This window comes from Vigna umbellata, chromosome 7, assembly GCF_029865625.1.
Source record: "Vigna umbellata cultivar VRB3 chromosome 7, Vumbellata_1.0, whole genome shotgun sequence".
Taxonomy (NCBI): domain Eukaryota; kingdom Viridiplantae; phylum Streptophyta; class Magnoliopsida; order Fabales; family Fabaceae; genus Vigna; species Vigna umbellata.
In genome coordinates, this window is record NC_142171.1 from 35,262,409 (window position 1) to 35,334,497 (window position 72,089).

The 72,089-nt window shown below is 42.8% G+C and overlaps 1 pseudogene; it reads right to left on the reverse strand.

The window, feature by feature from the left end:
• Positions 1-32,103: 32,103 nt before the first annotated feature.
• Positions 32,104-36,629, reverse strand: LOC148195847 (uncharacterized; annotated as a pseudogene).
• Between the last annotated feature and the right edge of the window lie 35,460 nt (positions 36,630-72,089).

Consider the following 72,089-nt stretch of genomic DNA (forward strand, 5'->3'; position numbering starts at 1 on the left):
TCCTCCACTTCGTCAACTACGTCAACTTCGTCCACTTCGTCCACTTCCTCCACTTCGTCCACTTAGTCCACTTCCTTCACTTCGTCCACTTCGTCCACTTCCTCTACTTCGTCCATTTCGTAAACTTCGTCCACTTCGTCAACTTCGTCCTCTTCGTCCACTTGGTCCACTTGGTCCACTTCGTCCACTTCCTCCACTTTGTCCACTTCGTCCACTTCGTCAACTTCGTCCACTTCGTCAACTTCCGCCACTTCGTCAACTTCGTCCACTTCGTCAACTTCGTCAACTTCCTCCACTTTCTCCACTTCCTTCACTTCGTTCGTCCAGTTCGTCAACTTCGTCTACTTCGTCCACTTCCTCCACTTCTTCCTCCACTTCCTCCACTTCATCCTCTTCCTTGACTTCGTCTACTTCGTCCACTTCAGCAACTTCGTCCACTTCGTCCACTCCTCCACTTTGTCCACTTCCTCCACTTCCTCCATTTCCTCCATTTCCTCCACTTCCTCCACTTCGTCAACTATGTCCACTTAGTCCAATTCCTCGCTTCCTCCACTTCGTCCACTTCGTCAACTTCGTCAACTTCGTCAACCTCGTCAACTTTGTCCACATCGTTCACTTCGTCCACTTCGTCATTCTCGTCGACTTCGTCCACTTCCTCCAATTCCTCCACTTCGTCCAGTTCCTCCACTTCGTCCACTTTGTCCACTTCGTCCACTTCGTCCACTTCGTCAACTTCGTCCACTTCGTCCACTTCCTCCACTTCCTCCACTTTCTCCACTTTCTCCACTTCCTTCACTTCGTCCACTTCGTCCACTTCATCCACTTCGTCCACTTAGTCCACTTGCTCTACTTCGTCCACTTCGTCCACTTCGTCAACTTCGTCCACATCGTCCACTTCCTCCACTTCCTCCACTTTGTCCACTTCGTCCACTTCGTCCACTTCGTCAACTTCGTCCACTTCGTCAACTTCCTCCACTTCGTCAACTTCCTCCACTTCGTCAACTTCCTCCACTTCCTCCACTTCGTCCACTTCGTTCGTCCAGTTCGTCAACTTCGTCTACATCGTCCACTTCCTCCACTTCTTCGTCCACTTCCTCCACTTCCTCCACTTCCTCCACTTCCTTCACTTCCTCCACTTCCTTGACTTCGTCTACTTCGTCCACTTCACCAACTTCGTCCACTTCCTCCACTTCCTCCTCTTCCTTGACTTCGTCTACTTCGTCCACTTCACCAACTTCGTCCACTTCCTCCACTCCTCCACTTTCTCCACCTCCTCCACTTCCTCCATTTCCTCCATTTCCTCCACTTCCTCCACTTCGTCAACTATGTCCACTTAGTCCAATTCCTCGCTTCCTCACTTCGTCCACTTCGTCAACTTCGTCCACTTAGTCCACTTTCTCGACTTTGTGCACTTCGTCCACTTCCTCCACTTCGTCAACTTCGTCATCTTCGTCAACTTTGTCCAATTCGTGCGCATCGTCCACTTCGTCAACTTCGTCAACCTCTTCAACTTTGTCCACTTCGTTCACTTCGTCCACTTCGTCATTTTCGTCGAATTCGTCCACTTCGTTCACTTCGTTCACTTCCTCCAGTTCCTCCACTTCCTCCACTTCCTCCACTTCCTCGACTTCCTCCACTTCCTCCAGTTCCTCCACTTCCACCACTTCGTCCACTTCGTGAACTTCGTGAACTTCGTCTACTTCGTCCACTTAGTCCACTTCCTGCACTTCCCCCACTTCCTCCATTTCCTCTACTTCATCCACTTCGTCCACTTTGTCCACTTTGTCCACTTCGTCAACTTCGTCCACATCGTCCACTTCCTCCACTTCCTTCACTTCGTCCACTTCCTCCACTTCGTCCACTTAGACAACTTCCTCTACTTCCTCCACTTCGTCCACTTCGTCAACTTCGTCCACTTCGTCAACTTCGTCAACTTCGTTCACTTCCTTGCAGTTCCTCCACTTACTCCACTTCCTCCACTTCCTCCACATCCACCACTTCCTCCACTTCCTCCACTTCCTCCACTTCGTCAACTTCGTCCACTTCGTCACCTTTGTTAAGTTCGTCCACTTTGTCCACTTAGTCCACTTCCTCCACTTTGTCAAGTTCCTCCACTTCGTCCACTTCGTCCACTTCGTCAACTTCCTCCACTTCCTCCACTTCGTCAACTTCGTCCACTTCGTCTATTTCGTCAACTTCGTCAACTTCGTCCACTTCGTCAACTTTGTCAAGTTCGTCAACTTCGTCAACTTCGTCAACTTCCTCCACTTCCTCCACTTCCTCCACTTCAACCACTTTGTCCACTTCGTCCACTTCGTCCACTTCGTCCACTTCGTCCACTTCGTCCACTTCTTCCACTTCGTCCACTTAGTCCACTTCCTCCACTTCCTCCACATCGTTCACTTCCTCCACTTCGTCAACTTCATCAACTTCGTCAACTTCATCAACTTCGTCAACTTCTTCCACTTTGTCCACTTCGTTCGTTCATTTCATCAACTTCGTTTACTTCGTCCACTTCCTCCACTTCCTCCACTTCGTCAACTACGTCAACTTCGTCCACTTCGTCCACTTCCTCCACTTCGTCCACTTAGTCCACTTCCTTCACTTCGTCCACTTCGTCCACTTCCTCTACTTCGTCCATTTCGTAAACTTCGTCCACTTCGTCAACTTCGTCCTCTTCGTCCACTTGGTCCACTTGGTCCACTTCGTCCACTTCCTCCACTTTGTCCACTTCGTCCACTTCGTCAACTTCGTCCACTTCGTCAACTTCCGCCACTTCGTCAACTTCGTCCACTTCGTCAACTTCGTCAACTTCCTCCACTTTCTCCACTTCCTTCACTTCGTTCGTCCAGTTCGTCAACTTCGTCTACTTCGTCCACTTCCTCCACTTCTTCCTCCACTTCCTCCACTTCATCCTCTTCCTTGACTTCGTCTACTTCGTCCACTTCAGCAACTTCGTCCACTTCGTCCACTCCTCCACTTTGTCCACTTCCTCCACTTCCTCCATTTCCTCCATTTCCTCCACTTCCTCCACTTCGTCAACTATGTCCACTTAGTCCAATTCCTCGCTTCCTCCACTTCGTCCACTTCGTCAACTTCGTCAACTTCGTCAACCTCGTCAACTTTGTCCACATCGTTCACTTCGTCCACTTCGTCATTCTCGTCGACTTCGTCCACTTCCTCCAATTCCTCCACTTCGTCCAGTTCCTCCACTTCGTCCACTTTGTCCACTTCGTCCACTTCGTCCACTTCGTCAACTTCGTCCACTTCGTCCACTTCCTCCACTTCCTCCACTTTCTCCACTTTCTCCACTTCCTTCACTTCGTCCACTTCGTCCACTTCATCCACTTCGTCCACTTAGTCCACTTGCTCTACTTCGTCCACTTCGTCCACTTCGTCAACTTCGTCCACATCGTCCACTTCCTCCACTTCCTCCACTTTGTCCACTTCGTCCACTTCGTCCACTTCGTCAACTTCGTCCACTTCGTCAACTTCCTCCACTTCGTCAACTTCCTCCACTTCGTCAACTTCCTCCACTTCCTCCACTTCGTCCACTTCGTTCGTCCAGTTCGTCAACTTCGTCTACATCGTCCACTTCCTCCACTTCTTCGTCCACTTCCTCCACTTCCTCCACTTCCTCCACTTCCTTCACTTCCTCCACTTCCTTGACTTCGTCTACTTCGTCCACTTCACCAACTTCGTCCACTTCCTCCACTTCCTCCTCTTCCTTGACTTCGTCTACTTCGTCCACTTCACCAACTTCGTCCACTTCCTCCACTCCTCCACTTTCTCCACCTCCTCCACTTCCTCCATTTCCTCCATTTCCTCCACTTCCTCCACTTCGTCAACTATGTCCACTTAGTCCAATTCCTCGCTTCCTCACTTCGTCCACTTCGTCAACTTCGTCCACTTAGTCCACTTTCTCGACTTTGTGCACTTCGTCCACTTCCTCCACTTCGTCAACTTCGTCATCTTCGTCAACTTTGTCCAATTCGTGCGCATCGTCCACTTCGTCAACTTCGTCAACCTCTTCAACTTTGTCCACTTCGTTCACTTCGTCCACTTCGTCATTTTCGTCGAATTCGTCCACTTCGTTCACTTCGTTCACTTCCTCCAGTTCCTCCACTTCCTCCACTTCCTCCACTTCCTCGACTTCCTCCACTTCCTCCAGTTCCTCCACTTCCACCACTTCGTCCACTTCGTGAACTTCGTGAACTTCGTCTACTTCGTCCACTTAGTCCACTTCCTGCACTTCCCCCACTTCCTCCATTTCCTCTACTTCATCCACTTCGTCCACTTTGTCCACTTTGTCCACTTCGTCAACTTCGTCCACATCGTCCACTTCCTCCACTTCCTTCACTTCGTCCACTTCCTCCACTTCGTCCACTTAGACAACTTCCTCTACTTCCTCCACTTCGTCCACTTCGTCAACTTCGTCCACTTCGTCAACTTCGTCAACTTCGTTCACTTCCTTGCAGTTCCTCCACTTACTCCACTTCCTCCACTTCCTCCACATCCACCACTTCCTCCACTTCCTCCACTTCCTCCACTTCGTCAACTTCGTCCACTTCGTCACCTTTGTTAAGTTCGTCCACTTTGTCCACTTAGTCCACTTCCTCCACTTTGTCAAGTTCCTCCACTTCGTCCACTTCGTCCACTTCGTCAACTTCCTCCACTTCCTCCACTTCGTCAACTTCGTCCACTTCGTCTATTTCGTCAACTTCGTCAACTTCGTCCACTTCGTCAACTTTGTCAAGTTCGTCAACTTCGTCAACTTCGTCAACTTCCTCCACTTCCTCCACTTCCTCCACTTCAACCACTTTGTCCACTTCGTCCACTTCGTCCACTTCGTCCACTTCGTCCACTTCGTCCACTTCTTCCACTTCGTCCACTTAGTCCACTTCCTCCACTTCCTCCACATCGTTCACTTCCTCCACTTCGTCAACTTCATCAACTTCGTCAACTTCATCAACTTCGTCAACTTCTTCCACTTTGTCCACTTCGTTCGTTCATTTCATCAACTTCGTTTACTTCGTCCACTTCCTCCACTTCCTCCACTTCGTCAACTACGTCAACTTCGTCCACTTCGTCCACTTCCTCCACTTCGTCCACTTAGTCCACTTCCTTCACTTCGTCCACTTCGTCCACTTCCTCTACTTCGTCCATTTCGTAAACTTCGTCCACTTCGTCAACTTCGTCCTCTTCGTCCACTTGGTCCACTTGGTCCACTTCGTCCACTTCCTCCACTTTGTCCACTTCGTCCACTTCGTCAACTTCGTCCACTTCGTCAACTTCCGCCACTTCGTCAACTTCGTCCACTTCGTCAACTTCGTCAACTTCCTCCACTTTCTCCACTTCCTTCACTTCGTTCGTCCAGTTCGTCAACTTCGTCTACTTCGTCCACTTCCTCCACTTCTTCCTCCACTTCCTCCACTTCATCCTCTTCCTTGACTTCGTCTACTTCGTCCACTTCAGCAACTTCGTCCACTTCGTCCACTCCTCCACTTTGTCCACTTCCTCCACTTCCTCCATTTCCTCCATTTCCTCCACTTCCTCCACTTCGTCAACTATGTCCACTTAGTCCAATTCCTCGCTTCCTCCACTTCGTCCACTTCGTCAACTTCGTCAACTTCGTCAACCTCGTCAACTTTGTCCACATCGTTCACTTCGTCCACTTCGTCATTCTCGTCGACTTCGTCCACTTCCTCCAATTCCTCCACTTCGTCCAGTTCCTCCACTTCGTCCACTTTGTCCACTTCGTCCACTTCGTCCACTTCGTCAACTTCGTCCACTTCGTCCACTTCCTCCACTTCCTCCACTTTCTCCACTTTCTCCACTTCCTTCACTTCGTCCACTTCGTCCACTTCATCCACTTCGTCCACTTAGTCCACTTGCTCTACTTCGTCCACTTCGTCCACTTCGTCAACTTCGTCCACATCGTCCACTTCCTCCACTTCCTCCACTTTGTCCACTTCGTCCACTTCGTCCACTTCGTCAACTTCGTCCACTTCGTCAACTTCCTCCACTTCGTCAACTTCCTCCACTTCGTCAACTTCCTCCACTTCCTCCACTTCGTCCACTTCGTTCGTCCAGTTCGTCAACTTCGTCTACATCGTCCACTTCCTCCACTTCTTCGTCCACTTCCTCCACTTCCTCCACTTCCTCCACTTCCTTCACTTCCTCCACTTCCTTGACTTCGTCTACTTCGTCCACTTCACCAACTTCGTCCACTTCCTCCACTTCCTCCTCTTCCTTGACTTCGTCTACTTCGTCCACTTCACCAACTTCGTCCACTTCCTCCACTCCTCCACTTTCTCCACCTCCTCCACTTCCTCCATTTCCTCCATTTCCTCCACTTCCTCCACTTCGTCAACTATGTCCACTTAGTCCAATTCCTCGCTTCCTCACTTCGTCCACTTCGTCAACTTCGTCCACTTAGTCCACTTTCTCGACTTTGTGCACTTCGTCCACTTCCTCCACTTCGTCAACTTCGTCATCTTCGTCAACTTTGTCCAATTCGTGCGCATCGTCCACTTCGTCAACTTCGTCAACCTCTTCAACTTTGTCCACTTCGTTCACTTCGTCCACTTCGTCATTTTCGTCGAATTCGTCCACTTCGTTCACTTCGTTCACTTCCTCCAGTTCCTCCACTTCCTCCACTTCCTCCACTTCCTCGACTTCCTCCACTTCCTCCAGTTCCTCCACTTCCACCACTTCGTCCACTTCGTGAACTTCGTGAACTTCGTCTACTTCGTCCACTTAGTCCACTTCCTGCACTTCCCCCACTTCCTCCATTTCCTCTACTTCATCCACTTCGTCCACTTTGTCCACTTTGTCCACTTCGTCAACTTCGTCCACATCGTCCACTTCCTCCACTTCCTTCACTTCGTCCACTTCCTCCACTTCGTCCACTTAGACAACTTCCTCTACTTCCTCCACTTCGTCCACTTCGTCAACTTCGTCCACTTCGTCAACTTCGTCAACTTCGTTCACTTCCTTGCAGTTCCTCCACTTACTCCACTTCCTCCACTTCCTCCACATCCACCACTTCCTCCACTTCCTCCACTTCCTCCACTTCGTCAACTTCGTCCACTTCGTCACCTTTGTTAAGTTCGTCCACTTTGTCCACTTAGTCCACTTCCTCCACTTTGTCAAGTTCCTCCACTTCGTCCACTTCGTCCACTTCGTCAACTTCCTCCACTTCCTCCACTTCGTCAACTTCGTCCACTTCGTCTATTTCGTCAACTTCGTCAACTTCGTCCACTTCGTCAACTTTGTCAAGTTCGTCAACTTCGTCAACTTCGTCAACTTCCTCCACTTCCTCCACTTCCTCCACTTCAACCACTTTGTCCACTTCGTCCACTTCGTCCACTTCGTCCACTTCGTCCACTTCGTCCACTTCTTCCACTTCGTCCACTTAGTCCACTTCCTCCACTTCCTCCACATCGTTCACTTCCTCCACTTCGTCAACTTCATCAACTTCGTCAACTTCATCAACTTCGTCAACTTCTTCCACTTTGTCCACTTCGTTCGTTCATTTCATCAACTTCGTTTACTTCGTCCACTTCCTCCACTTCCTCCACTTCGTCAACTACGTCAACTTCGTCCACTTCGTCCACTTCCTCCACTTCGTCCACTTAGTCCACTTCCTTCACTTCGTCCACTTCGTCCACTTCCTCTACTTCGTCCATTTCGTAAACTTCGTCCACTTCGTCAACTTCGTCCTCTTCGTCCACTTGGTCCACTTGGTCCACTTCGTCCACTTCCTCCACTTTGTCCACTTCGTCCACTTCGTCAACTTCGTCCACTTCGTCAACTTCCGCCACTTCGTCAACTTCGTCCACTTCGTCAACTTCGTCAACTTCCTCCACTTTCTCCACTTCCTTCACTTCGTTCGTCCAGTTCGTCAACTTCGTCTACTTCGTCCACTTCCTCCACTTCTTCCTCCACTTCCTCCACTTCATCCTCTTCCTTGACTTCGTCTACTTCGTCCACTTCAGCAACTTCGTCCACTTCGTCCACTCCTCCACTTTGTCCACTTCCTCCACTTCCTCCATTTCCTCCATTTCCTCCACTTCCTCCACTTCGTCAACTATGTCCACTTAGTCCAATTCCTCGCTTCCTCCACTTCGTCCACTTCGTCAACTTCGTCAACTTCGTCAACCTCGTCAACTTTGTCCACATCGTTCACTTCGTCCACTTCGTCATTCTCGTCGACTTCGTCCACTTCCTCCAATTCCTCCACTTCGTCCAGTTCCTCCACTTCGTCCACTTTGTCCACTTCGTCCACTTCGTCCACTTCGTCAACTTCGTCCACTTCGTCCACTTCCTCCACTTCCTCCACTTTCTCCACTTTCTCCACTTCCTTCACTTCGTCCACTTCGTCCACTTCATCCACTTCGTCCACTTAGTCCACTTGCTCTACTTCGTCCACTTCGTCCACTTCGTCAACTTCGTCCACATCGTCCACTTCCTCCACTTCCTCCACTTTGTCCACTTCGTCCACTTCGTCCACTTCGTCAACTTCGTCCACTTCGTCAACTTCCTCCACTTCGTCAACTTCCTCCACTTCGTCAACTTCCTCCACTTCCTCCACTTCGTCCACTTCGTTCGTCCAGTTCGTCAACTTCGTCTACATCGTCCACTTCCTCCACTTCTTCGTCCACTTCCTCCACTTCCTCCACTTCCTCCACTTCCTTCACTTCCTCCACTTCCTTGACTTCGTCTACTTCGTCCACTTCACCAACTTCGTCCACTTCCTCCACTTCCTCCTCTTCCTTGACTTCGTCTACTTCGTCCACTTCACCAACTTCGTCCACTTCCTCCACTCCTCCACTTTCTCCACCTCCTCCACTTCCTCCATTTCCTCCATTTCCTCCACTTCCTCCACTTCGTCAACTATGTCCACTTAGTCCAATTCCTCGCTTCCTCACTTCGTCCACTTCGTCAACTTCGTCCACTTAGTCCACTTTCTCGACTTTGTGCACTTCGTCCACTTCCTCCACTTCGTCAACTTCGTCATCTTCGTCAACTTTGTCCAATTCGTGCGCATCGTCCACTTCGTCAACTTCGTCAACCTCTTCAACTTTGTCCACTTCGTTCACTTCGTCCACTTCGTCATTTTCGTCGAATTCGTCCACTTCGTTCACTTCGTTCACTTCCTCCAGTTCCTCCACTTCCTCCACTTCCTCCACTTCCTCGACTTCCTCCACTTCCTCCAGTTCCTCCACTTCCACCACTTCGTCCACTTCGTGAACTTCGTGAACTTCGTCTACTTCGTCCACTTAGTCCACTTCCTGCACTTCCCCCACTTCCTCCATTTCCTCTACTTCATCCACTTCGTCCACTTTGTCCACTTTGTCCACTTCGTCAACTTCGTCCACATCGTCCACTTCCTCCACTTCCTTCACTTCGTCCACTTCCTCCACTTCGTCCACTTAGACAACTTCCTCTACTTCCTCCACTTCGTCCACTTCGTCAACTTCGTCCACTTCGTCAACTTCGTCAACTTCGTTCACTTCCTTGCAGTTCCTCCACTTACTCCACTTCCTCCACTTCCTCCACATCCACCACTTCCTCCACTTCCTCCACTTCCTCCACTTCGTCAACTTCGTCCACTTCGTCACCTTTGTTAAGTTCGTCCACTTTGTCCACTTAGTCCACTTCCTCCACTTTGTCAAGTTCCTCCACTTCGTCCACTTCGTCCACTTCGTCAACTTCCTCCACTTCCTCCACTTCGTCAACTTCGTCCACTTCGTCTATTTCGTCAACTTCGTCAACTTCGTCCACTTCGTCAACTTTGTCAAGTTCGTCAACTTCGTCAACTTCGTCAACTTCCTCCACTTCCTCCACTTCCTCCACTTCAACCACTTTGTCCACTTCGTCCACTTCGTCCACTTCGTCCACTTCGTCCACTTCGTCCACTTCTTCCACTTCGTCCACTTAGTCCACTTCCTCCACTTCCTCCACATCGTTCACTTCCTCCACTTCGTCAACTTCATCAACTTCGTCAACTTCATCAACTTCGTCAACTTCTTCCACTTTGTCCACTTCGTTCGTTCATTTCATCAACTTCGTTTACTTCGTCCACTTCCTCCACTTCCTCCACTTCGTCAACTACGTCAACTTCGTCCACTTCGTCCACTTCCTCCACTTCGTCCACTTAGTCCACTTCCTTCACTTCGTCCACTTCGTCCACTTCCTCTACTTCGTCCATTTCGTAAACTTCGTCCACTTCGTCAACTTCGTCCTCTTCGTCCACTTGGTCCACTTGGTCCACTTCGTCCACTTCCTCCACTTTGTCCACTTCGTCCACTTCGTCAACTTCGTCCACTTCGTCAACTTCCGCCACTTCGTCAACTTCGTCCACTTCGTCAACTTCGTCAACTTCCTCCACTTTCTCCACTTCCTTCACTTCGTTCGTCCAGTTCGTCAACTTCGTCTACTTCGTCCACTTCCTCCACTTCTTCCTCCACTTCCTCCACTTCATCCTCTTCCTTGACTTCGTCTACTTCGTCCACTTCAGCAACTTCGTCCACTTCGTCCACTCCTCCACTTTGTCCACTTCCTCCACTTCCTCCATTTCCTCCATTTCCTCCACTTCCTCCACTTCGTCAACTATGTCCACTTAGTCCAATTCCTCGCTTCCTCCACTTCGTCCACTTCGTCAACTTCGTCAACTTCGTCAACCTCGTCAACTTTGTCCACATCGTTCACTTCGTCCACTTCGTCATTCTCGTCGACTTCGTCCACTTCCTCCAATTCCTCCACTTCGTCCAGTTCCTCCACTTCGTCCACTTTGTCCACTTCGTCCACTTCGTCCACTTCGTCAACTTCGTCCACTTCGTCCACTTCCTCCACTTCCTCCACTTTCTCCACTTTCTCCACTTCCTTCACTTCGTCCACTTCGTCCACTTCATCCACTTCGTCCACTTAGTCCACTTGCTCTACTTCGTCCACTTCGTCCACTTCGTCAACTTCGTCCACATCGTCCACTTCCTCCACTTCCTCCACTTTGTCCACTTCGTCCACTTCGTCCACTTCGTCAACTTCGTCCACTTCGTCAACTTCCTCCACTTCGTCAACTTCCTCCACTTCGTCAACTTCCTCCACTTCCTCCACTTCGTCCACTTCGTTCGTCCAGTTCGTCAACTTCGTCTACATCGTCCACTTCCTCCACTTCTTCGTCCACTTCCTCCACTTCCTCCACTTCCTCCACTTCCTTCACTTCCTCCACTTCCTTGACTTCGTCTACTTCGTCCACTTCACCAACTTCGTCCACTTCCTCCACTTCCTCCTCTTCCTTGACTTCGTCTACTTCGTCCACTTCACCAACTTCGTCCACTTCCTCCACTCCTCCACTTTCTCCACCTCCTCCACTTCCTCCATTTCCTCCATTTCCTCCACTTCCTCCACTTCGTCAACTATGTCCACTTAGTCCAATTCCTCGCTTCCTCACTTCGTCCACTTCGTCAACTTCGTCCACTTAGTCCACTTTCTCGACTTTGTGCACTTCGTCCACTTCCTCCACTTCGTCAACTTCGTCATCTTCGTCAACTTTGTCCAATTCGTGCGCATCGTCCACTTCGTCAACTTCGTCAACCTCTTCAACTTTGTCCACTTCGTTCACTTCGTCCACTTCGTCATTTTCGTCGAATTCGTCCACTTCGTTCACTTCGTTCACTTCCTCCAGTTCCTCCACTTCCTCCACTTCCTCCACTTCCTCGACTTCCTCCACTTCCTCCAGTTCCTCCACTTCCACCACTTCGTCCACTTCGTGAACTTCGTGAACTTCGTCTACTTCGTCCACTTAGTCCACTTCCTGCACTTCCCCCACTTCCTCCATTTCCTCTACTTCATCCACTTCGTCCACTTTGTCCACTTTGTCCACTTCGTCAACTTCGTCCACATCGTCCACTTCCTCCACTTCCTTCACTTCGTCCACTTCCTCCACTTCGTCCACTTAGACAACTTCCTCTACTTCCTCCACTTCGTCCACTTCGTCAACTTCGTCCACTTCGTCAACTTCGTCAACTTCGTTCACTTCCTTGCAGTTCCTCCACTTACTCCACTTCCTCCACTTCCTCCACATCCACCACTTCCTCCACTTCCTCCACTTCCTCCACTTCGTCAACTTCGTCCACTTCGTCACCTTTGTTAAGTTCGTCCACTTTGTCCACTTAGTCCACTTCCTCCACTTTGTCAAGTTCCTCCACTTCGTCCACTTCGTCCACTTCGTCAACTTCCTCCACTTCCTCCACTTCGTCAACTTCGTCCACTTCGTCTATTTCGTCAACTTCGTCAACTTCGTCCACTTCGTCAACTTTGTCAAGTTCGTCAACTTCGTCAACTTCGTCAACTTCCTCCACTTCCTCCACTTCCTCCACTTCAACCACTTTGTCCACTTCGTCCACTTCGTCCACTTCGTCCACTTCGTCCACTTCGTCCACTTCTTCCACTTCGTCCACTTAGTCCACTTCCTCCACTTCCTCCACATCGTTCACTTCCTCCACTTCGTCAACTTCATCAACTTCGTCAACTTCATCAACTTCGTCAACTTCTTCCACTTTGTCCACTTCGTTCGTTCATTTCATCAACTTCGTTTACTTCGTCCACTTCCTCCACTTCCTCCACTTCGTCAACTACGTCAACTTCGTCCACTTCGTCCACTTCCTCCACTTCGTCCACTTAGTCCACTTCCTTCACTTCGTCCACTTCGTCCACTTCCTCTACTTCGTCCATTTCGTAAACTTCGTCCACTTCGTCAACTTCGTCCTCTTCGTCCACTTGGTCCACTTGGTCCACTTCGTCCACTTCCTCCACTTTGTCCACTTCGTCCACTTCGTCAACTTCGTCCACTTCGTCAACTTCCGCCACTTCGTCAACTTCGTCCACTTCGTCAACTTCGTCAACTTCCTCCACTTTCTCCACTTCCTTCACTTCGTTCGTCCAGTTCGTCAACTTCGTCTACTTCGTCCACTTCCTCCACTTCTTCCTCCACTTCCTCCACTTCATCCTCTTCCTTGACTTCGTCTACTTCGTCCACTTCAGCAACTTCGTCCACTTCGTCCACTCCTCCACTTTGTCCACTTCCTCCACTTCCTCCATTTCCTCCATTTCCTCCACTTCCTCCACTTCGTCAACTATGTCCACTTAGTCCAATTCCTCGCTTCCTCCACTTCGTCCACTTCGTCAACTTCGTCAACTTCGTCAACCTCGTCAACTTTGTCCACATCGTTCACTTCGTCCACTTCGTCATTCTCGTCGACTTCGTCCACTTCCTCCAATTCCTCCACTTCGTCCAGTTCCTCCACTTCGTCCACTTTGTCCACTTCGTCCACTTCGTCCACTTCGTCAACTTCGTCCACTTCGTCCACTTCCTCCACTTCCTCCACTTTCTCCACTTTCTCCACTTCCTTCACTTCGTCCACTTCGTCCACTTCATCCACTTCGTCCACTTAGTCCACTTGCTCTACTTCGTCCACTTCGTCCACTTCGTCAACTTCGTCCACATCGTCCACTTCCTCCACTTCCTCCACTTTGTCCACTTCGTCCACTTCGTCCACTTCGTCAACTTCGTCCACTTCGTCAACTTCCTCCACTTCGTCAACTTCCTCCACTTCGTCAACTTCCTCCACTTCCTCCACTTCGTCCACTTCGTTCGTCCAGTTCGTCAACTTCGTCTACATCGTCCACTTCCTCCACTTCTTCGTCCACTTCCTCCACTTCCTCCACTTCCTCCACTTCCTTCACTTCCTCCACTTCCTTGACTTCGTCTACTTCGTCCACTTCACCAACTTCGTCCACTTCCTCCACTTCCTCCTCTTCCTTGACTTCGTCTACTTCGTCCACTTCACCAACTTCGTCCACTTCCTCCACTCCTCCACTTTCTCCACCTCCTCCACTTCCTCCATTTCCTCCATTTCCTCCACTTCCTCCACTTCGTCAACTATGTCCACTTAGTCCAATTCCTCGCTTCCTCACTTCGTCCACTTCGTCAACTTCGTCCACTTAGTCCACTTTCTCGACTTTGTGCACTTCGTCCACTTCCTCCACTTCGTCAACTTCGTCATCTTCGTCAACTTTGTCCAATTCGTGCGCATCGTCCACTTCGTCAACTTCGTCAACCTCTTCAACTTTGTCCACTTCGTTCACTTCGTCCACTTCGTCATTTTCGTCGAATTCGTCCACTTCGTTCACTTCGTTCACTTCCTCCAGTTCCTCCACTTCCTCCACTTCCTCCACTTCCTCGACTTCCTCCACTTCCTCCAGTTCCTCCACTTCCACCACTTCGTCCACTTCGTGAACTTCGTGAACTTCGTCTACTTCGTCCACTTAGTCCACTTCCTGCACTTCCCCCACTTCCTCCATTTCCTCTACTTCATCCACTTCGTCCACTTTGTCCACTTTGTCCACTTCGTCAACTTCGTCCACATCGTCCACTTCCTCCACTTCCTTCACTTCGTCCACTTCCTCCACTTCGTCCACTTAGACAACTTCCTCTACTTCCTCCACTTCGTCCACTTCGTCAACTTCGTCCACTTCGTCAACTTCGTCAACTTCGTTCACTTCCTTGCAGTTCCTCCACTTACTCCACTTCCTCCACTTCCTCCACATCCACCACTTCCTCCACTTCCTCCACTTCCTCCACTTCGTCAACTTCGTCCACTTCGTCACCTTTGTTAAGTTCGTCCACTTTGTCCACTTAGTCCACTTCCTCCACTTTGTCAAGTTCCTCCACTTCGTCCACTTCGTCCACTTCGTCAACTTCCTCCACTTCCTCCACTTCGTCAACTTCGTCCACTTCGTCTATTTCGTCAACTTCGTCAACTTCGTCCACTTCGTCAACTTTGTCAAGTTCGTCAACTTCGTCAACTTCGTCAACTTCCTCCACTTCCTCCACTTCCTCCACTTCAACCACTTTGTCCACTTCGTCCACTTCGTCCACTTCGTCCACTTCGTCCACTTCGTCCACTTCTTCCACTTCGTCCACTTAGTCCACTTCCTCCACTTCCTCCACATCGTTCACTTCCTCCACTTCGTCAACTTCATCAACTTCGTCAACTTCATCAACTTCGTCAACTTCTTCCACTTTGTCCACTTCGTTCGTTCATTTCATCAACTTCGTTTACTTCGTCCACTTCCTCCACTTCCTCCACTTCGTCAACTACGTCAACTTCGTCCACTTCGTCCACTTCCTCCACTTCGTCCACTTAGTCCACTTCCTTCACTTCGTCCACTTCGTCCACTTCCTCTACTTCGTCCATTTCGTAAACTTCGTCCACTTCGTCAACTTCGTCCTCTTCGTCCACTTGGTCCACTTGGTCCACTTCGTCCACTTCCTCCACTTTGTCCACTTCGTCCACTTCGTCAACTTCGTCCACTTCGTCAACTTCCGCCACTTCGTCAACTTCGTCCACTTCGTCAACTTCGTCAACTTCCTCCACTTTCTCCACTTCCTTCACTTCGTTCGTCCAGTTCGTCAACTTCGTCTACTTCGTCCACTTCCTCCACTTCTTCCTCCACTTCCTCCACTTCATCCTCTTCCTTGACTTCGTCTACTTCGTCCACTTCAGCAACTTCGTCCACTTCGTCCACTCCTCCACTTTGTCCACTTCCTCCACTTCCTCCATTTCCTCCATTTCCTCCACTTCCTCCACTTCGTCAACTATGTCCACTTAGTCCAATTCCTCGCTTCCTCCACTTCGTCCACTTCGTCAACTTCGTCAACCTCGTCAACTTTATCCACTTCGTCCACTTCGTCCACTTCGTCATTTTCGTCGACTTCGTTCACTTCCTCCAATTCCTCCACTTCGTCCACTTCCTCCACTTCGTCCACTTCGTCCACTTCGTCCACTTCGTCAACTTCGTCCACTTCGTCAACTTCGTCAACTTCCTCCACTTCCTTTACTTCGTCCACTTCGTCCACTTCTTCCACTTCGTCCACTTCGTCCACTTCGTCCACTTCGTCCACTTCGTCAACTTTGTCAAGTTCGTCAACTTCGTCAACTTCCTCCACTTCCTCCACTTCCTCCACTCCCACCACTTCGTCCACTTCGTCCACTTCGTCCACTTCGTCCACTTCGTCCACTTCGTCCACTTTGTCCACTTCGTCCACTTCGTCCACTTCGTCCACTTCGTCCACTTCTTCCACTTCGTCCACTTAGTCCACTTCCTCCACTTCCTCCACATCGTTCACTTCCTCCACTTCGTCAACTTCATCAACTTCGTCAACTTCATCAACTTCGTCAACTTCTTCCACTTTGTCCACTTCGTTCGTTCTTTTCGTCAACTTCGTTTACTTCGTCAACTTCGTCCACTTCGTCCACTTCCTCCACTTCCTCCACTTTATCCACTTCGTCCACTTCGTCAACTTCGTCCACTTCGTCAACTTCGTCCACTTCGTCAACTTCCTCTATTTCGTCAACTTCGTCCACTTCGTCAACTTCCTCCACTTCCTCCACTTCCTTCACTTCGTTCATCCAGTTCGTCTACTTCGTCCACTTCCTCCACTTCTTCGTCCACTTCCTCCACTTCCTCCTCTTCCTTGACTTCGTCTACTTCGTCCACTTCACCAACTTCGTCCACTTCCTCCACTCCTCCACCTTCTCCACTTCCTCCACTTCCTCCATTTCCTCCATTTCCTCCACTTCCTCCACTTCGTCAACTATGTCCACTTAGTCGAATTCCTCGCTTCCTCCACTTCGTCCACTTCGTCAACTTCGTCAACTTCGTCAACCTCGTCAACTTTGTCCACTTCGTTCACTTCGTCCACTGCGTCATTTTCGTCGACTTCGTCCACTTCGTTCACTTCCTCCAATTCCTCCACTTCGTCCATTTCCTCCACTTCGTCCACTTCGTCCAATTCGTCCACTTCGTCCAATTTGTCCACTTCGTCCACTTCGTCCACTTCGTCCACTTCGTCAACTTCGTTCACTTCCTCCACTTCCTCCACTTCCTCCACTTCCTCCACTTCCTTCACTTTCTCCACTTCCTCCACTTCGTCCACTTAGTCCACTTCCTCTACTTCCTCCACTTCGTCCACTTCGTCCACTTCCTCCACTTCCTCCACTTCGTCAACTTCGTCCACTTCGTCTATTTCGTCAACTTCGTCCACTTCGTCAACTTTGTCAAGTTCGTCAACTTCGTCAACTTCGTCAACTTCCTCCACTTCCTCCACTTCCTCCACTTCCACCACTTCGTCCACTTCATCCACTTCGTCCACTTCGTCCACTTCGTCCACTTCTTCCACTTCGTCAACTTTGTCAAGTTCGTCAACTTCGTCAACTTCGTCCACTTCCTCCACTTCCTCCACTTCCTCCACTTCCACCTCTTCGTCCACTTCGTCCACTTCGTCCACTTCGTCCACTTCTTCCACTTCGTCCACTTAGTCCACATCCTCCACTTCCTCCACATCTTTCACTTCCTCCACTTCGTCAACTTCATCAACTTCGTCAACTTCATCAACTTCGTCAACTTCTTCCACTTTGTCCACTTCGTTCGTTCATTTCGTCAACTTCGTTTACTTCGTCCACTTCCTCCACTTCCTCCACTTCCTCCACTTCGTCAATTTCGTCAACTTCGTCCACTTCCTCCACTTAGTCCACTTCCTCCACTTAGACCACTTCCTCCACTTCGTCCACTTCCTCCACTTAGTCCACTTCCTTCACTTCGTCCACTTCATCCACTTCGTCCACTTCCTCTACTTCGTCCACTTCGTCAACTTCGTCCACTTCGTCAACTTCGTCCACTTCGTCCACTTCGTCCACTTCCTCCACTTCCTCCACTTCCTCCACTTTGTCCACTTCGTCCACTTCGTCAACTTCGTCCACTTCGTCAACTTCCTCCACTTCGTCAACTTCGTCCACTTCGTCAACTTTGTCAACTTCCTCCACTTCCTCCACTTCCTTCACTTCGTTTGTCCAGTTCGTCAACTTCGTCTACTTCGTCCACTTCCTCCACTTCCTCCTCTTCCTTGACTTCGTCTACTTCGTCCACTTCACCAACTTCGTCCACTTCCTCCACTCCTCCACTTTCTCCACTTCCTCCACTTCCTCCATTTCCTCCATTTCCTCCACTTCCTCCACTTCGTCAACTATGTCCACTTAGTCCAATTCCTCGCTTCCTCCACTTCGTCCACTTCGTCAACTTCGTCAACCTCGTCAACTTTATCCACTTCGTCCACTTCGTCCACTTCGTCATTTTCGTCGACTTCGTTCACTTCGTTCACTTCCTCCAATTCCTCCACTTCGTCCACTTCCTCCACTTCGTCCACTTCGTCCACTTCCTCCACTTCGTCAACTTCGTCCACTTCGTCAACTTCGTCAACTTCCTCCACTTCCTTTACTCCCTCCACTTCCACCACTTCGTCCACTTCGTCCACTTCGTCCACTTCGTCCACTTCGTCCACTTCGTCCACTTCGTCCACTTTGTCCACTTCGTCCACTTCATCCACTTCTTCCACTTCGTCCACTTAGTCCACTTCCTCCACTTCCTCCACATCGTTCACTTCCTCCACTTCGTCAACTTCATCAACTTCGTCAACTTCTTCCACTTTGTCCACTTCGTTCGTTCTTTTCGTCAACTTCGTTTACTTCGTCCACTTCCTCCACTTCCTCCACTTCCTCCACTTCCTCCACTTCCTCCACTTCCTCCACTTCCTCCACTTCCTCCACTTCGTCAACTTCGTCAACTTCGTCCACTTCGTCCACTTGCTCCACTTCGTCCACTTAGTCCACTTCCTTCACTTCGTCCACTTCATCCACTTCGTCCACTTCCTCGACTTCGTCCACTTCGTCAACTTCGTCCACTTCGTCAACTTCGTCCACTTGGTCCACTTGGTCCACTTCCTCCACTTTGTCCACTTCGTCCACTTCGTCAACTTCGTCCACTTCGTCAACTTCCTCCACTTCGTCAACTTCGTCAACTTCGTCCACTTCGTCAACTTTGTCAACTTCCTCCACTTCCTCCACTTCTTTCACTTCGTTCGTCCAGTTCGTCAACTTCGTCTACTTCGTCCACTTCCTCCACTTCTTCCTCCACTTCCTCCACTTCCTCCTCTTCCTTGACTTCGTCTACTTCGTCCACTTCACCAACTTCGTCCACTTCGTCCACTCCTCCACTTTCTCCACTTCCTCCACTTCCTCCATTTCCTCCATTTCCTCCACTTCCTCCACTTCGTCAACTATGTCCACTTAGTCCAATTCCTCGCTTCCTCCACTTCGTCCACTTCGTCAACTTCGTCAACCTCGTCAACTTTGTCCACTTCGTTCACTTCGTCCACTTCGTCATTTTCGTCCACTTCGTCCACTTCGTTCCCTTCGTCCACTTCGTTCACTTCCTCCAATTCCTCCACTTCCTCCACTTCCTCCACTTCGTCCACTTCGTCCACTTCGTCAACTTCGTCCACTTCGTCAACTTCGTCCACTTCCTTCACTTCCTCCACTTCCTCCACTTCCTCCACTTCCTTCACTTTCTCCACTTCCTCCACTTCGTCCACTTCGTCAACTTCGTCCACTTCGTCAACTTCGTCAACTTCCTCCACTTCCTTTACTTCCTCCACTTCCACCACTTCGTCCACTTCGTCCACTTCGTCCACTTCGTCCACTTCGTCCACTTTGTCAACTTTGTCAAGTTCGTCAACTTCGTCCACTTCGTCAACTTCGTCCACTTCCTCCACTTCCTCCACGCCCACAACTTCGTCCACTTCGTCCACTTCGTCCACTTCGTCCACTTCGTCCACTTCGTCCACTTCGTCCACTTTGTCCACTTCGTCCACTTCGTCCACTTCTTCCACTTCGTCCACTTAGTCCACTTCCTCCACTTCCTCCACATCGTTCACTTCCTCCACTTCGTCAACTTCATCGACTTCGTCAACTTCATCAACTTCGTCAACTTCTTCCACTTTGTCCACTTCGTTCGTTCTTTTCGTCAACTTCGTTTACTTCGTCCACTTCCTCCACTTCCTCCACTTCCTCCACTTCGTCAACTTCGTCCACTTCGTCCACTTGCTCCACTTCGTCCACTTAGTCCACTTCCTTCACTTCGTCCACTTCATCCACTTCGTCCACTTCCTCGACTTCGTCCACTTCGTCAACTTCGTCCACTTCGTCAAGTTCGTCCACTTGGTCCACTTCGTCCACTTCGTCCACTTTGTCCACTTCGTCCACTTCGTCAACTTCGTCCACTTCGTCAACTTCCTCCACTTCGTCAACTTCGTCAACTTCGTCCACTTCGTCAACTTTGTCAACTTCCTCCACTTCCTCCACTTCCTTCACTTCGTTCGTCCAGTTCGTCAACTTCGTCTACTTCGTCCACTTCCTCCACTTCTTCCTCCACTTCCTCCACTTCCTCCTCTTCCTTGACTTCGTCTACTTCGTCCACTTCACCAACTTCGTCCACTTCCTCCACTCCTCCACTTTCTCCACTTCCTCCATTTCCTCCATTTCCTCCATTTCCTCCACTTCCTCCACTTCGTCAACTATGTCCACTTAGTCCAATTCCTCGCTTCCTCCACTTCGTCCACTTCGTCAACTTCGTCAACCTCGTCAACTTTGTCCACTTCGTTCACTTCGTCCACTTCGTCATTTTCGTCCACTTCGTCCACTTCGTTCCCTTCGTCCACTTCGTTCACTTCCTCCAATTCCTCCACTTCGTCCACTTCCTCCACTTCGTCCACTTCCTCCACTTCGTCAACTTCGTCCACTTCGTCAACTTCGTCCACTTCCTTCACTTCCTCCACTTCCTCCACTTCCTCCACTTCCTTCACTTTCTCCACTTCCTCCACTTCGTCCATTTAGTCCACTTCCTCTACTTCCTCCACTTCGTCCACTTCGTCAACTTCGTCAACTTCGTCAACTTCGTCAACTTCGTCAACTTCGTCAACTTCGTCAACTTCGTCAACTTCGTACACTTCGTTCACTTCCTTCCAGTTCCTCCACTTCGTCCACTTCGGCCACTTCCTCCACTTCCTCCACTTCCTCCACTTCCACCACTTCCTCCACTTCGTCCACGTAGTCAACTTCGTCCACTTCGTCAACTTCGTTAAGTTTGTCCACTTTGTCCACTTTGTCCACTTAGTCCACTTCCTCCACTTTGTCAAGTTCCTCCACTTCGTCCACTTCGTCCACTCCCTCCACTTTGTCTACTTTGTCCACTTCGTCCACTTCGTCCACTTCGTCCACTTCGTCCACTTTGTCAACTTCCTCCACTTCCTCCACCTCGTCAACTTAGGCAACTTCGTCAACTTCGTCCACTTAGTCCACGTCCTCCACTTACTGCACTTCGTCAACTTCGTCCACTTCGTCCAGTTCGTTAACTTCGTCCACTTCCTCCACTTCATCAACTTCGTTCACTTCGTCCACTTCCTCCACTTCGTCCACTTCGTCCACTTCGTCAACTTCGTCCACTTCGTCCACTTCGTCAACTTCGTCCACTTCGTCAACTTCGTCCACTTCGTCCACTTAGTCCCCTTCCTCCACTTCGTTCACTTCGTCCACTTCGTCCACATCGTTCGTCCACTTCGTCAACTTCGTCTACTTTGTCCACTTCCTCCACTTGGTCCAATTCGTCCACTTAGTCCACTTCCTCCCCCTACTCCACTTTGTCCACTTCGTCTACTTCGTCCACTTCCTCTACTTCCTCTACTTCCTCCACTTCCTCCACTTCCTCCACTTTGTCCACTTCGTCAACTTCGTCAACTTCCTCCACTTCGTCAACTTCGTCAACATCCTCCACTTCGTCAACTTCGTCCACTTGCTCCACTTCCTGAACTTCCTCTACTTCCTCCACTTCCATCACTTCGTCCACTTCGTCCACTTCGTCAACTTCGTCCACTTCGTCAACTTCGTCAACTTCCTCCACTTCCTTTACTTCCTCCACTTCCACCACTTCGTCCACTTCGTCCACTTCGTCCACTTCGTCCACTTCGTCCACTTTGTCAACTTTGTCAAGTTCGTCAACTTCGTCCACTTCGTCAACTTCGTCCACTTCCTCCACTTCCTCCACGCCCACAACTTCGTCCACTTCGTCCACTTCGTCCACTTCGTCCACTTCGTCCACTTCGTCCACTTTGTCCACTTCGTCCACTTCGTCCACTTCTTCCACTTCGTCCACTTAGTCCACTTCCTCCACTTCCTCCACATCGTTCACTTCCTCCACTTCGTCAACTTCATCGACTTCGTCAACTTCATCAACTTCGTCAACTTCTTCCACTTTGTCCACTTCGTTCGTTCTTTTCGTCAACTTCGTTTACTTCGTCCACTTCCTCCACTTCCTCCACTTCCTCCACTTCGTCAACTTCGTCCACTTCGTCCACTTGCTCCACTTCGTCCACTTAGTCCACTTCCTTCACTTCGTCCACTTCATCCACTTCGTCCACTTCCTCGACTTCGTCCACTTCGTCAACTTCGTCCACTTCGTCAAGTTCGTCCACTTGGTCCACTTCGTCCACTTCGTCCACTTTGTCCACTTCGTCCACTTCGTCAACTTCGTCCACTTCGTCAACTTCCTCCACTTCGTCAACTTCGTCAACTTCGTCCACTTCGTCAACTTTGTCAACTTCCTCCACTTCCTCCACTTCCTTCACTTCGTTCGTCCAGTTCGTCAACTTCGTCTACTTCGTCCACTTCCTCCACTTCTTCCTCCACTTCCTCCACTTCCTCCTCTTCCTTGACTTCGTCTACTTCGTCCACTTCACCAACTTCGTCCACTTCCTCCACTCCTCCACTTTCTCCACTTCCTCCATTTCCTCCATTTCCTCCATTTCCTCCACTTCCTCCACTTCGTCAACTATGTCCACTTAGTCCAATTCCTCGCTTCCTCCACTTCGTCCACTTCGTCAACTTCGTCAACCTCGTCAACTTTGTCCACTTCGTTCACTTCGTCCACTTCGTCATTTTCGTCCACTTCGTCCACTTCGTTCCCTTCGTCCACTTCGTTCACTTCCTCCAATTCCTCCACTTCGTCCACTTCCTCCACTTCGTCCACTTCCTCCACTTCGTCAACTTCGTCCACTTCCTTCACTTCCTCCACTTCCTCCACTTCCTCCACTTCCTTCACTTTCTCCACTTCCTCCACTTCGTCCATTTAGTCCACTTCCTCTACTTCCTCCACTTCGTCCACTTCGTCAACTTCGTCAACTTCGTCAACTTCGTCAACTTCGTCAACTTCGTCAACTTCGTCAACTTCGTCAACTTCGTACACTTCGTTCACTTCCTTCCAGTTCCTCCACTTCGTCCACTTCGGCCACTTCCTCCACTTCCTCCACTTCCTCCACTTCCACCACTTCCTCCACTTCGTCCACGTAGTCAACTTCGTCCACTTCGTCAACTTCGTTAAGTTTGTCCACTTTGTCCACTTTGTCCACTTAGTCCACTTCCTCCACTTTGTCAAGTTCCTCCACTTCGTCCACTTCGTCCACTCCCTCCACTTTGTCTACTTTGTCCACTTCGTCCACTTCGTCCACTTCGTCCACTTCGTCCACTTTGTCAACTTCCTCCACTTCCTCCACCTCGTCAACTTAGGCAACTTCGTCAACTTCGTCCACTTAGTCCACGTCCTCCACTTACTGCACTTCGTCAACTTCGTCCACTTCGTCCAGTTCGTTAACTTCGTCCACTTCCTCCACTTCATCAACTTCGTTCACTTCGTCCACTTCCTCCACTTCGTCCACTTCGTCCACTTCGTCAACTTCGTCCACTTCGTCCACTTCGTCAACTTCGTCCACTTCGTCAACTTCGTCCACTTCGTCCACTTAGTCCCCTTCCTCCACTTCGTTCACTTCGTCCACTTCGTCCACATCGTTCGTCCACTTCGTCAACTTCGTCTACTTTGTCCACTTCCTCCACTTGGTCCAATTCGTCCACTTAGTCCACTTCCTCCCCCTACTCCACTTTGTCCACTTCGTCTACTTCGTCCACTTCCTCTACTTCCTCTACTTCCTCCACTTCCTCCACTTCCTCCACTTTGTCCACTTCGTCAACTTCGTCAACTTCCTCCACTTCGTCAACTTCGTCAACATCCTCCACTTCGTCAACTTCGTCCACTTGCTCCACTTCCTTAACTTCCTCTACTTCCTCCACTTCCATCACTTCGTCCACTTCGTCAACTTCGTCAATTTCGTCCACTTCATCCACTTAGTCCACTTCCTCCACTTCCTCCACTTTGGTCCACTTCGTTTAGTTCCTCCACTTCGTCCACTTAATCATCTTCGTCCACTTCGTCCACTTCCTCCACTTCGTCAACTTCGTCCATTTCGTCAACTTCATCCACTTCGTCAACTTTGTCAACTTCGTCCTTTTCATCAACTTCGTCCACTTCCACCACTTCGTCCACTTCGTCCATGATGACAAATTTATGAACACCGAAAAACGACGCCACAAACTTGTTTAACAATCAGCAAGTGTGACCGAATCGTATCAAGTAATAAAACTAGGTAAGACCAAGTATCGTTTTCCCAAAGGACTCACGGCCTAGTTAGCTATATGATATGTTGATTATTTAAGACTTGTAAACAATTGATTGTAGGGTTTAAATGCAAAAGACAATAATTAAACATGTATGCATGAATTTGATCAATGGACAAGAGGAAAACAAACACTTTAATGAATTAGATGGATGAGTATGTTGTTGGGGTTATCAATTTCATCTTATCCATTCTCATATACTTTTAGGAATTCATCATTCTTATCATCAATTGCTAATATTCCCCAACAACAATACAAGGTTTAGTTCACCATATTCATGGTGAAACTAGATGAACAATAATGAAAGAATGAAAGAGATAGAAAAACCCTAGAAAGAGAAAAGGAGAGCTGTCACCATCTCCCAATCTACCCCCAAGGGGTGAAAAGTGTGTTTCTGCTTCCTCCTAGCCAAAGATACAAACCCTAGGACGTGCAAGTCCTTAAATAGGGCATAAAAATAACATAAAACAAGTCCAAGCCCATAAAAACAAAAGAAAACCGGTCCAAGCTCACTTAGAATGGCGCTCAGCGGTATTTTACCGTTGAGCGATAATACCGCATGATCCATTTTGCCCCCAGCTGCTGTTATTGCCCCTCAGCGGTGATTTTGGCACCTGAAAAGTGCCGCTCAGCGGTATCTTACCGCTCAGCGCCACTCGGTCACACTTTTTCAGCGTTCTGGTTGGTTTTTCAGCATTCTGGTTGACTGGTTGACTTTTCAGCACTCAAATCATTCGGTACTTCAATTCTTCTTTCAAATCATTCAATTAGCCTACAAAATCAAGGGAATCTTGCACAAAACCATTAAATTCACTTTCAACTCTCTTATTCACAAAACAAACGTAAAAATATGAGTTCAATCTAGTTTCTAAGTCGTAAAGGTTGCTTTTGGTATCAATTTTAAGCATAAAAATAACGGTTTTTCAACCGTTATCACAACCCCAAACTTAAAACATTGCTTCTCCTCAAGCAAACAAGATGTAACTCAATCTTCCATTCAATCCATATAATGGTTCACCACATTCAAAATTCCCTTTTCAAGATAAGTAAATACTCAATTAAGCTTATTGCAAAGATTTCAATCAAGACATGCACATGCTTTAGTGTTCACACAATCACATACTATCCAACAAATGCTACTTTTCATGAATGATCAATCAACTAAGCAAAGATGTTCTTATATGTTCATGGAATCTTTCCTCACTAGATAAAGTGTTTCACTCAAACACACAAGTGTATAAGAGGTATTCACTCATTCACTCTACTATCACAATGTCACATGAATCAAGTTTGCCTTTCATTTAACCACAATCAAAAACACTTACAAGCAAGCATCATCACAAGGACTTTTCTATGGCTTATAATGTGGCTGGGCTAACAAGAAAATTGGTTTTTCTAGATCACAAAACCCTTGAGTTAAGAGAATCATATAAACACGACCATTCTTACTTATTCCCAACTTTCATTTGCATTGAGCTTTGCTTTTTCTTCTCTTTTCTTTCTCTTTTTCTTTTTCTTTTCACATACTTAGTTCTTAGCTCTTAGCTCAATGCTTTCAATTTCCCTTTCATAACTTCCCAGCAACCCCAAACTTGGACATTTGTCAATACCACAAAATATTTTCTACTTAACTCAAGGTAAAGCTTTTCACAAGGGGTTTTCAAATCATGTTCAAGGCTACGGGTTCAAATGATATAACACATAGTGCTCTCTTTTAGTGGGCTAAATTTATGAATTTGGCTAATAAAATGGTTACCAACAAATGGCCTTGATCATATGATGCAAACAAGCAAGTAATTCAATCATCGAAAACCTGGGCAAAGTCATTCATGCTTTCACAGTAATAGTATTCAACAATAACAACTCTGGAGCTTAAAACCTCACATATAAGCTCATTCACAATCCACATATAACATCCTGCTTAGAATCATAATTACAATCACAACATCATGCATTTGTTCACAAAGCTTGTGAACCACCTGTATAAGCATGTAATGTGCACATCTCAACATCAATCAATATCAAAGCATCATTAGGCATTACTTATCAAACAATAATCATAAGCAAACCATCATAACAGACAAAGTTTCCAATTGAGTTCATCAAACCCTATTCTAAAAACAAAAGTGAATGATAAAACAAATTATGCTCTAGTGCTTTGAAAAACTCATCCCCATCAATGATGCACTCTCCCAACCCCAAACTTAGATGGAAAACTAGTGAGAAAGTGAGTGGAAGGGAGATTTTCTAAAGAGGAATGAAAGGAAAAATGTAGAGAACCTTTGGAAAAGTGTGTAGGAGTGTGTGTGCAGAGAAAAATTTGAAAATAGAGGCCAAAGCATGACTTAGGGTATAAAAATACCCTAATGGGCTTGGGTTCCGCTAAGGGGCAACCTAAGCCCATTTTATGATACCACCGCTCAGTGGCAATTTTTCGTGATGTGCTTTTCTTCTTCCTAGCTTACCCTAGGTGCCTTCTACTCATGCCCCTCACTTGCTCCCTGCAATTAAGTTCTCAGATCACTCAAACATTCAATCTCTATCATGCAACTAAAGCAGAATCAAAACAAACAATACAGATGAAATCAATCAACTGGGTTGCCTCCTAGGTAGCGCTTGTTTAATGTCACGAGCCTGACCTAAAATCCTACAGCACCCTTCAGTAGATGCAAATCTTTCTTACCAACACCCATTAGTAGGTGTATACAAACATAGTATCCTTTAGTAGACAAAAATACCCAAAAGTTCAAAATTACATCACCAAACCAAAAATTAAAAGTTCTTAAATCACTGGGTTGCCTGCCAGCAAGCGCTCTTTTAACGTCACTAGCTTGACCCAATAAAGCTCAAGTTCCTGCTTCTTTTTCTTCTTCTTTCTACTGAACTTCTTCAGAAATTTGATCAAACCAGGAACCTGTTGCAATGTCTCAATCATAGGAACTTTAATCTCCAATTTCTTGAAGATTTCCATGAAGCACTTAAATTTCTTTTCCTTCCTATGATACTTCTTTGGATGAGGAAGAGGTTTTTCATATGATTCTTTCTTTTTTTCTCTCGTCCTCTTTTTCTTTTCTCTCACTTTCCTTTTTTTTCTTTTCTTTTTTTACTCACTTTCTCAATCTTCACACATATTTTCTCTTCTTCTTTCTCTTCTCCCTTTTTTCTCTCTTCTTTTTCCAACTCAACTTTTTCAATATTTACATTCACTAGCACTTTACACTCTTCCCTGGGGTTAACCTCAGTATTAGCCCCACAATTCTTGTCAGGCCTTTTTTCCAACTGCTTAGTAATCTGACCCATTTGAATCTCCAAGTTCTTAATAGCAGCTTCAGTGCTCTTTTGAGTAAAATCAGTTTTCTGTATGAACTGATGAAGAGTTTCTTCCGTCCTTATTGATCTTTCATTAAGTATAGAAAACTGTTGCCATAAGGTTGGTTGTTGCTGTTGCCTTTTGATGAGAGGGTCGCACCTCCCAACAAAAGTTGTGCATGAAAGAATGCAGTATAGTGCTAGGAAGTGACTCCTAGGTCGTCTCACAAGGACCAATATTGCGGTTCAGTCTCAGATCACACACGGAAAAGGGGGGGGTTTTTGTGAAAGTTTTGTGAAAGCAAGTGAACTTAAATTAAATTGAAAACTAAACGCAACCGAACATAATTGAAGGCATTTAAAGTAAATGGAAACAGTGAACGGAACAATCCTAAAGCAAGGTGTGTGAACTAACTAAAATGCAGCAAATAATGAGCACGTAATATGCTATTCAAATGCAATACTTTAACTAAAACATCAAATGCCTAATGCAACTTGGAATTAAAGAAAATATGCAATCTTAATCTAATTAATGAAAGGCACCGAGCACAACTCCATTTCTTCACTGAAATAATAAGTTTAAAAGCGCGTGAACAGTAAAAATAAAATGAAGTAGTAAGCATCACAGCACACCTAATATTTAAATGTACTGATTAATTTAAAAAGTGAAACAATGAAATGCACATCGAAATAGCACTAAAAGCAACACGTGAACAGTAAACCAAACTTTGAAGCTTTCTCTTGCTGGACATAACAGCCATCATCGCGTGTGCCCTGCTTTGCTGAACATGACTGAAAATGAAAAATGCAATCCTATGCTGGACGTGGAAGCCGCAACTCCGTGTGTGCATCTCCAGCTCCTAATCATTTTGCCAATCTTCTTCATTCACCGTATACCTACCCATCTAATCAACACTTTTCTCCAAGCTAAGAAAAATTAAATGAAGATAAAAGAAACGTGCGTCTCTCCTTCCAGCCATCACGTCTCCCTTGTGTTCCAGCTCCTTCACCATTTCCTTGCACACCAACACCTCATGCTTCCAGCCGTGGCAAGCAATCCTCCAACACGTTCTCTCTTCATGCCGTGACACACACTATTTTTTTTTAATTACCGTGCACACCAAAATCCATCACATTTCTTCACTCTAATAGGAAAGTAAATGCACTGTGTGCTGCTTGCTGCGAAAATGAAAGTCTCCACTCGATAGAGGCTGGTTCTCCCACCTCCAAAACCGCATCAACACACCAAATAATGAAGCACCGCTGGCAGCTGCCTCTGCTCCACTTCCGTGCACCATTTCACTTCTACTTCCAGCTCAACATCATACACCAACTTTCTCTAAATAAAAATGGATCCTCCTCGGCTCATTCCAACTCCGTGTGATTCTCCATCCGTGACGCAACCCATCAGCTCTTTTTATTCAATGCAAAACATCATTCCAGCGAAAAATAAAATTCAAAAATCCCATGCCCTCAAAACCAAGGACCGAGAGAGTCAGAAAAATTGCAAGTAGCAGTGGCGGCTAGGGCTTTTCAAGAGCCGTGGGTCACCTTTAATAAGGGTGGGGTCCACACAAAAGAAAAACCTAGGTCTAAATCACTAACTTCTAATTTTTGGGTCTACTCTAATTTACCAAAAATTGACCCAAAATATAAGAGTTGATACAGAAATTTTAAACGACTGAATTACAATTTAATTAATTCAAAAATGTCTGTCTGGAGAGTCTTGAATTTATTTGGCATTCTTCCTGATGTCCCAAAATGTATTTCCGAAATTTTCCTGCATTTCAAAATTGCACTTAATCAGCTCAGAAAATCCAAATTAGCACAATTACAAATTTCCGACCAAATTAAGCGGAATTCGGAAAACTGGGAAATAACAAACAATTAAACACAATTCCCTGGTTTATTTAAGTGCAATAAACTAAATCTAATTCAAGAAATAACGATTCATCAAAATAGACCACACTTAGTCTTTTGCACTCCTGGGCAAAACTAAAACGAAAACCAGGGAACTACTCAAACATCAGGGAGCTGACACAGACTCGAAAGACAGACAACAAAGACTCCAAAACAGAAACACAGTTGCACAATTCTCACAAAATTCTGGACGGTAAAAGGTATAGGCAGAATCCAACACAGAGTCAACAAAAGCAGATACTCAAAGAATCATCGAAACAATTCAGTACAAGGAAAGCAGTCAATCAGTTCAAGAGATGAATCAACAGCAACAGAGCCTCACAGATGCACACAATCAGTGTTTCTCTCAAGTGTTTAAGGTAAATCAATGTCACTCAATGCACTCAAGAAAGCAAACAACAACAGACTTGGCGAGCCTCTAATATCAACACTCGAACACATATGCATGTTCAAATCAAAAGGTCTTTTCATGGTTGTAATGGGGCCAAGGACAAGGGAGGATATATCTGGATAAGAAGCTACAAACCATAAGGAACAGAGGAGCAATGGGGAACAAGTGTAAACACATTCAAACACACCCACAACCTCTAATTCCATCCTCTTCTTGACTCCATTATTCACATTTTTTTTTATATTTTTCTGCTCTCTTTTTTTTCATCCTGTCTCTTTTCTTTTCTCTATTCAGCACACAATTTCAAGAGACAAGATACACCACATATTTACAAAAACAAAACAAGAAGAGGAACTAACTAGCCAACTCATCAGAATCCCCAAGGAGACCACACTTGTTCCCAAAACACTTCCAAAGCTCCAAAATTCCCTAAGGTTAAGGTAATCATGGTTTTTCACTTAGGGCTAGTGTATAAGCATTCAAAACAAAGAAATGGGGGAAAGTATAGGCTCAAAAAGGGTTTTCAAAGGATTAGAACAAGGTAAGCTTATTTGGCTAGAGAGGCTCAAAAACAAAGCTGCCTTTATCACTTCCAAACATGCATATCAATCAAGAGTTATCAACAAGAGTCAAACCAAGGCATATGTGCAAGCGATCAAGAGACATATCACACACAAGAAAGAACATCAAGTGGCTCAAATTCTCACACAGGGCATTTGTGTCACAATCAATTCAACTCTCAAACATCATGATCATCTTCCAAGCAAAGAAAAGCAAGGAATCCAAAATCTCAGAGTATCAATGAAGTGAAGGAAAACTGACAACCTAACCACAATCCAGAATTTACGAAAAGTATGCAAAACTGTACACAAGACACAACAAACTACATAAAAACCGAAACATGAACAAAGAAACAACCTCCCCGAATAGACCACACTTAAACGACACAATGTCCTCAGTGTGTCACAATCAGTAGATCAAACAATCAGAACAATCATCAGATATCGACAAAGTGCAATAAAAGTGAGGAGGGAAGGAGAAAAGAAACTCCCTGAGTCAGATGGGAGGATAGGTGGGGTGGACCAAAGACGTCTCCTCCACCACTACATCCACTAAAGAAGGGTTGCTGAGGAAAGGCTTCAGTCTATGCCCGTTCACCTTGAAGCTTTTAGCTGTAGATGGACCTTGGATCTCTACTGCACCATAAGGATAAACATTAGTCACAACAAAAGGTCCAGTCCATTTTGATCTCAACTTACCACCCATGAGGCCGAGTCTAGAGTTATACAACAAAACCTGTTGGCCCACCTCGAAGTCCTTTCTAACAATAGAACTATCATGGAACTTCTTTGTCCTTTCCTTGTAGAACTTCGAGTTCTCATATGCCTCCAATCGGATCTCATCCAATTCATTCAGTTGCAACTTTCTTTCCTCTCCAGCTTGGTCCATGGAGAAGTTGCAAATCTTCACAGCCCAATATGCCCGATGCTCAATCTCGACCGGTAGGTGACATGCTTTTCCGAAGACAACCCGGTAAGGAGACATCCCTATCGGTGCTTTGTAAGCTGTCCTGTGAGCCCAAAGAGCATCGTCCAACCTATTGCTCCAATCTTTCCTGTTGGGCTGGACAATCTTCTCCAAAATCCTCTTAATCTCCCTGTTGGAGATCTCAGCCTGCCCATTTGTTTGGGGGTGGTAAGGTGTAGAAACTTTGTGCGTCACCCCATATTTCTTGAGCAAGGCTTGCATGGATCTGTTGCAAAAATGGGTTCCTTGATCACTAACAATTGCTCTAGGCACTCCAAACCTGCAAAAGAGGTGAGATCTAACAAAATCTACAACAACCCGAGCATCATTAGTCCTGGTGGCTCTAGCTTCCACCCATTTTGAAACATAATCCACAGCAAGGAGAATATAACAGAAACCAAAAGAAACAGGAAAAGGACCCATGAAATCTATACCCCATACATCAAACACCTCACAGAACAACATAGGTTGTTGAGGCATCTCTTGTCTCTGTTAAATTGATCCTCCTGCTCTCTGACAAGGCTCACAAGTGCTGCAGATCTTCTCCGCATCTTTGAAGATGGAAGGCCAATAAAAACCACAGTCCAACACCCTGCGAGCTGTTCTCTGTATCCCCAGATGACCACCAGGTGAGGAGGCATGACAAAACTGCAGGACCGAGTCAATCTCATGGTCCGGAATGCATCTCCTAGTAACCTGGTCACTGCACAACTTCCACAGATATGGGTCATCCCAAACATAATACTTAGCATCACTCTTAATTTTAGCAATCTGAGCACGTGATGCTAAGGGAGGAAAAACAGAAGCAACCAAATAATTTACAATGTGTGCAAACCAAGGAGTGGGGTGAGAGTAAGAAATCATCAACAAACTCTCGTCAGGAAAGGTATCCTGTATGGGCAACACATCAGCTTTTTCAATCCGGCTTAGGTGGTCTGCAACCAAATTCCGTGCTCCACTCCGGTCTTCAATTTGCAAGTCAAACTCTTGGAGCAGTAGCATCCACCTGATCAATCTAGGCTTTGACTCCGCCTTTTTCAACAGAAACTTTAGAGCTGCATGGTCAGTATACACAATAACAGGTGATCCAAGCAAATATGACCTAAACTTATCAAGGGCAAAAACAATTGCCAACAACTCTTTTTCAGTGGTGGTATAATTTGCCTGGGCATCATCCAAAGTGCGTGAAGCATAGTAGATCACTCTCGGCAGCTTGTCAATTTTCTGTGTCAAGACAGCTCCTAATGCATAATTAGACGCATCGCACATGAGCTCAAATGGGGCTGTCCAATCTGGTGCCTGAATGATAGGGGCGGTGGTCAAAGCTTCCTTCAGGCAATCAAACGCCTGCTTGCATCTGTCATCAAAAGAGAAGTCAATATCTTTCTGCAGCAGTCTGGACAAAGGAAGCGCCTTCTTGCTGAAATCTTTGATGAAGCGCCTGTAGAAACCTGCATGTCCAAGAAAAGATCGCACCTCTCGCACGCAAGAGGGGTAAGGCAACTGCGAAATCACAGATATCTTAGGAGGGTCTACCTCTATTCCCTTTTCAGAAATGATATGCCCTAGAACCAAACCTTGTCCAACCATGAAGTGACATTTCTCAAAATTGAGAACAAGGTTTGTTTCTATGCATCTTTTCAAAACTTTTTCCAGACTGTCTAAACATGCATCAAAAGAGGATCCGTACACAGTAAAATCATCCATAAACACCTCTATGCAATTCTCAAGAAAGTCGCTAAAAATGCTAAGCATGCACCGCTGGAAGGTACCAGGGGCATTGCATAGACCAAAGGGCATCCTCCTATAGGCAAAAGTGCCAAAGGGACAGGTGAATGTGGTTTTTTCTTGATCCTCAGGAGCAATATTTATTTGAAAGTAACCAGAAAAACCATCAAGAAAACAATAATGAGATATACCTGCCAAGCGCTCCAGCATCTGATCAATGAATGGCAGGGGGAAATGATCTTTCCTGGTTGCTTGGTTGAGCCTCCTATAGTCAATGCAGACTCTCCAACTGTTCTGCACTCTAGTTGGGATAAGCTCATCCCTCTCATTCTTCACCACAGTGAGGCCAGTTTTCTTGGGCACAACATGGATGGGGCTAACCCACTGACTATCTGAAATAGGGTAGATGATCCCAGCTTGCAAAAGCTTGGTCACCTCCTTCTTGATGACGTCCATGATCACGGGGTTTTGCCTTCTTTGTGGCTGTCTCACTGGCCTTGCCCCATCTTCCAAAAGAATTCTATGCATGCATGTGGATGGGCTAATACCAGGTATGTCAGCCAAACTCCAACCAATGGCCTTCTTGTGCTTCCTCAACACACCAAGCAACTTCTCCTCTTGAACAGAATCAAGGGAGGTGGAAATGATCACCGGTTTCTTCTCATCATCCTCCAAGTACACGTACTTGAGGTTATCTGGGAGCTGTTTCAACTCAAGAGTAGGTGCCTGCAAGTCAGATTCATTTGTACTTCCTACAAAGTGGTTAGTGCATTCTGACTCCAAAGAATTCACAGGTAAAGGCGGAACACCTATCTCATCAAGCTCCAAATCCATATCCATGACAATTACATTATCAACATCATCCATATCAGAAACATCATCAACATCATGGATATCCAAATTCTCTTCAAAATCAACATCATTCTCAAATTCAGATTCAATGCATGTATGTAGAGAAGATAGAAAAGATTGCTCTTTCTTATGCAAAGAATCAAAATCATCAACAACATATTTATCAATAATGTCATCCAATGCATCGATCCTAAACAGAGAATGGTCCTCAGCTGGAAATTTCATTGCATCAAGGATATTAAAATGAACAACAATATCAGCAAATTCCATAGACAAAGTTCCAGCATACACATCAATCTTAGTTCGGGCAGTTTTCAAGAATGGCCTGCCTAAGATAATGGGAGCGGATCCATGAGAGAATCCCTCCTCCATTTCCAAAACATAAAAGTCAGCAGGAAAAATCAATTCACCAACCCTAACCAAGACATCCTCTATGAAACCTGCTGGGTGGGTAACACTCCTATTGGCCAATTGAATGACCACACCCGTGGTTTGCAAAGGACCAAGAGACAAAGATGCATATATAGACAGAGGCATGACATTAACAGAAGCACCCAAATCAAGCATGGCATTTTCAAATTTATTGTTTCCAATCACACAAGGAATGCAAAATATACCTGGGTCCTTGCACTTTTCAGGGATGTGCGGGACCGACTTACCAATGAGCGCAGATACATTCCTTCCCATGCTTATCCTCTCATTTCCCTTCATCTTCCTCTTGTGTGTGCACAGCTCCTTCAAGAATTTGGCATACTTCGGTATCTGCTTGATGGCATCAAGTAGAGGTATGTTCACCTCTACCTTCCTGAAGGTCTCCAGAATTTCCTTATCCACATCCTCCATCTTTTTGCTAGGAAGTGCCCGTGAAGGGAATGGTAGAGGGATAGGTCGGTCAACCAATGGAGAAGGTGCGGCAGCGGTGGTGGTGGAAGAGGGAGAAGATCCACCTGAAGAAGAACCACCAGTTGGAGAAGAAGATTCACCCACCTCAAATGCCTTGCTCGGACCGTCATGGTCGTTCTTTCTAGGACAAGTAGCAGGCATGGGTGTAGGTGTAGAAGAGGGCTCTGAAGGCACAAAAATCTGCTTCCCTGATCTAAGGGTTATGGCACTCACATTCCTTGGGTTCTGCACAGTCTGGGATGGTAACTTATCCGAATTATGAGACTGCGCCTAGTTTATCTGAGTAGCCATCTGACCCATCTGGTTAGTGAGACTCTGTATGGAAGCTCTAGTCTCCTGCTGAAATTGCATGTTATCCTTCTGAAACTGCAGGTTTTGCATAGTCATCTGTCTCACTAACTCTTCCAACGAAGGTTCAGACGAAGTGGAAGGGTGGGCAGCTGGTTGGGCAGGTGCCTCTTGCTGTTGCTGTTGTTGTTGCCTCGGTGTTGTTGCATAGGTGGAGGCACATATCTGTTAGGTGCTCCAGCATTCTGGAAAGGTGGTGCCTGCTGTTGATGCTGTGGCGCATTGTTCCATCTCAGATTGGGGTGATTCCTCCACCCTGGGTTGTACCTGTTGCTGGATAAGTCATGATTTTGCTGTTGTTGCTGCCTATTGTTGTAGATGTTCGTAGCATAAGCCTGAGGCGCATCAGAGGCAGCAGATTGCTGCAAAGAAGGACAAGCATCTGTATAGTGGTCACTGGAAGGACAAATAGCACATAGCCGTGCAACAGATGCCGATGGAGCTGCAGATCTCTGGTTGGTAGTCAACTGTGTCACCAACTTCGTAAGAGAGTCAATCTTTCCTTCCAACTTGCTTTCAACAGCTGATAAAGACTGGGCAACAACATCATGCACGCCCCTCACCACAATGGTATCATTCCTGGTGCTAAACTGCTGGGAGTTGGAAGCCATCTTCTCAATCAATTGCCTGGCCTCAGCAGGTGTGGTGTCTCCAATAGCTCCACCACTGGCAGCATCAATCATACCACGGTCCATGTTGTTCAAACCCTCATAGAAATACTGGACAAGGAGATGCTCAGGTATCTGATGGTGGGGACAACTAGCACAAAGTGTCTTGAATCTCTCCCAATACTCATATAAGTTCTCTCCACCAAGCTGCCTAATCCCAGTTATGTCCTTTCTGATAGCTGTGGTCCGGGCTGCTGGGAAAAATTTATCTAAGAACAGCCTCTTCAGATCATCCCAGCTAGTGACGGATCTAGGCGCCAAACCATACAACCAATCCTTAGCAACATTTTCCAATGAATGAGGGAATGCCTTCAAGAAGATGTGCTCTTCAGGAACATCATGTGGTTTCATACTAGAACAGACAATGTGGAATTCCTTCAAATGCTTATGAGGACTCTCACCTGCAAGACCATGAAACTTGGGCAACAAATGGATCAGTCCAGTCTTGAGAACAAATGGAACGTCCTCATCAGGATATTGGATGCACAAGCTTTCGATATCGAAATCAGGTGCAGCCATCTCCCTAAAAGTCCTCTCACGAGGTGGAGGTTGTGCCATATTGTTCTCAGTGTGAAAAACAACAAAATCAGAATCAGAATCACGTGCAGATGCAACAGATGCAGTGGATGCAGTATGCACAAAGTACTCAGCAGTGGGATGCACAGTATCCAATGGAACAGACTCAAAAACAGACTCTAAAGATAAATTCCTAGAATGTCTGGCTAACCTATGAAAAGTTCTATCAATCTCAGGATCAAAGGGTGGTATAGGCCTCGGATTTCCCCTAGTCATGCACTAAGTCACAGCACCTTAAAATCATGAAACGACATCACAAAAATTTTGAACACACAAAACAACCTAAACAAACAAATCACACACACTCAAACATACAAGACAAAACACGACACACAAACAACACATTATCAACACAAAAAACCTAAAACTGAACCGTTGGTCCCCGGCAACGGCGCCATTTTGATGAGAGGGTCGCACCTCCCAACAAAAGTTGTGCATGAAAGAATGCAATATAGTGCTAGGAAGTGACTCCTAGGTCGTCTCACAAGGACCAATATTGCAGTTCAGTCTCAGATCACACACGGAAAAGGGGGGGGGGTTTTGTGAAAGTTTTGTGAAAGCAAGTGAACTTAAATTAAATTGAAAACTAAACGCAACCGAACATAATTGAAGGCATTTAAAGTAAATGGAAACAGTGAACGGAACAATCCTAAAGCAAGGTGTGTGAACTAACTAAAATGCAGCAAATAATGAGCACGTAATATGCTATTCAAATGCAATACTTTAACTAAAACATCAAATGCCTAATGCAACTTGGAATTAAAGAAAATATGCAATCTTAATCTAATTAATGAAAGGCACCGAGCACAACTCCATTTCTTCACTGAAATAATAAGTTTAAAAGCGCGTGAACAGTAAAAATAAAATGAAGTAGTAAGCATCACAGCACACCTAATATTTAAATGCACTGATTAATCTAAAAAGTGAAACAATGAAATGCACATCGAAATAGCACTAAAAGCAACACGTGAACAGTAAACCAAACTTTGAAGCTTTCTCTTGCTGGACATAACAGCCATCATCGCGTGTGCCCTGCTTTGCTGAACATGACTGAAAATGAAAAATGCAATCCTATGCTGGACGTGGAAGCCGCAACTCCGTGTGTGCATCTCCAGCTCCTAATCATTTTGCCAATCTTCTTCATTCACCGTATACCTACCCATCTAATCAACACTTTTCTCCAAGCTAAGAAAAATTAAATGAAGATAAAAGAAACGTGCGTCTCTCCTTCCAGCCATCACGTCTCCCTTGTGTTCCAGCTCCTTCACCATTTCCTTGCACACCAACACCTCATGCTTCCAGCCGTGGCAAGCAATCCTCCAACACGTTCTCTCTTCATGCCGTGACAAACACTATTTTTTTTTAATTACTGTGCACACCAAAATCCATCACGTTTCTTCACTCTAATAGGAAAGTAAATGCACTGTGTGCTGCTTGCTGCGAAAATGAAAGTCTCCACTCGGTAGAGGCTGGTTCTCCCACCTCCAAAACCGCTTCAACACACCAAATAATGAAGCACCGCTGGCAGCTGCCTCTGCTCCACTTCCGTGCACCATTTCACTTCTACTTCCAGCTCAACATCATACACCAACTTTCTCTAAATAAAAATGGATCCTCCTCGGCTCATTCCAACTCCGTGTGATTCTCCATCCGTGACGCAACCCATCAGCTCTTTTTATTCAATGCAAAACATCATTCCAGCGAAAAATAAAATTCAAAAATCCCATGCCCTCAAAACCAAGGACCGAGAGAGTCAGAAAAATTGCAAGTAGCAGTGGCGGCTAGGGCTTTTCAAGAGCCGTGGGTCACCTTTAATAAGGGTGGGGTCCACACAAAAGAAAAACCTAGGTCTAAATCACTAACTTCTAATTTTTGGGTCTACTCTAATTTACCAAAAATTGACCCAAAATATAAGAGTTGATACAGAAATTTTAAACGACTGAATTACAATTTAATTAATTCAAAAATGTCTGTCTGGAGAGTCTTGAATTTATTTGGCATTCTTCCTGATGTCCCAAAATGTATTTCCGAAATTTTCCTGCATTTCAAAATTGCACTTAATCAGCTCAGAAAATCCAAATTAGCACAATTACAAATTTCCGACCAAATTAAGCAGAATTCGGAAAACTGGGAAATAACAAACAATTAAACACAATTCCCTGGTTTATTTAAGTGCAATAAACTAAATCTAATTCAAGAAATAACGATTCATCACCTTTTAAATTGCCCAGTTTGTCCGGCTTGCCCAGTTTGTCCGTGACCAATGCTTGGGTGTGGTTTCCACCCTTGATTAAAATTCCCCTGACGGTATTGATTGGCCGTGAAGTTAACATCCTCTAAGGCTTCTGCTGGAAAAGCGCATTGACCATTGATATGGTCACCTCCACATAATTCACACAATTGTGATTGAACCTATGCAACAGTCTTTAACTCTTTTGGTAGTTGTGCAAGTGTTTTTGTAAGCGTCTCAAGTTGTTGAGTTAGTATCTTGTTCTGTGCTAGCAAGGCATCATGGGTTTGTAACTGTAGAACTCCTTTTTGTTGAATAGGAGCTCCTCTTTCACTGTTTAGTTCATTATCACTAGTAGCCATATTGTCAATGATTTCTGTAGCTTCCTCTGGAGTTTTCCATTTGATATTTCCTCCTGCTGAGGCGTCAAGCATCATCTTGGTTTGTGAACCAAGACCTCCAAGGAAGATTAGGACTACTTTCACTTCATCAAATCCATGCGTGGGTATCTTTCTTAATAAGCTTGTATACCTGTCCCATGCATGCCCTAGTGATTCCTCCATGCCTTGCCTGAATGATGAAATCTCTTGCTTTCCTTTATTCACCTTTGATTGTGGAAAGTATTTGTTTAGGAACTTGGTCACCACTGCTTCCCACTCTCTAAAGCTTCCTTCTGGAAAAAAATTTAACCAAAGCTTAGCGTTTCCTCCTAATGAGAATGGAAACAGGCTAAGTTTGATTGCTTCGTCCGGCACCCCATTTATTTTCACCGTGTTGCAGATCTCATTAAAAGTTGTGAGGTGCTCATATGGGCTTTCGTGAGACAACCCATTAAATTGATTACTCTTCACCAGTTGGATTAATGCTGGTTTCACCTCCATGTTGGCTGCATTGACTCTTGGTCTTGCTATGCTATTGAAATGCTGAGGTCCAGCTATATTAGTGTAATCTGCAAGAGTTCTTCTGGCATTATTATTCTCCATATTCTCAGTGCTATGGTCAGAACCTTGTGGTGATGGTTGTAACAGAGTTTCCGGAGGAGGAAAAAGTTCTCTAGATGTACGGATTCTTCTCCTCCGTCTACTCTCGTCTAACCCTTCAAGAAGAGGTTCTGCAGTTTTCTTGCTCCTACTTCGGATTGTCTCCTGCATACACAAGAAAACAAAACCCTAGAAAAATTGGTTAGCACAAAAAGATATAGAAGAATATATAAGATCAAAGATAAGAAGATAAAATAAAAACAGAGAAAAAATAAAACCAGAAAACAGAAAAAATAAAAACAGAAAAATAAAATAAAATAAAATAAAATAAAATAAAATAAAATAAAAACAGAAAAAATAAAAACAGAAATTCAAATTTCAAAATTCAAAATTCAAGTCAAAGATAATCAATAATCACACAAATGAACTAGTTAAACCACGACTCCTCGGCAACGGCGCCAAAAACTTGATGACAAATTTATGAACACCGAAAAAACGGCGCCACAAACTTGTTTAACAATCGGCAAGTGTGACCGAATCGTATCAAGTAATAAACTCGGTAAGACCAAGTATCTGATAAAAGTTGAAAAACTGTTATTTTCATGCTTAAAATTGACACAAAAGGCAACCTTTACAGTTAGAAACTAGCTTGAAATCATGCTTTTATCCATATTTTCAGAAATAAGAGAGCTGGACAGGTTTATGCTTGATTTCAGTGTTTTTGTGCAGGTTTTAAGGTGAATTTAGTGAAAGAAGTGAAGAAGGAGAGAGATGGAATCAGAAAATTCAACCAGAAACCAGAAAAGTCAACCAGTCAACCAGAAAAGTCAACCAGTCAACCAGCATACGAAAAAAGTCAACCAGACGAGTTTTGGGCCAATTTTATGCGATTTTATGATCTGTTTGGGCCTGGACCCGTTTTCTATTATTTTTATGTCCTATTTAAAGACCTAGATGTCTCAGGGTTTGGTATCTTTGGCAGAAACGAAGCAAACACTCTCTCTTCCACCCCTTGGGGTAGATTGGGAGATGGTGACAGCTCTCCTCTTCTCTTTCTCGGGTTTTTCTATCTCTTTCATTCTTTCATTACTGTTCATCTAGGTTCACCATGAATATGGTGAACTAAACCTTATATGTTTGTTGGGGAATCAATGTAATCTTTTGAAGCTCTCATATATGGAATTTGTGCTTGCATCTTAATCTAAGATTTATGCTTTCTTTCATCATTAGTTAGGGTTTTTCCTCTTTGCTTAATGCTTGCTTTGTTTAACTCATTCAATGCATGATTATTGATTTTGTCGATACGGGAACGTACGGGGAAGTCTAGATCCGGGGAATTTCTCCCAATAGTATATTGGTTGCCTTAAGCTCCTGTGCTAAAAAACCTAATTATTAGGAATGCTAGGAATTGTATGAACTCGTAATTAGGGAGAAGCCTTCTTGAAAGGTAATTTAGAGAGTGGCATTAACAATGATGACTTGAATGTTGAATTCCTAAAATATATGAGAGTGGATAAGATGAAATTGACCCCCAACAACATATTCATCAATATATTTCATTGAAAGTGCTTGTCTTTTGTTTTAGCCATTGATCAACCTCATGCATACATGTTTATTTTCGTCTTTTGCATATTAAACTCCAATTATTTTGTTCTTAAGTCTTAGCTAATCAACAAATCACATAACTAAACTAGGTCGTGAGTCCTTTGGGAGAACGATACTTGGTCTTACCGAGTTTATTACTTGAAACGATTCGGTCATACTTGCCGATTGTTAAACAAGTTTGTGACATCATATTTTGGTGATCATAAATTTGTCCATCAGTATCGTTCTCCCAAAGGACTCACGGCCTAGTTAGTTATATGATTTGTTGATTATTTGAGACTTGTGAACAATTGATTGTAGGTTTTAAATGCAAAAGACAGTAATTAAACATGTATGCATGAATTTGATCAATGCAAAAGAGGAAAACAAACACTTTAATGAATTAGATGGATGAGTATGTTGTTGGGGTTATCAATTTCATCTTATCCACTCTCATATACTTTTAGGAATTGATCATTCTTTTCATCAATGCTAATGCCACTCTCTAAATCACCTTGCAAGAAGGCCTATCCTTAATTACGAGTTCATACAATTAGTTCTGAAGTGCAGGAGCTTAAAGGCAACCAATATGCTATTGGGAGAAATTCCCCGGATCTAGATTTCCCCGTACGTTCCCATATCGACAAAATCAATAATCATGGCAATGAATGAGTTAAACAAAGCAAGCATTAAGCGAAGAGGAAAAACCCTAACTAATGATGAAAGAAAGCATAAGTCTTAAAATAAGATGTTAAAACAAATTCTATATATGAGAGTTCAACAAGACTACATTGATTCCCCAACAACAATACAAGGTTTAGTTCACCATATTCATGGTGAAACTAGATGAACAATAATGAAAGAGTGAAAGAGATAGAAAAACCCTAGAAAGAGAAGAGGAGAGCTGTTACCATCTCCAAATCTACCCCCAAGGGGTGAAAAGTGTGTTTCTGCTTCCTCCCAGCTAAAGATACAAACCCTAGGACGTGCAAGTCCTTAAATAGGGCATAAAAATAACATAAAACAAGTCCAAGCCCATAAAAACAAAAGAAAACCGGTCCAAGCCCACTTAGAATAGCGCTCAACGGTATTTTACCGCTGAGCAGTAATACCGCATGATCCATTTTGCCCCCAGCTGCTGTTTTTGCCCCTCAGCGGTGATTTTGGCACCTGAAAAGTGCCGCTCAGCAGTATGTTACCGCTCAGTGCCACTCGGTCACACTTTTTCTACGTTCTGTTGGTTTTTCAGCATTCTGGTTGACTGGTTGACTTTTCTAGTTAACTAGTTGACTTTTTTGGTTGACTGGTTGACTTTTCTGGTTGACTGGTTGACTTTTCTGGTTGACTGGTTGACTTTTCAGCATTCAAATCATTCGGTACTTCAATTCTTCTTTCAAATCATTCAATTAGCCTACAAAATCAAGGGAATCTTGCACAAAACCATTAAATTCACTTTCAACTCTCTTATTCACAAAACTAACGTAAAAATATGAGTTCAATCTAGTTTCTAAGTCTTAAAGGTTGCTTTTGGTATCGATTTTAAGCATAAAAATAACGGTTTTTCAACCGTTATCACGAGTGTATGCTATAACGAGCGCTGAAGCAGCAAGCTCAGGTACACTTATCACCAGCACTTGCTTATTGTTTGGAATACCTTGTTGTGTGTTGTATGACTCGGGGGCAACACACTCCTTCATCTCGAAGAAGTGCGTTGAGAAACTAGGGTTAGCTGAGAGCGAGATGCAGTTTGACTTGGTGGTGTCAACCCCAGCGGCTGGTGAGGTTAGGACATCTACTATGTGCATTAGATGTCCTATTGAGGTGGAAGGACGTAGATATAAGGTAAACCTCATTTGTTTACCTCTAAAGGAGTTAGAGGTGATTTTAGGAATGGATTGGTTGGCTACCAATCACATTCTCATAGACTGTGGTGCGAAGCAGTTGGTATTTCCAGAAGAAGAAGGAGAAGAGTTATCCGTGACGCTCGGTGAGCTAAAGGAGGACATCATGGAAGGCGCCAGCTGTTTTCTGATAATGAAGCACGCAGACAAGGAGTTTGGAGAATTAAGACATGAACGATCGTCCAATAGCAAGCTGAGTGGAGAACGATCGGTTGTGGACGAATTTTCGGACGTCTTTCCGGATGAAATACCTGGACTACCTCCTCCTCGCGAGGTAGAGTTCACAATTGATTTAGTGTCTATAGCAAGGCCCATTTCTGTTGCACCGTATCGGATGTCACCAGCAGAGTTGACTGAACTAAAGAAGCAAATTGAAGACCTAATGGATAAGAAATTCATCAGGCTGAGCGCATCACCTTGGGGAGCGCCTGTTCTCTTAGTGAAGAAGAAGGATGGCAGCTCTCGACTTTGTATTGACTACAGACAGTTGAACAAGCTGACCATCAAGAACAAGTATCCCCTGCCTAGGATTGACGATCTGCTGGACCAACTACACGGTGCTACCATATTCTCGAAGATTGATCTGAGGTCCGGTTATCATCAAATTCGGATTCAGGAAGGGGACGTCCAGAAGACAGCCTTCCGGTCTCGTTAGGGACACTACGAGTATGTAGTAATGCCGTTCGGTGTAACGAACGCACCAGCGGTATTCATGGACTACATGAATCGCATCTTCAGGCCGTACCTTGACAAGTTTGTAGTCGTCTTCATTGATGATATCCCCATCTACTCCAAGAGCTGTGAAGAGCATGAAGAACACTTGAGGATAGTGCTTAGTGTATTAAGAGAAAAGGAGTTGTACGCTAAGCTATCTAAGTGTGAATTTTGGATGAAGGAAGTGTAATTCTTGGGGCACGTAGTCTCTGCTGGAGGGATCTCAGTGGATCCGGCCAAGGTAGGAGCTGTATTGGAAGAGGAAAGTCCGCGTTCGGTCACTGAGGTCCGAAGTTTCGTGGGGCTCGCCGGCTACTATAGGCGCTTTATTGAAGGATTCTCTAAGATAGTAGCTCCTTTAACTCAGCTGACCAGAAAAGATCACCCGTTCGCGTTGACCGATCGGTGTGAAGCTAGTTTCCAAGAACTGAAACAGAAGTTGACGAGCGCTCCAGTTTTGGTCATTCCTGACACGGCCAAACCATTCGAAGTCTACTGCGATGCTTCTCATCAAGGTTTGGGCTGTGTGCTTATGCAAGAAAGAAGGGCGGTCGCGTACGCTTCTCGACAACTAAAGATTCACGAGAAGAATTATCCTACGCACGACTTGGAATTGGCAGCGGTTGTCTTTGCATTGAAGATTTGGAGACACTATTTGTATGGATCTACATTCCAAGTCTTCAGTGATCACAAGAGTCTCAAGTACCTCTTTGATCAGAAAGAGTTGAATATGAGGCAGAGGCGTTGGCTAGAGTTCTTGAAGGATTATGATTTTGAACTGCTTTATCATTCGGGAAAGGCTAATGTGGTGGCGGACGCCTTAAGCAGAAAAGCAGTTCATGTCTCGGTTAAGATTGTAAGAGAACTCAGTCTGGTTGAGACCTTTAGAGATCTAAGGTTACAGTTCGACTTGGAACCGAACAGTATCAGATGTTGTAACCTTAGAATATCCAGTAACGTCTTTGACCGAATCAGAGAGAAGCAGTCAGCGGATGAAGACTTGGTGAAAATTTTGGGCGCGCTCGGTACAGACCAAGCAAAGTACTTCAACACTGGAACGGACGGTCTGTTACGCTACAGAGATAGGACGTGCGTTCCAAACGATGGCGAGCAAAAGAGGATCATTCTTGAGGAAGGACATCATAGTCATCTTAGCATTCATCCTGGCATGACTAAGATGTATCAAGACCTCAGGAAGTCCTTCTGGTGGCCGGGAATGAAGAGTGATGTCGCTCGTTTTGTGGCATCATGTTTAACTTGTCAACGAGCCAAGGCGGAGCATCAGAGACCGGGCGGTCTACTACAACAACTTGAGATTCCTGAATGGAAGTGGGACATCATTTCCATGGACTTCGTGACCCACTTACCCCGCATGGTGAAGAATCATGACTCCATCTGGGTGATAGTGGATCGGCTGACGAAGAGTGCACACTTCTTAGCCGTCAACTTGAAGATGTCCATGACGAAACTTGCACAACTCTACATCAACGAGATCGTTCGGTTGCATGGAGTTCCGTCCGGTATCATCTCTGACCGAGACACAAGATTTACGTCTAGGTTTTGGCAGTCCCTGCAAAGTGAATTGGGTAGCAAACTGTAGATGAGTTCAACCTATCATCCTCAGACGGACGGTCAATCCAAGAGGACCATCCAGACGCTTGAAGACTTACTGAGGAATTGCGTCCTAGATCACGTGGGCGTATGGGATGAAGTATTACCACTAGTGGAATTCACCTACAACAACAGTTTCCAGTCCATCATCGGAATGGCTCCATTTGAAGCTCTCTACGGAAGGAAGTGCCGAACATCACTTTGTTGGTTCCAAGAAGGGGAGAAGATGTTGACTGGACCTGAGCTTATTCAATAGACGACCGAGAAGGTGAAGTTGATCCAAGAGAGGTTAAAGACGTCGAGGAGTAGACAGAAGTCCTACGCTGACAAGAGAAGAAGACCTTTGGAGTTCGCTGCAGGAGATCACGTCTTCCTTAGACTAAACCCAACCACTGGAGTAGGAAGAGCCGTTCGCCCCAAGAAGCTATTGATGGACAAATTTATGATCACCAAAATATGATGTCAGAAACTTGTTTTACAATCGGCAAGTATGACCGAATCGTTCAAGTAATAAACTTGGTAAGACCAAGTATCGTTCTCCCAAAGGACTCACGGCCTAGTTTAGTTATGTGGTTTGTTGATTAGCTAAGACTTAAGAACGAAATAATTGAAGTTTAATATGCAAAACAGAAAATAAACATGTATGCATGAGGTTTTGATCAATGGCAAAAGCAAAAGACAAGCACTTTCAATGAAATATATATATGAATATGTTGTTGGGGGTCAATTTCATCTTATCCACTCTCATATATTTTAGGAATTCAACATTCAAATCATCATTGTTAATGCCACTCTCTAAAGTACCTTTCAAGAAGGCTTCTCCCTAATTACGAGTTCATACAATTCCTAGCATTCCTAATAATTAGTTCATCAACTGCAGGAGCTTAACGACAACCAATATAATATTGGGAGAGATTCCCCGGATCTAGACTTCCCCGTACGTTCCCGTATAGACAAAATCAATAATCATGCATTGAATGAGTTAAACAAAGCAAGCATTAAGCAAAGAGGAAAAACCCTAACTAATGATGAAAGAAAGCATAAATCTTAGATTAAGATGCAAGCACAAATTCCATATATGAGAGCTTCAAAAGATTACATTGATTCCCCAACAAACATACAAGGTTTAGTTCACCATATTCATGGTGAACCTAGATGAACAATAATGAAAGAATGAAGGATAAAACCCTAGAAAGGTGAAGAGGTAGCCTGAGCATCCAAGATCCTCCTTCAAAGGGGTGGAAGAGATAGTGTTTGCTTCGTATTTGCCAAAGATACAAACCTTAGGTCGTCCTAAAGCTTATATACTATTCTAAAATTACAAAAAATCTAGGTCCAAGCCCATAAGTGTGCCGCTCAGCGGTAAATTGCCGCTCAGCGGTAAGTGCGTGAGTAGTTTCTTCCCCTCAGCGACCATTTTGCCCCTCAGCGGTCCTCCCGTGAGCTCCTGAGTGCCGCTCAGCGGTAAACTGCCGCTGAGCGGTACTTGCGGCTTCTCCTTTTGCACTTTTTGATGTCTTTTCTGATTCCATCTCTCTCCTTCTTCACTTCTTTCACTAAGTTCACCTTAAAACTTGCACAAAAACAGTGAAATCAAGCATAAACCTGTCCAGCTCTCTTATTTCTGAAAATATGGATAAAAGCATGATTTCAAGCTAGTTTCTAAGTGTAAAGGTTGCTTTTAGTGTCAATTTTAAGCATGAAAATAACACTTTTTCAACTGTTATCACAACCCCAAACTTAGAACTTTGTTTGTCCTCAAGCAAACAAGATGTAACTCAATTTTCAACCAATTCATATGATAGTTCACTCATTCAAAAATCTTCTTTTCAAGATAAGTAACAACTTCACTCAAACTTATGACCAAGAGTTCAATCACGATGTGCACATGCTTTAGTGTTCACAAAGTCATTTAAATTCCAACAAATGCTATATTTCATGAATGATCAATCAATTAAGCATGGATGTTCATGTGCTCATGGAATATTTCCTCACTAGGTAAAGTGTTTCACTCACACACAAGTGTATAAGAGGTAATCACTCATTCACTCTACTATCACAATGTTACATGAATCAACTTTGCCTTTCATTTTACCACAATCAAAAACATTCACAAGCATGCATCATCACAAGGACTTTTCAATGGCTTATAATGTGGCTAGGCTAACAAGAAAATTGGTTTTTCTGGATCACAAAATCCTTGAGTTAAGAGAATCATAACAACACAATTTTTCTTATTCATTCCCAACTTTCTTTTGCATTGAGCTTTGCTTTTTCTTTTCTTTTCTTTTTCTTTTTCTTTGCATATTCATATTCCTAATTCTTAGCTCTTAGCTCAATGCTTTTCCTTTTTCATGCTTTCCCAACAACCCCAAACTTGAACATTTAACAATACCACACAACATTCTCTACTTAACTCAAGGTAAAGCTTTTCAACAAGGGTTTTCAATTTATGTTCAAGGCTAAGGGTTCAAAGGATAGAACACAAAGTGTTCTCTTTTAGTGGGCTAACTTTATGAATTTGGCCAATAAAAAGGGTTCCAACAAACGGCCTTGATCATATGATGCAAAACAAGTAATTGATTCAATCATAGAAAACCTGGGCAAAATCATTCATGTTTCCAAAGTAATAGCATTCAACAAAAACAACTCTGGAGCTCAAAACCTCACATATAAGCTCATTCACATTTGACATACACATCCTGCTTAATTTCACAATCACAATCATGATCTCATGCATTTGTTCACAAAGCTTGTGAATCACCTATATAAGCATTTTAATGTGCACATCATCTCAACATCAATCAATCAATAAGCATCATCAAGCATTACTTATCAAACAATCACAGTTAATATCAAACCATCACACAAACCAGGTTTCCAATAGAGTACATCAAACCCTAATCTAAAAACAAAAACAAATAAGTTCAGAAAACTTAAACCAACAAAAGCATAAACATATGATAGCATTCATCAGTAAATGCTATCTCAGCTCCTCATCAGTCTGAGCTGTCCTCTGTATCTTCCTCTTCCTCCTCATCTTCATCATCTTCAAATGCCTCATCATCATCAACTTCATCTTCTTCCATCTCTCTAGCTGAAGCTTCAGCTGCTCCAGCTCCTCCTCCTTGCACTGGCTCCTCTGGCCAAGCTACCACATTATGGAATTCATCCATAGTCCACCTGTGGGCTAGAGGTGTATCATACATCCCCACAATCATCTCAGCAGTAGCCACCTGCCCTCTGTGAATGGACTGCAACTGAGCACCTATAAGAGACATATACATGTTCCTCATCTGGAATGGTTCTGCTTCATGTGTCTCAGCAGATGTCTGGCTCTGTGCTGGCCCTCTCTCTCTACGAGCACGGCGCGGTGGAACTGGCTGAGCTGCCTCCTCACCTCCACAGTACTGTCTGTAATAGGCTTCATCAATAGCTTTTCTTGGCCTCTCAAATAGTGGAGCAGAAGTGTCCACCCCAGCTATCTTGCAAAGGTGAGTAATCAAGGAGGGATGTCCTAGTGGTGCTTTTTTGTTTGAGGTATTGGCGCACACACTAATCTCATCAGCTATCACCTGCCCAATATTAACGTTTAAGTTTCTGATAGCATAGTAGATGAATAGTGCCCTGCTGAGAGTAATATCTGACACATGTGAACATGGCTGAATGTTGGCATGAGAAAACGCCATCCAATACTTTGCAAGAGGAGTCAAATCCATCCTCCTAATGTTAACCACTGAGCCAGATCTATTCCTTTGGAAGTGTCCTCCAGGTATACACAGTACTCTCTCCACATCCTCATAATTAGCACCTTCCTCCATGCAAAGAGAAAACTGGCATTGCTCACCAGCCCACATAGTGTCCAGGAAGTTATTGATAGAATCAGGATCATACCTGATAGCATGGCCTCTGACATAGCCCAAATAATTCTCAGCTGGATAATCACCAATCTTCTTTGCATTGGTGTAAAATTCCTTTACCACAGCTATGTTGGCCGGTGCAGGATATGTGGCTAGCTTTCCCCAGTCATTCCCTAACACTTGCTCTCCAAATTGAGGAGCAAAGTTAGGTATCATTCCAACCTTTCTCTCCATGAGAAGTCTGCTGTCCTGAACCACCCTAAAGTGCTTCTCATGTTTCCTAGAGAGGAACCTGCTAGAGTGGGGTTGCTCTGGTTCCTTTTCCTTTCTCTTGGTTGCCATGGTTTTCAATCTCTTTCCTGAAGAGGATGCCATTCCTACATTCAAACACAAATACACAACCATAGAACATGATGTTAATCATTAGTAAACATAGAACACAACTCCTTTCGAAGCTAAACCACCGCTGAGGGCCAGAATTTCCCCTCAGCGCCACCAGTGCCATAATCCAGATCACAAAAAACCAGAAAAACCAAATCTGGCAGAGTGCCGCTCAGCGGCAGTTTACCCTTCAGCGGTAACTCTGCAGATTTTTGAAAATCTTGTTTTAAAGCTGTCCTAACTCCACCCAAATGCAATTTTCAGTTTTCCAGTTCATAATCATGCAGTTTAATCGGTTCAAACATCAAATATATCATCGAATCATGCATAGAAATCAAAACCCCTAAATATTCATGTTTTGACAATCACATTCAAATTCAAGAACCCTAGAATGAACGAAATGTATTTTACTTACTTGGGTGGAGATACTAAATGAAAATGCTTCCAAGCTAAAATGCTCTCTTCCAACCCCAAACTTTGATAGCACACTAGTGAAAAAGTGAGTGGAAGAGAAATTTTCTTAAGAGGGAAGAGTGAAAAGATGTGGAAAACCTTGGAGAAGGTATGTGGGAGTGTTTGTGCAGAGAAGAGCCTGAAAGTATGAGAAATTGCGCAGCTTAGGGTTTAGAAATACCCTAATGGGCTCGGGTCCCGCTAAGGGGAACTAAAGCCCATCTGCGAGAGTACCGCTCAGCGGTAATTTACCGCTCAGCGACACTTTCGTGATGTGATCTTCTCCTTCTTTTCTTAACCTACGTGCCTCCCATACATGCCCCTCACTGGTTCCCTGCAATTCAATGTTTAAAATGCTTATGCAAACCCTAACTAAAATAAACAAAAACAATCAATCAACTGGGTTGCCTCCCAGGTAGCGCTTGTTTAACGTCACGAGCCTGGCCCAAAATCCACCAACACCCATCAGTAGGTGTTTAAAATCTCACCAACACCCATCAGTAGGTGCTTCAAACTTACCAACACCCATCAGTAGATGTAAACCCTGTAACAAACTTATAACAAAAACAAAAATACCCAAAAGTTCAAAATTACATCACCAAACCAAAAATTAAAAGTTCTTAAATCACTGGGTTGCCTCCCAGCAAGCGCTCTTTTAACGTCATTAGCTTGACCCAGTAAAGTTCAAGTTCCTTCTTCTTTTTCTTCTTTCTACTGGACTTCTTCAGAAATTTGATCAAACCAGGAACCTGTTGTAGTGTCTCAATCATAGGAACTTTAATCTCCAATTTCTTGAAGATTTCCATAAAGCACTTAAATTTCTTTTCCTTCCTATGATTCTTCTTTGGATGAGGATGGGATTTTTCATATGATTCCTTCTTGTTTCCTCTCATCTTCTTTTTCTTATGCTTCCTTTCCCCAAATTTTCTCTTTTTCTTTTCTCTTATTTTTTTCTTCCCTTCTCTTTTTCTTCTCAACTTCTTTATTTTCACACAAATTTTCTCTTCTTCTTTCTCTTCTCTCTCTTTTCTCTCTTCTCTCTCTTCTTTTTCCAACTCAACTTTTTCAACATTTACACTCACTAGCACTTCACATTCTTCCCTGGGGTTAACCTCAGTATTAGCCCCAAAATTTTTATCAGGCCTTTCTTCCAATTGCTTGATAATCTGACCCAATTGAATCTCCAAGTTCTTAATAGCAGCTTCAGTGCTCTTTTGAGAAGATTCAGTTTTCTGTATGAATTGCTGAAGAGTTTCTTCCAACCTTGTTGATCTTTCATTAAGTGTAGACATTTGTTGCCATAAGGTTGGTTGTTGCTGTTGTTGCTTGTGAAATGGCCTTGATTGTCCAGCTTGCCCACTTTGTCCAGCTTGCCCACTTTGTCCTTGACCAATACTTGGGTGTGGTTTCCACCCTTGATTGAAGTTCCCTTGATAGTATGAAAATTGATTGGCCATGAAGTTAACATCCTCTAAAGCTTCCACTGGAAAGGCGCATTGACCATTTATATGGTCACCACCACATAATTCACACATTTGTGGTTGAACCTGTGCAATAGTCTTTAACTCTTTTGGCAGTTGTGCAAGTATCTTTGTGAGATTCTCCAATTGTTGAGTTAGTATCTTGTTCTGAGCTAGCAAGGCATCATTGGATTGCAACTGTAGAACTCGTTTTTGTTGAATAGGAGCTCCTGTTTCACTTTTCAGCTCATTATCACTAGTAGCCGTATTATCAATGATTTCTGTAGCTTCCTCTGGAGTTTTCCATTTGATGTTTCCTCCTGCTGAGGCGTCAAGCATCATCTTGGTTTGTGGACCAAGACCTCCAAGGAAGGTTAGGACTACTTGTACATCATCAAAGCCATGCGTGGGTGTCTTTCTTAATAGGCTTTTGTATCTGTCCCATGCATGACCTAGTGATTCCTCCATTCTTTGCCTAAAAGATGAGATATCTTGCTTTCCTTTGTTGACCTTGGAAGAATTGAGTGCCCATATAGTCAAATTCTTGATCGAATTGCATCCTGCAAGCATTAGGCACAAAACTTTAGAAAATATTTGTTAGCACAAAAAGATAGAGAAGATACAAAGAATAATTGATAAGAAGATAAAAGATACAGAGGATAAGATAAAATAAAATAAAATAAAATAAAATCTAATCTAATAAAAACCGAAAAAAAAAGAGAAAATAAAAACAGAAATTCAAAATTAAAGTCAAAGATAATCAATAATCACACAAATTAACCAGTTAAACCACGAGTCCCCGGCAACGGCGCCAAAAACTTGATGAACAAATTTATGATCACCAAAATATGATGTCACAAACTTGTTTTACAATCGGCAAGTATGACCGAATCGTTCAAGTAATAAACTTGGTAAGACCAAGTATCGTTCTCCCAAAGGACTCACGGCCTAGTTTAGTTATGTGGTTTGTTATTAGCTAAGACTTAAGAACGAAATAATTGAAGTTTAATATGCAAAACAGAAAATAAACATGTATGCATGAGGTTTTGATCAATGGCAAAAGCAAAAGACAAGCACTTTCAATGAAATATATATATGAATATGTTGTTGGGGGTCAATTTCATCTTATCCACTCTCATATATTTTAGGAATTCAACATTCAAATCATCATTGTTAATGCCACTCTCTAAAGTACCTTTCAAGAAGGCTTCTCCCTAATTACGAGTTCATACAATTCCTAGCATTCCTAATAATTAGTTCATCAACTGCAGGAGCTTAACGACAACCAATATAATATTGGGAGAGATTCCCCGGATCTAGACTTCCCCGTACGTTCCCGTATAGACAAAATCAATAACCATGCATTGAATGAGTTAAACAAAGCAAGCATTAAGCAAAGAGGAAAAACCCTAACTAATGATGAAAGAAAGCATAAATCTTAGATTAAGATGCAAGCACAAATTCCATATATGAGAGCTTCAAAAGATTACATTGATTCCCCAACAAACATACAAGGTTTAGTTCACCATATTCATGGTGAACCTAGATGAACAATAATGAAAGAATGAAGGATAAAACCCTAGAAAGGTGAAGAGGTAGCCTGAGCATCCAAGATCCTCCTTCAAAGGGGTGGAAGAGAGAGTGTTTGCTTCGTCTTTGCCAAAGATACAAACCCTAGGTCGTCCTAAAGCTTATATACTATTCTAAAATTACAAAAAATCTAGGTCCAAGCCCATAAGTGTGTCGCTCTGCGGTAAATTGCCGCTCAGCGGTAAGTGCATGAGTAGTTTCTTCCCCTCAGCGGCCATTTTGCCCCTCAGCGGTCCTCCCGTGAGCTCCTGAGTGCCGCTCAGCGGTAAACTGCCACTGAGCGGTACTTGCGGCTTCTCCTTTTGCACTTTTTGATGTCTTTTCTGATTCCATCTCTCTCCTTCTTCACTTCTTTCACTAAATTCACCTTAAAACCTGCACAAAAACAGTGAAATCAAGCATAAACCTGTCCAGCTCTCTTATTTCTGAAAATATGGATAAAAGCATGATTTCAAGCTAGTTTCTAAGTGTAAAGGTTGCTTTTAATGTAAATTTTAAGCATGAAAATAACAGTTTTTCAACTGTTATCAACTATCTCCCAAGTTCATTGGGCCTTATCAAATCCTAAGGAGAATCGGACCAGTGGCGTACGAGTTATCCTTGCCTCCTCAACTGTCCAACCTTCATCCAGTCTTCCACGTTTCTCAACTCCGGAAGTACATAGCAGATCCTACTCATGTACTGGAGTTAGAGGACGTTCGTCTTCGTCAAGACCGAACGTTGGAGATGCAACCTGTTCGTGTTGAAGACAGTCGCACCAAGTACTACAAAGGGAAAGCCATCAGATTAGTGAAAGTGGTGTGGGATGAGAAGACTGGCGACTCTACGTGGGAAGTGGAGGATGCCATGAGGGACTTGTATCCCTATCTATTTTCGGGTAAGTCTTAATTTTCGAGGACGAAAATTTTTGTAGTTAGGGGGAATGTCAGAATCATTAAAAACGCACCCAAAACTCCTCTGAACGGACGCCAGGTGTCAAGCAACGAGGATCCAAAATCAAATAGTGGAATGCAAGTGTCAGCAGCTGAGCGGACGTTCCTTTTAAGTAAAACTGAGTTTTTGAATGTTACGTCACACTCTCGCTGCATGCACCTTCTTCTCCAAATCTCTGATCTTCCATTTCTCCTTCTTCTCTCTAAAAAGCTCTCGCTTCTCTCTACCGAAACTCACCATTTCTGTACTCCGATCTCCATTCAGGCACCGTAGAAGCACTTCCGGCGTCCCAAGCTTCAATTTGAACCGATCAGTTTTGAGTTCTGAACGGGTAAGTTCTTCTTATCCTTAGCCGATCGTTCTCGGACACATGCAAACCAAGTTCTGGTTGCATGAATTCATATCCTTATTCTGAACCATTTTGTTCTGTTGTTTGATTCTGCTTTGAAGAGTCGTTGAATGTTGAGGTTAGAAAGATCTGTAGTCAGACGAAGCGTTTTCTGTCTCTAGGACGATCGTTCACACTAGAGGTAAGGGAAGCTTATATGATTTAATTTGCATGATGTTTGAATGGCATGTACGTTCGTTGAATTGATGAATTATATGAAGTATGATTAATTGCTATGTTATGGGTGTTTGATCTTATGAAAATTGATTATGATATAAATTATAAAGATGTGAAACTATATATTAATAAATGAGTTGGAATATAAATGATCCTGATGTGAATTCCCCTAAGAAAATGTATGTTTGTTACTAAACGGTCCTTGACCGTTCGATTTTTCTAGTGAATTTGGTTAGTAGTGGATTCTTTCATTTGGGAAGAATCCTATTTGAGGACGAGCGTAGTCACTTCGAAATACCGTGCTTGAGCGTTCAGCCAAGCATAGTTCTGTCTTGATATTCGGTTATAAACTTGAGTATGTATATATATATATATATATATATATATATATATATATATATATATATATATATATATATATATATATATGAAATGGTTATTCTTAAATACTACTTCAATAGTATCTCAGTATATTTATCAAGCCTCTTTTCTATAAGTTAGTAGCACCTGGGCTTATACCAAGTGTTCGTACTAAGTAAGTGTTTGGTCTTATACCAGGCACTCATTTTGTCTCCTTAAGTTAAACTTCCTAATACGAGCGTTCGTTCAAGCCCCCTAGGGTTCACTCATTATAGTGTTCAGTCTTTGACTGGCCTTTGGATTTCTTGATACTAAATTCAATTAAACTAAGTATTCACAAGTGTTCGGTTTCTTCATGTGAATCATTCTAAGTATTAGTTTTGAAGGCCTTGAAATCTCCTTATTCATTGGTCTCATTCTGGAGTCTTCGTTCTTGGTCTGGTCTTTTTGATGTTCAATTGGAGTTATCAAGAGTCAGTTCATCTAATTGGCTCAATGTTGAAATTGACGCTCGTTCCATTAGTTCTGGTGATTTATGATTGTACTCGTTATCTTTCTCAACCCGATGTCAACCCCCTTGGCCCTAATCTATTCTTAAATGTGAGATCTCTCTCGGTCTCGCTCTACGTTTTCGGTCTAGTTCTGAGCTCGGGTTGAACGTTCGTTCTTTTGAATTATCATGAATCTTTGTACGAGGTGGCTAAATGAGATGTTTATTAATGAAAGATGAAGGAAATGTGATATGGAAGTGTTGTGGATTATGGACGAGCGTTCCGGGAAGGGACGACTCATGTATGAATATTGAAATTTGTAAAGTATGACTGTGGGCATGCTAAGCTGGTTGTTCATCCTGATGTTCAGTGAGTACTCGTCCTCACGTAGAGGAGGGTATGTCATGTGTGGGAACGGCAGGAGGTCCTAGTTCTTAGGGGTACTTTGGACAGATAGGACTAACCTCGGGTGGCAACTGTTGAAGGCATCCCAGTTACTACATCACCCGAGTGCAAGAACGCCTGTAGCTACACAGATTTCATACAGTCTAGACAGTCAGTCTAGTAATAGGCTTTATATGATACGTATGATGATATGTATCTTGTGTGTTGGATTGTTTGAAATGTATGTTATGCATGAATTAAATTACATAAGCTTACCCTGTGTTTCCTGTCATGTCTTGTTTTGTACGTTCGTCTTGTCGTTGCAATGATCATCCGTGTGGATGTGAGCAGAAGGGGACGCGCTGTTGGAAGATACGCTGGAAGAAGAAAATTTGGTAGAAGTTGAAGTTAAGATCTAACAGTAGGACGTTCGGTCAGTAGTCTAGTTATAGTAAGGTGGTCGTTTGATCACCTTTTCTTTTGATTTCATTTAATCGTTCGATTAAACTTTTGTAAACCGTTCGGTCAGTTTTGCTTATCCTGTGCAATTTTAGCGGTAATCTTTCTGTAAGGTCGTTCGGCCAGAACCGTAGGTTTTTCTAGTGTAAGACTGAACTGAAATATTATTAAATGTAATTATTCTATTGTATAGTTTATTGCTGTATTTTTGGGATGTTACACAATGCATAGTTTAAGTGTGGGGGTGTGGGAAACAATTAATTTTGTTCCCTATTTTGTTTGTTTTTACAATAAAAAGGGTAAAAAGGAAGATGAAAATTGAAGTTTTTTTTTTTAAAAAAAAAAAGAAAAAAAAATCTTCCTTAAAAGAGCAAGAAATAGAGTTGTTTTTGAAATCAAGTGTCATTACTCTTTCTATATCAATTTCAAAAGCTCAGAAATTCTAAGAAAATTTCCTACCTTTGCGTTGGCCTCAATACACCCTTTAAAAAGCCCTCATGATCAATAATTGCATGTTTTCTGAAGTATGTGAATGATTGAGTCTTGTTAATATCAAGGGTGTCTACTTACATGGGTATTTTGAGTGTAAACACAAGCCAAAAACACTTGAGAGAGTTGGAGAGGAATAAATACATATTGACTTGAGTGTTATCTTTCATATTTTATTTTCTTGGGAATTCAAAAAAGTCAACTTATGTGCGAAGAATAGAGTGATTTCATTTGCATGTTCATGATAAAGTAATGTCTAGATGATTGATCTATGTCTAGTGCTACTCATTCTTTTGATCCAAATGCAAATATGGAATAAAATGACTCAGAACAAAGTCTTGGAATTAATCAATTTTGCCCAGGAGTGCAAAAGGATATGTGTGGGGGTGTGATGAGTGCATATTTATGCCCACATTTATGCTTTAAAATTCAAATTTTTGATGGGATAATTGTGCTTAAATGGTTTATTTTAAGTGAATTTGTGATGATTGAAATTGTTGGGTTTGGGAAATAAAGAGACGTAAAAAGTGAGTTTTAGCGCATAAATTATTCTTGGATGTTCTAATGTTTATTTATGCAGCTGAGAATATAAGTTTTATTGGTACAAATGACAATTCAAGGTCCAAAATCAGATTTTATTTGGAAAATTCAGAAGGGGCTAAAGTGCAAATAGAGGAAATTTCAGGGTATTTGTGCAATTTTGGAAAGTCAGAAAATCTAAAAGATAAACTTCAGTTGTTGAATTTAATTTGGGAATATCAACAAAAAAATATCTAATCAACAAACTATTCAGAGTCCAAGCCCAATCAAGCTTATATAAAGAGACCCAAGGGAGGCAGAAAAAGGGACTTCACTTAATTCATTCACCACTTCTCTCTCTTATTTCATCTTGTATTCAACTCCATTCATGGAGAGCTAAGCATCTAGGGCTATTCTGCTGTAATTCCATGACGGATTTTGAGCTTACGTTTAGTTAATGCAATTGTTTACTTTGATTATTGATTTAAGTTGTTCTCTCTATGTCTTTCATCTCTCTATCTTGTTAAAAATAAAGATTTTTGCATCATAATGTGTTTGAATCTACTTGCATATTGATTATATGAGTTCTAGGGTTTCTAGGTTTAATTGAGAATTTACTTTGATTTAATTTAGGAACTTTCATATGATTAAATGGTTTTTACTATCAATTTAGAATGTACTTTGGTTGATTAGTAATAATTTCAACTATAATCAATTGAGAATTTACTTTGATTGATTAGCTTTAAATTTGGTTAGGAGATTTAAGAATAGACATGATTAAACACAATAAAATTTGATTGAGAATGTACTTTGGTTGAATTTATTGTGAATAATCTAGAAAGGTTTTTGATGACAAATTTATGAACACCGAAAAACGGCGCCACAAACTTGTTTAACAATCGGCAAGTGTGACCGAATCGTATCAAGTAATAAAACTAGGTAAGACCAAGTATCGTTTTCCCAAAGGGCCTAGTTAGCTATATGATTTGTTGATTATTTAAGACTTGTTAACGATTGATTATATGGTTTAAATGCAAAAGATAGTAATTAAACATGTATGCATGAATTTGATCAATGGAAAAGAGGAAAACAAACACTTTAATGAATTAGATGGATGAGTATGTTGTTGGGATTATCAATTTCATCTTATCCACTCTCATATACTTTTAGGAATTCATCATTCTTTTCATCAATTGCTAATGCCACTCTCTAAATCACCTTGCAAGAAGGCATATCCTTAATTACGAGTTCATACAATTCCTAGCATTCCTAGTAATTAGTTCTTAAAGTGCAGGAGCTTAAAGGCAACCAATATGCTATTGGGAGAAATTCCCCGGATCTAGACTTCCCCATACGTTCCCGTATCGACAAAATCAATAATCATGGCAATGAATGAGTTAAACAAAGCAAGCAATAAGCAAAGAGGAAAAACCCTAGCTAAAGATGAAAGAAAGCATATATCTTAATATAAGACGTTAAAATAAATTCCATATATGAGAGTTTCACAAGACTACATTGATTCCCCAACAACAATACAAGGTTTAGTTCACCATATTCATGGTGAAACTAGATGAACAATAATGAAAGAATGAAAGATAGAACCCTAGAAAGATGAGGAGGTAGCCTGAGCATCCAAGATCTTCCTTCAAGGGGTGCAAAAGAGAGTGTTTGCTTCGTCTCAGCCAAAGATACAAACCCTAGGACGTGCAAGTCCTTAAATAGGGCATAAAAATAACATAAAACAAGTCCAAGCCCATAAGAACAAAAGAAAACTGGTCCAAGCCCACTTAGAATGGCTCTCAGCGGTATTTTACCGCTGAGCGGTAATAGTGCATGATCCATTTTGCCCCCAGCTGCTGTTTTTGCCCCTCCGCGGTGATTTTGGCACCCGAAAAGTGCCGCTCAGCGGTATTTTACCGCTCAGTGGAACTTTTTCTGTATTCTGGTTGACTTTTCAGCATTCTGGTTGACTGGTTGACTTTTCAGCATTCTGGTTGACTAGTTGACTTTTCTGGTTTCTGGTTGACTTTTCAGCATTCCAATCATTCGGTACTTCAATTCTTCTTTCAAATCATTCAATTAGCCTACAAATCAAGGGAATATTGCACAAAACCATTAAATTCACCTTTAACTCTCTTATTCACAAAACTAAAGCAAATATATGAGTTTAAGCTAGTTTCTAAGTCTTAAAGGTTGCTTTTGGTATCAATTTTAAGCATAAAAATAACGATTTTTCAACCGTTATCACAACCCTAAACTTAAAACTTTGCTTGCCCTCAAGCAAACAAGATGTAACTCAATCTTCCATCAATCCATATAATGGTTCACCACATTCAAATATCCTTCTTTCAAGACAAGTAAATACTCAATTTAGCTCATCATCAAGACTTCAATCAAGATATGCACATGCTTTTAGTGATCACTTAAACACATACTATCCAACAAATGCTATTTTCATGAATGATCAATTAACTAAGCAGAGATGTTCTTATGTGTTCATGGAATCTATCCTCACTAGATAAAGTGTTTCACTCAAACACACAAGTGTATAGGAGATATTCACTCATTCACTCTATTATTACAATGTCACATGAATCAACTTTGCCTTTCATTTAACCATAATAAAAAACACTTACAAGCACACATCATCACAAGGACTTTTCAATGGCTTGTAAAGTGGCTGGGCTAACAAGAAAATTGGTTTTTCTAGATCACAAAACCCTTGAGTTAAGAGAATCATATAAACACAACCATTCTTACTTATTCCCAACTTTCCTTTGCATTGAGCTTTGCTTTTTCTTCTCTTTTCTTTCTCTTTTTCTTTTTCTTTTCACATACTTATTTCTTAGCTCTTAGCTCAATGCTTTCAATTTTCCTTTCATAACTTCCCAGCAACCCCAAACTTGGACATTTCTCAATACCACAAAATATTTTCTACTTAACTCAAGGTAAAGCTTTTCACAAGGGGTTTTCAAATTATGTTCAAGGCTACGGGTTCAAATGATAGAACACATAGTCTCTCTTTTAGTGGGATAAATTTATGAATTTGGTTAATAAAAGGGTTACCAACAAATGGCCTTGATCATATGATGCAAACAAGCAAGTAATTCAATCATAGAAAACCTAGGCAAAGTCATTCATGCTTTCACAGTAATAGTATTCACCAATAACAACTCTGGAGCTCAAAACCTCACATATAAGCTCATTCACATTCCACACATAACATCCTGCTTAGAATCATAATCACAATCACAATCACAACATCTTGCATTTGTTCGCAATGCTTGTGAACCACCTGTATAAGCATATAATGTGCACATTCTCAACATCAATCAATATCAAAGCATCATCAAGCATTACTTATCAAACAACAGTCATAAGCAAACCATCATAACAGACAAAGTTTCCAATTGAGTACATCAAATCCTATTCTAAAAACAAAAGTGATTGATAAAACAAATCCTACTCTAGTGCTTTGAAAAACTCAGTCCCATCAATGATGCTCTCTCCCAACCCCAAACTTAGATGGAAAACTAGTGAGAAAGTGAGTGGAAGGGAGATTTTCTAAAGAGGAATGAAAGGAAAAATGTAGAGAACCTTTGGAAAAGTGTTTAGGAGTGTGTGTGCATAGAAGAATTTGAAAATAGAGGCCAAAGTGTGACTTAGGGTATAAAAATACCCTAATGGGCTCGGGTTCCGCTAAGGGGCAACCTAAGCCCATTCTGCGACACTACCGCTCAGCGGCACTTTCGTGAAGTGCTCTTATTCTTCCTAGCTTAACCTAGGTGCCTCCTACTCATGCCCCATACTTGCTCCCTGTAATTAAGTTCTCAGATCACTCAAACATTCAATCCCTATCATGCAACTAAAGCAGAATCAAAACAAACAATACAGATAAAATCAATCAACTGGGTTGCCTCCCAGGTAGCGCTTGTTTAACGTCACGAGCCTGACCCAAAATCCTCCAGCACCCTTCAGTAGATGCAAATCTTTCTTACCAACATCCATCAGTAAGTGTATACAAAGATAGTATCCTTCATAGATACTCTTCCGCCTAACATCCATCCGTAGATGTAAACCCTGTAACAAACTTATAACAAAAACAAAAATACCCAAAAGTTCAAAATTACATCACCAAACTGATGACAAATTTATGAACACCGAAAAACGGCGCCACAAACTTGTTTAACAATCGGCAAGATTGACCGAATCGTTTCAAGTAATAAACTCGGTAAGACCAAGTATCGTTCTCCCAAAGGACTCACAGCCTAGTTTAGTTATGTGATTCGTTAATTATTTAAGACTTATGAACGAAATAAGTGGAGTTTAATATGCAAAACAGAAAATAAACATGTATGCATGAATTTGATCAATGGCTAAAACAAAATACAAACACTTCAATGGAATATATGGATGAGTATGTTGTTGGGGTTATCAATTTCATCTTATCCACTCTCATATACTTTAGGAATTCAACATTCTTTTCATCATTGTTAATGCCACTCTCTAAATTACCTTGCAAGAAGGCCTATCCCTAATTACGAGTTCATACGATTCCTAGCATTCCTAATAATTAGTTCTTTTAGTGCAGGAGCTTAACGGCAACCAATATACTATTGGGAGAAATTCCCCGGATTTAGACTTCCCCGTACGTTCCCGTATCGACAAAATCAATAATCATGCATTGAATGAGTTAAACAAAGCAAGCATTGAGCAAAGAGGAAAAACCCTAACTAATGATGAAAGAAAGCATAGGTCTTAAATATAAGATGTAAAAACAAATTCCATATATGAGAGTTTCACAACACTACATTGATTCCCCAACAACAATACAAGGTTTAGTTCACCATATTCATGGTGAAACTAGATGAACAGTAATGGAAGAATGGAAGAGATAGAAAAACCCGAGAAAGAGAAGAGGAGAGCTGTCACCATCTCCCAATCTACCCCCAAGGGGTGAAAAGTGTGTTTTTGCTTCCTCCCAACCAAAGATACAAACCCTAAGACATCTAGGTCTTTAAATAGGACATAAAAATAATAGAAAACGGGTTCAGGCCCAAACAGATCATAAAATCGCAGAAAAATGGCCCAAAACTCGTCTGGTTGACTTTTTCCGTATTCTGGTTGACTGGTTGACTTTTCTGGTTGACTGGTTGACTTTTCTGGTTTCTGGTTGACTTTTCAGCACTCCAATCATTCGGTACTTCAATTCTTCTTTCAAACCATTCAATTAGCCTACAAAATCAAGGGAATCTTGCACAAAACCATTAAATTCACTTTCAACTCTCTTATTCACAAAACTAAAGCAAAAATATGAGTTCAAGCTAGTTTCTGAGTGTTAAAGGTTGCTTTTAGTATCAATTTTAAGCATGAAAATAATAGTTTTTCAACTGTTATCACAACCCCAAACTTAGAACTTTGCTTGTCCTCAAGCAAACAAGATGTAACTCAATCTTCTACCAATCCGTACAATGGTTCACTCATTCAAAAATTCTCTTTTCAGGATAAGTACAAACTTCAATTAAGCTCATGACAAAGACTTCAATCAAGACATACGTATGCTTCGTTGCTCACAAAGTCACTTAATATCCACCAAATGCTATTTTTCATGAATGATCAATCAACTAAGCATGGATTTTCATGTGCTCATGGAATATTTCCTCACTAAGTAAAGTGTTTCACTCAACACAAGTGTATAGGAGGTAATCACTCATTCACTCTACTATCACAATGTCACATGAATTGACTTTGCCTTTCGTTTAACCACAATCAAATAAATTCACAAGCATGCATCATCACAGGGACTTTTTTATGGCTTATAATGTGGCTGGGCTAACAAGAAACACTAGTGGAAAAATGACATTTTATAACGTACAAAAATGATCTTTTATAACGTAGTTACTGGGGACATAGTTCTGGGCGATATAGTAAGTCTGCGCATTTTATAACGTAGCAGAAATTTACGTTATAATATGTTGAACATATTATAACGTAGTTTCTAAAATCCGTCATAATATGCGTAGTTTATTATGACAAATTTTCACCAATTTATAGTTAATATAGCTTCACTTCTTCACTTCTTTCACCAAATTCACCTTAAAACCTGCACAAAAACCTGAAATCAAGCATAAACCTGTCCAGCTCTCTTATTTCCAAAAATATAAAGAAAAGCATGATTTCAAGCTAGTTTCTAAGTGTAAAGGTTGCTTTTAGTGTCAATTTTAATCATGAAAATAACAGTTTTTCAACTGTTATCACAACCCCAAACTTAAAACTTTGCTTGTCCTCAAGCAAATAATATGTAACTCCATCTTTAAACCAATTCATATGATGATTCACTTCATTCAAAAATCTTCTTTTCAAGATAAGCAAAAACTTCACTCAAACTTATGACCAAGAGTTCAATCAAGATGTGCACATGCTTTAGTGTTCACAAAGTCATTTAAATTCCAACAAATGCTATTTTCATGAATGATCAATCAATTAAGCATGGATGTTCATGTGTTCATGTGATATTTCCTCACTAAGTCAAGTGTTTCACTCACACTCAAGTGTATAAGAGATGATCACTCATTCACTCTACTATCACAATGTAACATGAATCAAATTTGCCTTTCATTTTACCATAATCAAAACATTCACAAGCATGCATCATCACAAGGACTTTTCATGTTTTCCCAACAACCCCAAACTTGAACATTTAACAATACCACACAAGATCTTCTACTTAACTCAAGGTAAAGATTTTTCAATCAAAGGTTTCAGTGTATATTCAAGGCTAAGGGTTCAAAAGGATTGAACACAAAGTGTTCTCTTTTAGTGGGCTAACTTTATGAATTTGGCCAATAAAAAGGTTTTCAACAAATGGCCTTGATCACATGATGCAAAACAAGCAATTGATTCAATCATAGAAAACCTGGGCAAAACCATTCATGCTTTCAAAGTAATAGCATTCAACAATAACAACTCTGGAGCTCAAAATCTCACACATAAGCTCATTCACATTTGACATACACATCCTGCTTCATTTCACAATCACAATCATAATATCCTGCATTTGTTCACAAAGCTTGTGAATCACCTGTATAAGCATTTAATGTGCACATCTATCTCAACATCAATCAATCATAAGCATCATTCAGCATTACTTATCATACAATCACAGTTAATAGCAAACCCACAATCATCTCAGCAGTGGCCACCTGCCCTCTGTGAATGGACTGCAACTGAGCCCCTATAAGAGACATATACATGTTCCTCATCTGGAATGGCTCTGCTTCATGTGTCTCAGCAGATGTCTGGCTCTGTGCTGGCCCTCTCTCTCTACGAGCACGACGTGGTGGAACTGGCTGAGCTGCATCATCACCTCCACAGTACTGTCTATAGTAGGCCTCATCAATAGCTTTTCTTGGCCTCTCAAAAGGTGGAGCAGAAGTGTCCACCCCAGCTATCTTGCAAAGGTGCGTGATCAAAGAAGGATGTCCTAGTGGTGCTTTGTTGTTTGAAGTATTGGCGCACACACTAATCTCATCAGCTATCACTTGCCCAATATTAACATTCAAATTTCTGATAGCACAGTAGATGAAGAATGCCCTGCTGAGAGTAATATCTGACACATGTGAACATGGCTGAATGTTGGCATGAGAAAACGCCATCCAATACTTTGCAAGAGGAGTCAAATCTGTCCTCCTAATGTTAACCACTGAGCCAGATCGATTCCTTTGGAAGTGTCCTCCAGGTATACACAGTACTCTCTCCACATCCTCATAATCAGCACCTTCCTCCATGCAAAGAGCAAACTGGCACTGCTCACCAGCCCATACAGTGTCCAGAAAGTTATTAATTGAATCAGGATCATACCTGATAGCATGGCCTCTGACATAGCCCAAATAATTCTCAGCTGGATAATCACCAATCTTCTTTGCATTGGTGTAAAATTCCTTAACCACAACTATGTTGGCAGGTGCAGGATAAGTGGCTAGCTTTCCCCAGTCATTCCCTAAAACTTGCTCTCCAAATTGAGGAGCAAGGTTAGGTACCATTCCAACCTTTCTCTCCATCAGAAGTCTCCTGTCCTGAACCACTTTAAAGTGCTTCTCATGTTTCCTAGAGAGGAACCTGCTAGAGTGGGGTTGCTCTGGTTCCTTTTCCTTTCTCTTGGTTGCCATGGTTTTCAATCTTTTTCCTGAAGATGATGCCATTCCTACATTCAAAACACAAATACAAAACCACAGAACATGATGTTAATCATTAGTAAAACAAAGAATACAACTCCTTTCGAAGCTAAACCATCGCTGAGGGCCAGAATTTCCCCTCAGCGCCACCAGTACCACATTCCATATCACAAAAAACCAGAAAAATCAAATCTGGCAGAGTGCCGCTCAGCGGCAGTTTACCCCTCAGCGGTAACTCTGCAGATTTTTGAAAAACCTGTTTTAAAGCTTTCCTAACTCCACCCAAATGCAATTTTCAGTTTTCCAGTTCATAATCATGCAGTTTAATCGGTTCAAACATCAAATATATCATCCAATCATGCTAAGAAATCAAAACCCCTAAATCTTCATGCTTTGACCATCATATTTAAAATCAAAACCCTAGAATGAACAAAATGCATTTTACTTACTTGGGTGGAGATACTAGATGCAATGAGAATGCTTCCAAGTTAGAATGCTCTCTTCCAACCCCAAACTTTGATGGCACACTAGTGAAAAAGTGAGTGGAAGAGAAATTTTCTTAAGAAGGAAGAGTGAAAAGATGTGGAAAACCTTGGAGGAGGTATGTGGGAGTGTTTGTGCAAAGAAAAGTCTGAAAGTGTGAAAGAATGCGCAGCTTAGGGTTTAAAAATACCCTAATGGGCTCGGGTCCCGCTAAGGGGAACTAAAACCCTATTCTACGAGAGTACCGCTCAGCGGTAAAGTACCGCTCAGCGGCACTTTCGTGAAGTGCTCTTCTCCTTCTTTTCTTAACCTACGTGCCTCCCATATGTGCCCCTCACTGGTTCCCTGCAATTCAATGTTCAAAATGCTTATGCAAACCCTAAAAATAAACAAACAGAAATATTCAATCAACTGGGTTGCCTCCCAGGTAGCGCTTGTTTAACGTCACGAGCCTGACCCAAAATCCACCAACACCCTTCAGTAGGTGTTAAATTTTCTTACCAACACCCATCAGTAGGTGTTACAGCCATAGTATCCTTCAGTAGATACTTAACCACCTAGCATCCTTCAGTAGATGCTATCTCCAACAAAATAATTACAAAACTAATGTTCACAAATTAAAAATTACAAAACCAAATCAAAAGTTCTTAAATCAACTGGGTTGCCTCCCAGCAAGCGCTCTTTTAACGTCATTAGCTTGACCCAATAAAGCTCAAGTTCATTCTTCTTTTTCTTCTTTCTACTGAACTTCTTCAGAAATTTGATCAAACCTGGAACCTGTTGCAGTGTCTCAATCATAGGAACTTTAATCTCCAATTTCTTGAAGATTTCCATAAAGCACTTAAATTTCTTTTCCTTCCTATGATTCTTCTTTAGATGAGGATGTGATTTTTCATATGATTTCTTCTTCTTTCCTCTCATCTTTTTTTTCTTCCTTTTTCTCCCCCTAAATTTTCTCTTTTTCTTTTCTTTTATTTTTTTCTTCCCTTTTCTTTTTCTCCTCAACTTCTTTATTTTCACACAAATTTTCTTTCTCTCTTCTCTCTCAACCACTTCTTTTTCTTTTTCTTCATCTTTATCTTTCTCACTCAACTCTTCTTTCTCTTTTCTCTCTACCCTTTCCTCATCTCCCTCTAATTTTTCCTCATCAAGAATCTTGTCACTTTCAGTGATAATGACTTTCCCTTCCTCCTTAAGGTTAACTTCAGTATTAACATCATCATTCAATCTCTGATTGATGTAACGAAGTTGCATCTCCATTCTTTTACATGATTCTTCAATGCTTTTCTGAGTAGAGTCGGAATTTTTCAAAAATCGTTGAAGGGTGTCCTCCAACCTATCCAAACTTCCTGATAGAAAGGGTTGTTGCTGCCATTGTTGTTGTGGTTGGTTCTCAAATTGTCCAGCAGCTTGCCAAAATTGGCTTTGATCCATGCTTGAGTGAGGTTCCCACCAGTGGTTGAGATTACTTTGGTGGAATTGAGTGCCCATATAGTTAAATTCTTGACCAAATTGCATTCTGCAGACATTAGGCACAAAACCCTAAAAACAATTGTTAGCACAAAAAGATAGAGAAAGAAAAAAAAAATCAAAGGATATAATTGAAAATATAAGAAGATAGGAAATAAAAACAGAAAAATAAAATAAAATACAAACAGAAAATAAAATAAAATAAAATAAAATAAAATAAAATCTAATCTAATCAAATAAAATCAAATCAAATAAAAACCGAAAAATAAAAAACAGAAAATAAAAACAGAAAACAGAAAAACAGAAAACAAAAAAAATCAAATAAAATCAAATAAAATACAAACTGAAAAATATAAACAGAAAAATAAAATAAAATAAAAAAAATTCGAAATTTAAATTAAAAATGAAAAAATAAGTCAAAGATAATCAATAATCACACAAATTAACCAGTTAAACCACGAGTCCCCGGCAACGGCGCCAAAAACTTGATGGACAAATTTATGAACACCAAATTACACTAGTACAGGAAAACGATACGGCACCGGTTAATTTCATTGATAGGCATCGGTTTTTGAACCGAGGCATATTCAGGCGAGGCAAAAAGTGATAACCCTTATGCCTCGGTTCTAAACCGGGTTATTTTTTCGGTCTCTACGGCCTCGGTTAGAACCTAAACCGAGGTAGTAGGATTTTTTTTTTCATTCTATTTTCAAACCCCAGAATACCCCAGAATCCCATATCCCAGATTGAAAACGTTAAAAACGTTAAAAATGAAAGAAGTCAGATAACAAAATTCATTCGTTCAGTGACGCCAAACTTGATTCATTCATTCTATTTTCTTCCCATTACAGTTCAAAAATCTAAAACAATGAAGAATTTCATAACATAATCAAAAAAGACACAATATTACAACATAATGTCAAAATTCTCTCTACAGATGCAATGCAGTAGAATTACATTCTCAGAAGCAATATTACAGCAGAAGAAACTCAGAGATGGATGAAACAGAAAGTCAGAGAAGCCAAATTTTTTCCTCTTCGCACATGGTGAAACAGAAAGCCAAGTTTCTCTATTCTTCCCCCAGCGGCGTGGCCCGCCGTCCCTCCACCTCCTGCCTCGCCACCCCGACGAAGCCTTCACCGGCTTCTGTCCCGCATGCCTCTGCAAACAAGGTTTTAATCGGTGGAATCGAAGGGAAATGGTGAAAAGGAGAAGAAACCCTAACGGAGGGTTTAGATCTATGAATGTTTGAGGGCAGAAGGCTTACCGTGACGATGAACGGCGACTTGCGGCAAGGGATGAACGCGGCTTGCGGCGTGCCCTGAGGTTGGGGTTTGGTGGAGAAGAGAAACTGGAGGCGAGAGGCCGAGAGGGGAGAGGGCGAGAGGGCGAGAGGGGAGAGGGCGAGAGGGCGAGACGGCGAGAGGGGAGAGGGCGAGAGGGCGAGAGGCGAGAGGCGAGAGGCGAGAGGCGAGAGGCGAGAGGCGAGAGGCGAGAGGCGAGAGGCGAGAGGGCGAGAGGGCGAGAGGCGAGAGGCGAGAGGCGAGAGGCGAGAGGCGAGAGGCGAGAGGCGAGAGGCGAGAGGCGAGAGGCGAGAGGCGAGAGGCGAGAGGCGAGAGGCGAGAGGCGAGAGGCGAGAGGCGAGAGGCGAGAGGCGAGAGGCGAGAGGCGAGAGGCGAGAGGCGAGAGGCGAGAGGCGAGAGGCGAGAGGCGAGAGGCGAGAGGCGAGAGGCGAGAGGCGAGAGGCGAGAGGCGAGAGGCGAGAGGCGAGAGGGCGAGAGGCGAGAGGGAGAGAGGCGAGAGGGCGAGAGGCGAGAGGCGAGAGGGGGAGAGGGAAGAGGGCGAGAGGGTGAGAGGGCAGAGGCAGAGGGCGAGAGTGCAGGGTGCGAGAGAGAAATTCGTGTTTTAACCTAGGGTATTGCCTCGGTTAAATTTAAACCGGTGTCTAATTTCAGAATATTACCTCGGTCAAATTTAAACCGGTGCCTAAAGCCTTTCAGTCACAGGGAATTACCTCGGTTCGCCTTTTACTCGAGACAGTAAAATTTATAGGCATCGGTTAATATACAACCGAGGCATATAACTACTCAATATTTACGAAAATACCACCGCATTTTTATATGCTTCGGTTTTAGTAAAACCGAGGTATATATGGCGCGTTAAAAAGCGCTTTTTTTACTAGTGTTATTGATGGACAAATTTGTAAGCACCAAAATATGATGTCACAAACTTGTTTCACAATCGGCAAGTATGACCGAATCGTTTCAAGTAATAAACTTGGTAAGACCAAGTATCGTTCTCCCAAAGGACTCACGGCCTAGTTTAGTTATGTGATTTGTTGATTAACTAAGACTTAAGAACACAATAATTGAAGTTTAATATGCAAAGACGAAAATTAAATATGTATGCATGAATTGATCAATGGCAAAGACAAAAGATAAACACGTTCAATGGAATATATGAATGAATATGTTGTTGGGGGTCAATTTCATCTCATCCACTCTCATATATTTTAGGAATTCAACATTCAAATCATCATTGTTAATGCCACTCTCTAATGTACCATTCTAGATGGCTTCTCCCTAATCAAATAGTTCATACAATTCCTAGCATTCCTAATGATTAGTTCATGAGTGCAGGAGCTTAAAGGCAACCAATATAATATTGTCAGTATAATATTGGGAGAAATTCCCCGGATCTAGATTTCCCCGTACGTGTCCGTATCAACAAAACCAATAATCATGCATTAGAATGAGTTAAACAATGCAAGCATTGAGCAAAGAGGAAAAACCCTAACTAATGATGAAAGAAAGCATATGTCTTAATTCAAAGATGTACTCAACAAATCCATATATGAGAGCTTCAAGAGATTACTTTGATTCCCCAACAAACATACAAGGTTTAGTTCACCATATTCATGGTGAACCTAGATGAATTACAATGAAAGTATGAAAGAATAAACCCAATAAAGGTGAAGAGGTAGCCTGAGCATCCAAGATCCTCCTTCAAAGGGGTGAAAGAGAGAGTGTTTGCCTCGTTTCTGCCAAAGATCTCTAACTAAAGGACGTGCAAGCCCTTATATACTAATCTAGAGTTACAAAAGATTACAAAAGCCCAAGCCCAAAAAGTGCCGCTCAGCGGTATTTACCGCTCAGCGGTGATTGCGCGTCTTCTTTCTTCCCCTCAGCGGCCATTTTGCCCCTCAGCGGTTCCAACGTCACCTCTTGAGTGCCGCTCAGCGGTAGTTTGCCGCTGAGCGGTGCCTTCGACTTCTCCTTTTTGCACTCTTTCTTGTCTTTTCTAATGTCCTCTTTCTTATTCTTCACTTCTTTCACCAAATTCACCTCAAAACCTGCACAAAAACACTTAAATCAAGCATAAACCTGTCCAGCTCTCTTATTTCTGAAAATATAAACAAAATGCATGATTTCAAGATAGTTTCTAAGTCTAAAGGTTGCTTTTAGTATCACTTTTAAGCATGAAAATAACAGTTTTTCAACTGTTATCACAACCCCAAACTTAGAACTTTGCTTGTCCTCAAGCAAACAAAATGTAACTCCATCTCCAACCAATTCATATGATGGTTCACTCATTCAAAATCCTCTTTTCAAGATAAGTAATAACTTCACTCAAACTTATGACCAAGAGTTAATTCAAGATGTGCACATGCTTTAGTGTTCACAAAGTCATTTAAATTCCAACAAATGCTATTTTTCATGAATGATCAATCAATTAAGCATGGATGTTCATGTGCTTATGGAATATTTCCTCACTAGGTAAAGTGTTTCACTCAACACACAAGTGTATAAGAGGTAAAGTGTTTCACTCATTCACTCCACTATCACAATGTCACATGAATCAACTTTGCCTTTCATTTAACCACAATCAAATACATTCACAAGGACTTTTCAATGGCTTATAATGTGGCTGGGCTAACAAGAAAATTGGTTTTTCTGGATCACAAAATCCTTGAGTTAAGAGAATCATAACAACACAATCTTCTTATTCATTCCCAACTTTCTTTTGCCTTTGCTTTTGCATTTGCATTGAGCTTTGCTTCTTTTTCTTTTCTTTTCTTTGCATATTCTTACTTTTTAGCTGTTAGCTCAATGCTTTTTCCTTTTTCATGTTTCCCCAATAACCCCAAACTTGAACATTTAACAATACCACACAAGATCTTCTACTTAACTCAAGGTAAAGATTTTCAATCAAGGGTGTTCAGTGTATATTTAAGGCTAAGGGTTCAAAGGATAGAACACAACGTGTTCTCTTTTAGAAGGCTAACTTTATGAATTTGGCCAATAAAAAGGGT